Source organism: Pinus tabuliformis, chromosome 7, assembly GCF_031772625.1.
Source record: "Pinus tabuliformis cultivar Carrire ecotype Pingquan chromosome 7, CPIR1, whole genome shotgun sequence".
Lineage (NCBI taxonomy): Eukaryota > Viridiplantae > Streptophyta > Pinopsida > Pinales > Pinaceae > Pinus > Pinus tabuliformis.
In genome coordinates, this window is record NC_142293.1 from 424,864,799 (window position 1) to 424,936,887 (window position 72,089).

Sequence of the window (72,089 nt, forward strand, 5' to 3'; positions counted from 1 at the left end):
CTAGAACCTTCAAGAAGGAGATGGACATTTATAGGGAGGTTTCAGGCAGCAAGATTAACTATCTAAAAAGCACGATCTATGGCTGGAATTGCTCGATCAAAGATTTGACAGACATAGAAAGGCTATTAGAAATGGAAAGAACCCTGACCTGGGAGTCATTTAAGTATCTTGGGATCCAAATCTTAAAATCAAATCCTAAGGTAGCTCACTGGATGCCCCTGCTAGACAAGCTAAAACTTAGAATACAAGCTTGGGGAGCCTCATGGTTGAATAATGCTGGGAAGGTAATCCTTATGAAATATGTTCTCATAAGTCTCCCAGTTTATCAGAACTCCATTCTACTAGCCCCTAAAACCTTTATTAGTAAAGTGGATGGTATCCTGAGAAGATTTGTGTGGGAGGGAGGGAAAAATAATGAAAGAAGGCTCCATTTAGTTAATTGGGACACTATTAAGAAGCCATTCTTGGAAGGAGGTCTCCAAATGCGGGATCTGGTAGCACAAAATCTTGCTCTGGGCTCCAAGCTCCTTTGGAACATTGTTTCTGGGAATCCTATTTGGAGCAAGAGAGTTCTGTGGAAAAAATATTTTCATGGGCAGCGTTTGAGGTGCTTGGACTAGCTACCTAGAATTTCCAAAGGATCACCAGTTTTCAAGCTTTGTCTCACATCTTTGAAACTTTTCAGTCATAAGCTTTATTGGATCTCAGGTAATGGGAAAAAAATAAAAATTTGGGAAGATTCGATTCTTGGAGATCAGCCCTTGAATCACATGACAGAATTGGAAAATATCAGAGCTTGGCTTTAGGCCAACAATATGGAAACCCTTTGGGACATCTCCAATTGGACAAATGATGCAGAAAGCCTATGGGATGGTTGGAATTTGGGGGAGGTCCCTCATTGGCTGGATGGTGAAGCCAATTTACTGTTGGATTTTCTCCAAGGAAAATCTCCCTTAAAGGCCTCTTCTAAGGACAAAAGAGGGTGGGGTTCTCTTTCAGGCTCTTACCCAGCAGCAGAAGGTTACAAAAGCATGATGGCTGTCTCTAGCATACCCCTAGAGCCAACTCAATGGAAATTTATTTGGTCTTTGCTTTCTCTCCCCAAAATTGACTTCTTTTGCTGGATTCTGGCGCATAAAAGTATCCTCACTAGAGATAACCTGAGGAAGCGTGGAATGGAAGGTGCCTCCAGGTGCTCTCTTTGTGCATCGGATGAAGAAACAACTAACCACCTGTTCTTATTATGCCCCTTTGCTCAAGAAGTTTGGAAGGGTGTCTTGATGTTAGGACCTGACAAAATAGAGCTTCTAGGAAATATTCAGGACCTGCTAAGAAACTGGGCCAAGTTATCCCCGTTCTGTCTCTCCAAAAAAAGCCTTCTCAAGACTGGCTGGATGTGGATCCCCAAATTCACATGCTAGAAACTGTGGTTGGAGAGGAAAAACATAATATTTAGGGAGGAGAGTTGTAACCTAGTCAGAATTATCACTAAGATCAAAGCTCTGTTGGGGGAGGCCTTAGAAACCAAACCCACCATAAGAAATGGCATGATTCTGGACAGCGAGGAAGATCAATGGTTAAAAGAGCTTGTTCCAAATCATCAGAATAGATCCATTCCTCCTGCTAAAGCCCCTTCTCATTGGGAAATTCATCTGGAAGAACAGGAATTCATCAAATGGAGATCTGCTTTGGATGATCACTGCCTATTCTTCGATGGGGCCTCTAAAGGTAACCCAGGAAAGGCAGGTGGTAGGGGAGTTATCTTAAGCCCAGGTGGCTCAACTGAGTTGCGCTTTGCTTGGGGTCTGGGGCATGAAACAAACAACAGAGCAGAGGCTCTTGCTCTGTGGTAGGGTCTAAATTTGGCTATCAAGAGGAATCTCCTCTCCATCTCAGTCTTTGGAGACTCCAGACTAATTATACAGGCTATGAACTCTCAAAAGATCCCTTCTCAGGTGCAGTTAGCCCCCATCCTCAAAAAAATCAGACTACTGTTGCCCAAGTTCCACAAAATCTCCTTCTATCATGTTCTGAGGAAGTTAAACTCACAGGCGGACTTGGCAACCAACCTAGGCTCTCTCAGGAGCAGGAGATCTCTATTAGTAAATGATGTTGAATCGGACTGCAGCATTCCTTAATTCTGGAGTTGTCTGGGCCTCTGTTCCTTTGAGCATTTCGCTGATTCAGATTCTCCAGACTTCGGGACCGAACCATTTTGAGCTGGTTGCTATTAGGAAACATGGACTCATCCACAAGGGAAAATTCAGAACGTAACCATGGCATTTTCGATATCTGTTCGTCGTTGGAACTCACTGCTACGTCTGGGTAGGTGCTGGGGAGTTCACGAGGGCCTCTTTAAGGCCAATTTACCGCTCTTGGCATTCTTGAACACTATATAACACTCCGCCAGACATTTCAAAAAGAAAAGCAGTGATTCCTGGGATGATCTGGCACTCCGGCACGTTGGATCTCCTCTCTGCAAGCTAGGAAGCAGAGCTATGTCACGGAAAGCAAAAGCAGCGGAATTTCAAGGCACCATTCTGAAACCAAATCAAGTTCTTTTTCAAGCCTCTATCTGCATTCATAGTGTAACTCATTCAGTGGACTATTCAAAAGCAAAATCTTCTTTCCCCGCCAACTGTAACAAGGAAATACAGGGTTTTAGTGTTAAAGTCCTCAACAGCTGATTTGCCGAATTTTAAATAAAAACTAACCATTTATGTCAAAAAAAAGAAAATGGAGAGCGGAGCACTTAGGGCTTGACGCTGCTCTGCAACTGGCAAACCTTCACAGACTGCGCCGTTCTGCCATTAACCTTCAACCATAAGGTAGCTACAGCACAATAAGGAACAGCTATCGAGCAATGGAATAACCTTAGGGGGAGGACATGATGCCTCCCCCCGCTGATACGGAAAACAACCTGCGACAGACTGAAAATGTTAGGATGGACCATCCAGAAGATACAGCAACAGAGAATGAAAATACAGCAACAAATAACAACACAAATGAAGAACCACGAGTGACGTCAAACACCTACAAGCCGATAGTAGTTGACAGACCCAAAATCGAGTTCCCAAGTCAGCGCATCAACACTCAAATCCAGTTTATGAGGGATCATACTTTGATAGGAAAGTTCATAAGCCTTTGGCCAATGGAGAAAGCTTTGCACGGTTGGATCATAGCCAAAAGGGCACATAACACTGTAGTTAGGGCCTAAGAGCTTCTTTACTGCCATTTTCAATTGTCTGGAGGACCGAAATAGGGTATTGGATGGAGGACCATATTTATTTAACGCAGTAGGGCTATACCTAAGATGATGGATCGAGCGCTTTAACTCGGACAAAGAAGATCTGAGCTAGGCCCCGGTGTGGTTGTTCCTTTATTCCCTCCCTCTGGAGTATTGGGACGAAGACTCTTTGCAAGACATTGGGAATGGTTTAGGCGAATTCATCAAAGTGGCAGAGGAGACTTGGGCACCCCTCTAAGGTAGCAGCCCTTAGGGATCTTATCATTTTTGAGAAGCTAGGAATTATTATGTTACAAGAAACAAAACAAAACCACAAGGAAATGAATAAAGTCATTGAGCAGCAGAGACAGTATAGAGGAAGCATTAGTGAGGCAAGAGGAGCCTTAGGAGGAATAGCAACAATTTGGAATCAAGGTATATGGAACTGTATTTCAAAAACAATAAATCAACACTGGATCAAAACAACTCTGGAAAATAAAGCAGCTTAGCAAGCCATTATCATCTACAACATCTATGTGCCAAATCTGTACAGAGATAAGGATAGTTGTTGGCATGATCTAAAAGACAGTCTAGACACAGAAGAGAACACTAACATTATTCTAGGAGGTGACTTTAATTTAATCCTCCACGCCAATGAGAAAAGGGGAGGCAGTTTTATGCCTGATCCATATAGAATACAGTTGGAAAATATCATGCAGGAGCATGATCTTATGGATGTCCCTCCAAAAAACTGTAGAGACACCTGGAACAACTGCAGGATGGGTGCTGGTAACATCATAGAGCGGTTGGATAGAATTCTCATCAATATTACACTTCTCTCTGCTTTCTCCGTCGGATATGCTAACATTCTAATGTACTCTGCCTCTGACCACTTCCCAATAACTCTAACGCTGGAAAATCATAGGCCACTTCGGCCCATTCAATTTAGATACAGCTCTCTCTAGAATGATATACCAGCAGTTGCAGGAATTGTTTACAGCTCTTGGATCCAACACGTGGAAGGCTCTCCCGGTTTCATTTGGGAAACAAAACTACGGAAAACAAAACAAGCCATCAAAAAATGGGCTAAAACAAAGTATCAACAACTAGAGAAGGTAAAAAAGGAAATTAAGAAAAATCTGGAGAGTATCCAAAGAGCAATAGAGGATAATGGCCTTTCCCAAGAGAACGAATAGCAGGAAAATGAACTCTACTTTTAGCTATACTGAGTTAACAGAGAAAAGGAAACAAAATGGAGGCTCAAGTCGAGACAATTATGGTTACAAGGGGGTGACAAGAACTCAGTTTTTTTTTCACAAGAAAACGACAACCAGAAAGATAAGGAATAATGTTAGCTCCATCCTAGATGCAGAAGGTGATAGACAAAGCACTCGGGAAGCCATTCGAAGAGCTGTTACAGATCACTATCAGAACTTGCTACAGATAGGCTTAGGATTTCTTTCATTTTGCTTGCATTTAGATTTAATTCTACATTCCTAGAAGTCCTCTTATCAAAGGGGCAAAATTTAGTTGTGGCTTGGCTGAGCCCCAAATCAGCTTAAGGATCACTTTCTTATGTGATCTGTAAGAGCGTTGATTTGATGTCTCTTCTCTATTGGTAAGTAAAAGGCATACTTTAAGCCATTAGCGATAGAAAGAAGGTAACTGGATCTAGTTTAACCAGCCAAAACCACCATTTCAATGGAAAATGAGCTGCTTTAAGTTCCCGGCTAGGCAGTCTCCCTTATAATGTTGAGGCAGAGAATTTCGAGCCTTCAACAGGTACACAGACACAACTCACAACTATCGTGTGTACTCTCCATCTCTCAAGATGACAATGGTCACAAGAGATGTGAAGTTTGATGAGGAGAAGGCAATGAGGTGTTCTCCTGAGAGGGAGCTTCAATTGCAGCCTGATCAGGAGCTTTTGGTTCCAAAGGAAGAACCTCAGGAAGTTGTGGAGTAGCCACAAGAAAAGGAGCAGAGAGTGGAGACATCCAGAGAAGGAAGGAAGCAGATCAGGGAAGCTAACAAATTATTGCAGGATTCTCGAGAGAATGTGGGAGCACCCACATCACAGTGCAAGCAAAGGAGGTCATAGGATTAGTACATTGGGTACATGGCTTTGATGAGTGAGCTAGTTGAGACATAAACATCTTCATTCTAGGAAGCAGTGCAATAACCAATACGGGTTGATGCTATGGTAGAGGAATATGATTCCATTGTCAGAAACAGTGTTTTGGAATTGGGCCAAAGACCAACAAACACATCAGTGGTTGGTTCGAGATGGCTTTATAAGATAAAGCATGCAGAAGACAGGAGCATAGAGAAACACAAGTTTTGATTTGTGGCCAAGGGCTTCTCTCGTGTGGAGGGAATTGACTATGAGGAGGCCTTTTCTCTAGTAGCAAGGTACTCATCCATCAAGTCAATTCTAGCACTGTTAGCACAGATGAGGTGGAAGATCCACCAAATTGATGTGAAGATAACATTCCTCAATGGAGTTATTGAGGAGGAGGTGTATATTGAGTAATCGAAGGGGTTTGAGACCTTCAACAGAGAGTCGCATGTGCGCAGACTCAAGCAAGCATTGTATGGACTCAAACAAGCACCCCGTGCTTGGTATACTAGGATCAATAACTATCTCACTAGTTTGGGCTTCACCAAAACTGAAGCAGATGCAAACCTTTATCACATTGTGGTAGAAGGTAAATTATTGATTATTGTGCTATATGTCAATGAATTGATCCTTACTGGTGATGAGAAGCTCATCAAATCTTGAAAGGAGGACCTTGCAAGAGAGTTTGAGATGAAGGACATGGGCCTCATGTAGTACTTCCTTGGGTTGGAAGTATGGAAAGGAGATGGGGAACTGTTTGTCTCTCAGGGCAAGTTGCTTTTCCTTAGATAAATCTCTGTGTATGTGTGTTGAATCTTGATGCATGTTGATGATATGAGTTCTCGATCATCAATTTACTTCTGCAGATCAGTAGAGTAACTTCTAGTCTTGTGATTTAGAAAATTTCATGAGAAGTTAGAATTTGCACATTAATTTCTACAATACCCACTTTTAAAAATCGGTAAAATAACGCTTTGAGTCCAGGGTTTGGGGAAGTCTCTCTTGATTGTTAAATAAAAAAGGACATGCAAAGAAATTTTTAAGATTTTTGTTTGGTAGCTTTGGATGTTCTTAAATTTTCCCTTTACAAGTATTTTAACCTCAAACTGTATGTTTTCTAAACAAAAAAGACTTATTTCTTTATAGAAAAGGTTTGAATGTTGTCCATGATATTAAATCATTCATAAAGAATTTCAAGATATGAATTCTAGTCGCTTAAGAGAATCATATTGTTTTTATTTATTTAAATTTTACAAGTTGGAATATGCCTCTAGAATTTTTAAGGATCTATCTTAGGCAGGTGTAAAAGGTTCTATTTTCTTTTCTATAAGTTAACAACCCTTTTATTAATCACATAAGCGTATATATAAACATTTCTAACCTTCTATCATAGCGGTCCGTTGCTAGGGAAACCAAACCAATGGAAAAATTAAGGATTTTGGTCCAAAAAGATACAAATTTTAAACATAGTTTGAGCCAACATCTTGTCATACTAATTATGTTAAACATTTATAACCTGAAAAATAGCTTGGAGTATGACTCTAGAACGCTCAATACTTATCTAGAAAAAACTAACATCATTATTTATGAAAGTTATACTAAGAGAAATATTCCTGTAGAGCTTCAAAAAACGGTTAACCATTTGGAATAGAATAAGAGGAGGTAGACACCTCAATGGGGTTAGCCATGGTGCCCGAAGATGCGAGACCTTTACCATGAACTAGGATGGATTCTATCTGAGCCAATCAATGTTCCATGTCCTTGTATTTGCTTTGAAGTTCACCTAGTTGTAGAAGGATTTCCCACTTGGCTTAGTTCCTCTCTAGTATGACCTTGGCCACCGGGGCCTTGATGTGCCAATACACTTCTATGATGTAGAGATACTGGTTCTATTGAGCTTTGGTGTGATTGGTTTCCAACACCCAGTCATTGACAAAGGTTAATATCTCTACATTGGTGTGTTCTCCTGATCCGAACTTAAACAGGAACACAACAAATTACACATATAACCATAAATACAAAAATGCAGCAGAAATAACACTTCATTTCATTAATATCAAAATACTGAAATATGCTTACAAACATAATGGAAATAAACTGGCTTGGGCGTTGGTAGCTTATCTCTAAGAAGAGATGTGGTGGCTACATGTCTCTAAACTCTGTTACAATGAGGCTCAAAGACATATTTATTATTGAGAAAGAATGGAAAACCCTAAACTTCAAAAAACCTAACCCTAGGAGATGAAGTGACAAAACTATGGGCCCCGTTTGGGTAAATTGGTAGATCAACTTCCGGGGTCGTAACTTTGGCATACGATCTCTGTTTGGCTATCATAATACCTCATTTCAAAGATCTCGAAGAGGAGGCCAAAAAAAATCTTGCACACTAGTTTTGGGCATTTTTGGTCTCTCCATTTTCCTTAAAAACGTCGTTTAGGGCCTCAAAACGACTTCGAGAGTTCAGGACTTGAAAAATCTACCAAAAAATAGCAAATTGTGCTACAATTAAGGAAACCGAAAAACTGAAAGAGACAGTGTTAGGGGGTCTAAGTGGAATAGGCAGGTGACCACCAATATTGTCAGGCCAAGTAGTAACTCCACAAAATTCAATTCATGTTATTCCTTTAGGTTGGTCTTTATTATATACATGAGGGAGACTGTTCACTTCATCTCCTGGTGATTTTTCATATCTCTTATTATTTATTTACATTGATTATATTTATTCACCCAATCCCGATGATTAGGTGTCAACATTTCCCCCCTTAATCTGAAGGGATGTTGGTGAGTCCAAGCATCATTCTGAATCGTTCAAGCTTTTCTCTTCCAAGTTCTTTGGTGAAGAGGTCGGAAATTTGATCATTAGTGGAACAATGACGAAGATGGATTGTTTTGGCCTCAACATGATGTCGAATCAGATGATATTTGGTATTGATGTGCTTCGTTCGATCATGGAACTTTGGGTTCTTGGCCAACTTTATTGCAGAGGTATTGTCAATCATGAGTGGTGTTGATTGTACGTGTTTTACCTGCAAATCATCAAGAATTTTCCTGAGCCACACAATTTCTTTTGTTGCTTCAGCTGCTGCCACGTATTCTGCTTCTGTTGTGGAATATGCTGGAACTGATTGTTTGCATGATATCTAGCAGACAACTCCTGATCTAGGACTCATAGCATATGCTGAAGTGGATACCCCAATTTCTTTGTCTCCATCGAAGTCTGAATCACAGTATCCAATCAAATTGAAGTGTCCACCTGTGTATACTTGATTCCAAAGTCTTGAGTTCCCTTCAAGTACCTTAGAACTCTTTTTGCAGCAGACCAATGTCCCTCACAAGGCTTTTGCATAAACCTGGAGAGGATTCCAACAAATGAAATGTCTGGTCTGGTAGTAGTTAGGTAGTTGAGACTTCCTACAAGCTATCTATACTTTGTTGCATTCTCAAATTCTTTTCCTTCAATAGATGCGAGCTTTAAGTTTTGTTCCATTGGAGTAGTAAGAGGATTGCATTCTCTCACGCCAAACCTGTTCAATAGATCTCCAATGTATTTCTTTTGAGAAAGAAATATGGACTTTGGATGTTGGGTTACTTCAATACCAAGATAGTAATGAACATAGCCCAAATCAGTCATTTCAAAACTTTTCCCCAATTCCTTCTCTATGGATGCAATGTAGCTTTCATTATTCCCTGTCATCAAAAGATCATCTACATATAATACAAGATATACAATTGTTTTGCCAACTTTCTTGACAAATAAAGTTGCATCATCAACATCACAATGTTTGAAATTGAGTTTCAGAAGATGCTCAGTTAGTTTTTCATACCAGGCTCGCGGTGCTTGTTTGAGGCCATACAAGGACTTCACAAGTTTGCATACTTTATGTTCATGTCCTTTCATAGCAAATCCTTCAGGTTGGCACATAAAAACATTCTCTTTTATATCTCCATTCAAGAAAGCAATTTTTACATCCATTTGATGGACTTTCCAACCGTTCTGAGCTGCTAGGGCAAAGAGTGTCTGGATGGTAGCCCATTTTGCTATGGGGGAAAAAGTCTCCTCATAATTGACCCCTTCCTTCTATGAAAAACCTTTTGCCACAAGCCTAGCTTTGTGCTTGTCAAGTGATCCATCAACTTTATACTTGTTCTTGTAGACCCACTTGCAGCCAATTGGTTTGGTTTCTAATGGAGGATCAATCAGCTTCCAAGTGCCATTCTTTATGAGGGCATCATACTCCTTTTGCATCGCTTCTTTCCATTCATCATGAGAAGCAACTTATTTGAAGGAAGTTGGTTCAAAATCAGTAGACAAGTACAATTCACAATCATAAGAAACATCCATATCAATAGGTGAATTAGAGTCATCTACATCACCTCCATTTTGCCGGTTTGAATTTCTAGTTCCTGTCTTTCTAACCTCATCAAGATGAACACTTTCAAGTGTCTTTGTCAGCCACTTTGGGGGACCTTTCTCAGATGGTCCAGGCTGCTCTGTTGATTGAGTTTGGACTGAATCAAGATTGAGTCTCCCAATTCTATCAATCATATCACTTAAACCATCATCCGTTGTTGGAGTTTCATTCGGGGGAGAGAGATCTTCAGAAGAAGATTCCACATGTTGATCTAGTATAGGAATCCCCCCTTCAAGATGTGGAATCTGATTATCAAATTCTTGAAATGATTTTTCATTTGCGAATCTATCCAAGCGATAAAGTTGCCGCTCAACAACATTGTCAGTTTTGGATGATTCAAGAAAAATTACATCTCTAGATACAATGAACTTTTTATTGACTTCATCATAGATATGGTATGCTTTGGAGGTGTTTGAATACCCTAGGAAGATACACTTACAACTTCTTGCACCAAGTTTGTTTCTATGTACCTTTGGTATCAAGGCATAAGAGGTGGAACCAAAGACCCTCAGATGCTTTACTGAAGGAACATGCCCATACCACATTTCATATGGAGTCTTGTTTCTAATAGCATCAGATGGACATCTATTCTTTATATATGCAGCACATAGAACAACATCAGCCCAAAACATTATTTTTACATTTTTGAAGAAGAGCATGGATCGTACCATATTTAAGATTGTCCTATTCATTCTTTCAGCTACACCATTCTGTTGGGGATTATAAGGTATAGTTGTTTGATGTTTGATCCCATGTTGGCGAAGACAGTTTTCAAATTCATTTGATGTGTATTCTTTTCCATTATTAGTGCGAATAGACCCAATATGAGATTGTGTAACATTTTCAATCCATTTATAAAAGTTCTTGAATGTTTGAAAAGCATCAGCTTTGTTCTTCAATAAATAAACCCAACACATTCTGGTGTAGTCATCAATAAATGTCATCATATATTTATTTCTATTTGCAGAAGGAACAGGCATTGGACCACATAAATCTGAATGAATGAGTTCAAGTTTTCTATGTGCTCTTGTATGTGAATCATGAAAAGTCTGTTTGCTATGCTTTCCTATAATGCAAGCATCACATTGCTTAAGTTTCCTAGGAATTGTAGGCAAACCAGCAACACCATTTTTCTTCAACAAGCGGAGGCTGTCATAGTTCAAATTTCCAAATCTAGCATGCCATAATAAACTTGATGGAAGTGTACCTTCTTCATAATGATAATTGCATGACAAATGTTGTGCACGAGCAGAGGTACCTTGTAGCTTGAGAAGCCTTTCTTCTTCTATTCCCCTCATGACAAGTGAGTGGTCAGATGCTTTTCTCACCTCAAGCTTGCCATCAAACATATGAATGGAGTGACCTTGCTGGCGGATGTGGACCAAGGACAACAAGTTTCTCTTGAGCTGTGGGAGATATAGAACATGATGCAGAAGAAAGTCTAGAAGACCAGGCAGTTTAAGCCTGATTATGCCAAGCCCTGATGGCTTGATTTTTGAATTTTATGTAAAGTATATTGTGCCATCAACATTGCCAGTAAATTATTCAAAAAAATATTTCCTATGAGTCATGTGGCAAGTTGGTCCTAAATGAAGCAACCAATCATTTTTCCAAGATGCAAGAGAAGCATTAAATAAATCTTCATTTACTCCAATATTACATTGTGCCACAAAATAGTGAGCGGATTCAGGTGCTTTACCTTTGTCTGTATCATCAGTTTTACCTTTCTGTTGGTCTCTTTGCTGCTCAATTTTGTCCCATGGTAACTTGCATGTAGAGGCATCATGTGATACATTTCTTTTGCAGCGTATAAAGTGCAAATCTGCCTTTTCTCCTTGAGAGTGTCTGCCCCCCTTACCTCTGAAATATCTTCCTCTTCCTCTTCGACCACCTCTTCCTCTGGAAGAATCTTGAGCAGGATGATTTTCTTTATGAGCAAGGCACAAAGCCTCTTCAGAAGATTCAGGGGTTGTCTTCTTTCCAAAAGCTTTCTCTCTTTCAACAATTTTTTTCATAAGAGAGTCAAAGGTAATGTCTTTAAGATTTCCATTTGCTTGCAATGACTCAAGATAATTGGAGTAAGTAGGATATAGTGCCTTGAGAAAAGCGATAAGAGGAATATCCAAATCAATTTTAGTGGCTTGTATATCATGCATTATATACTTTACTTCAGATGCAAGAGCAAGAGGATCATTATTTTGCAATTCAAGAGTAAAGAGTTTAATCATGAGTTGAACAACTTCAAGTGCAGAATGTGAGTCATAGAGTTTTTTCAGCTTTTGTAAGGTTTCGAAAGCAGTTGAAAATGGCGTAATATGGCGGCTCACCTCTTCACTTACAGATGCTTCAATTAATGCATAGGCTTTGTTGTTCTTGTTTTCCCAAATGGCGAGCTTTTTGTCTGAGGTAGGTTGTTCTGGCTATTTGTCTCTGTCTCCAATGCACACTCCTTTCCACAACTCATTGAAAATGAGGGTGTGTTTTATCATCTGGGACCACTTAGTATAGTTCTCCTTGCCAGTGAGAACTATTCCCACAATGGATATGATTGAATGCATACTGTAACAAAAACTTCTGCTGCAAAATTTTACTCCTAATGGGAAAAAATATAATTCTGATATGACTGGACAACAAATTCAAATGTCAATACGCAAGACTGTAAATACACAAAACTGTACAGCGCATTCAATTGGACAATGCTATGAATTAGATAGTGTAAATACATAAAACTTTATAGCGCATTCAACTGGACAACGCTCTGAATTGGACAGCATAAATACAAAACTTTATAGCGCATTCAACAGAGGTATATACAGCACTCCAACAGAGGTACGTTTTTTTTTGTTAGGATACACAAATGCAAATGATAGTTTTGCATCTCTTCTCCTTACTGCCAGTGCAACCTCTTTTACCAGATCCGTTAGCTCTCGGAGTGTAGCATCCCTCCATGTGTAGATTTTCACTTCATCCTTTAGCTCTTTGCCTCTAACTACAAAGTCCTCTGCAATGTGATGATTTCCACGTTGTGGCCGTGGAGACCTGGGCTCGAATCAGCGCAACGCTTTACCAATACACCACCGTGGGAGGACTCGTATCCCAGCAACCACACCATTAACCACTTTGCATGTTCAGAGGTTCATTTGAAGGAGGAAATCGTACTTATGGTGTAATGGGATTGCAGTTACCCACGAATACAAAAGGAAATTGTATGTAACTAAGCAAATAAAATTCATACCATGAGATGGAGACAACGTTAAATTATAGGTCAATTAACAGAGAGCATCATTCGAACAAGGTATCACAACGAAAATATATACAACACCGTCCTTTTTCCTTTATTGAGATCCAAATGTGAAATATATCAAAAACAGCCGAAACAAAAACTCTCCAAGTCTTTTAGTAGTGAGCTCACTAAATCAGAAATATGGAAGACACAAATATGAATATGAATATAGATATTGGAAGACCAGAGTCTGAAAAGCCAGTGATAACTAGTACGGAAGCTCAGTTTCAAGAAGTGGAGGCCGGAGTGGACCGAGAAACAAAGAGGCGCTATGATATCAAGATAGTAAAAATACCACTAAATTTTCAGCAATTCCAGCGAGACCACTGAGAAGAACCGTTGGAGGGCGGACTGGTCTCTCAATTTAGGCAGCAAGAAAAACTCACATTCAATTCTAGAAGCCACGATGATTATGCAAAAAAGATGGTAGAAGATGATTATGGCAGAAGCCACACAGATAATGCATTATTTAGACAGTGGCAGCAACTGTGGAGGGGACAGAGAGCGCAGTAGACAGACTCCACAGGGGGTAGTGGACAGACTGCAAGAAACTAGCAGAAGGGAGTTACAAGTCTATGCCAAACATGGAGTTGGCTTTGATACCATGTCAGGCTAGGTAGTAACTCCACAAAATTCAATTCATGTTATTACTTTAGGTTGGTCTTTATTGTATACATGAGGGAGACTATTCACTTCATCTCCCGATGACTGTTCATATCTCTTATTATTTATTTACATTGATTATATTTATTCACCCAATCCTAATGATTAGGTGTCAACAAATATCCACATGGATCATCTCCTTTATCTACCAATTCTTTGAAAACAACCTATTGTTTCTCCTCTTAGACCTATAAGGGGGTGTGAGAGCTACCATTCCCACAGCTCGACGAGACTCTTTTGTTGCGAGCTCGTTGACAGGGAATGATGGGGAAAGCAATAGTCAATACCACAGGAAGGAGTAAGCGAAAAGAGAAGGAACAACAGGGAAAATGGAGAATGCAGAAGTCAGTGGACGTGGGGAGACTAGGGCCAAATAGTGACTAGCCTCCCTTTAAAATAAATAATAATGCTGCTTCCCTAGAGGAGAAAGAGAGTAAAAATTGCAATGAGGAGACCAAACTATTAGAGACACAACATGTGTAACCAAACCAAACAAATCTAGAATCGATACTTTCATAAACCAAGAAACCCAGTACTTTCTTCTAGCCATCATTGAGTAGTGTATGGGCCAAACTCTAGATCTTGTGTGTTTTCCTTGAGAAATTGACCTTACCATTGACCATGCAGAACGTCAAGACACACCCATGAATTGTGACAGTGGGGGAGGCCAAGCCAAGAGGACTAGGACATCCCCCTAGGGAAAATTAGAAATAACTTAGAACAGAGCAAAAACACCCATAATAACAGCGAAAGGCAACAAGGAAAGGCCTGGTCCAATGCAAACAAAGTGATTTGTTACCAAATACCACCGTTTCTCCTAGCCATGATAGCCCCATCACTATCGAGAACCTTCATAACTTTTCCACCCTTCACAATTAATCGATACATGTTGTGTAATGATGGCAGATGACTATCATGATCATGTTATGTTAGATGGGGGAGGGTGGTATCCATGCCTACCTCCTCTATGGAGTGCAGTGATGTTGAGGTACCATTGCTCTCTCCCCATGATTTATGCTTGTCATACTGTGTGGGTGGTGCAAAAATTTCTATTGCTTTCAATTATGCAATATTTTTTTTTTGGGTTTGAGTTAGGGCCTTATATCTAGTTTTAAAGATTCATTAAAAAATAAATTATTCATATCTTTCTAATAAGAATATATTATTATTATTTTTAATGACTATTTCCCTTATGGCCTTATTCACTTAATTCAAAAAGGCATATTTTTATATCTTTTAACAACTTTCATTAGATTTCCTAGGTGAAGTTTCCACTCCAAAAATTGAAAACTTTCCTTAATATTAACACAATCACAATTTGTTTATGTCTTCTTGTGGGACGACCAAGTGGTTGGCAGAATAGGATGTTATCCCCTCCACCTTGTGTTGAATCTCACAGAGGGACATCTTTGACCCATTGTGGTAAGACTTAAGAAGCAGGCTCCCCCACCTTCGTGGAGTCTCAGCTCTTGCTAAGTCATAAATGCCTAATATATTTGGCTTATGGGCCATTAGATATAGTCATAAATACATAATATATTTGACTTACGAGTTGTTAGATTCACCATAATTATAAAAAAAAAAGCTAAAAAATTAATATTAACCCAATTTATTTATTTGGTTACAATGATCAAATGATTGATATATTTTCCCATTACAATGGTGATGGTTAAACTAGTATCCTTGTGTTCAAAGAACTTTATATCCTCTTCTTTGATGCTTCATAGCTTCATAACAATCAGGTTAAATGAGCCATTCAGTAACTAAAAAGAAACTCTATTGTCTATAAGCTTTGCCCTTGGCCTAAATTACGATTAAGAATCAATGAAAAGGCTTTCATTTATGTAAATCACGGCGAGCAAGGAGGCCGTACCTCTCATAAATGGCATCTATTAATTAAAAAATTAATGTTCTTTTTAATTCAGAGGAGAGAGGATATTTAAAGGGAGGAGAAGGATTGAAAGGTTTAGAGGGGAGGAAGGCCTTTTGATATCAAAGATTGACATTGGCGTTTTCGTCCCATCCAACATTTCTTAGTTACAGCGGAGTCCGTCTGTTTCTGTTGGGTGTTTAGGGTTTCAAATATTCTCTACAGGGTTTGTGAGCAATGAGCCACTACGACAGTAGATATGGCGATCCCAACTCGTACCGCGAGAGGAAGAGGTAAAATATAGCGAAATAATCATGCAAATGACTTTATACGGTTTGCTATTTTATGATGTGGAAGCTGGTTTTAAAGTTGCAGTGTTTTTGCAGCGATGGCTTGGCGGGTGGAGGAGGAGGAAGTTATTATGGGGGGTTTCAGGGGAGTGGATCGAAGAGGGATTTCGACAGCATTTCACTGCCGAAGCAGGATTTTGAGAACCTGGCACCCTTTAAGAAGAATTTCTACGAGGAGGTAGAGGACATCGCCTCTATGACTGAAGACGAGGTCAGGGAATATCGCAAGAGACGTGAAATTACAGTCGATGGCCGGGACGTTCCCAAGCCCGTCAAAAGTTTTTGTGACGCAGGTTTTCTAGGTATTATTAATATTTGTCTCTTCATCATAATTCATTTTCCAGCCATTCCCCCACCACCAAAAAAGGAATGCCTGGGTGCAAAACTAACACCCATTCCCCAAAGAAATGATTTTATGTCTAACAATTTTTTAAGAATTCCCCAAAGATTTTGTCTAACAACTTTTTAAGACAGAATAGAGATAGGGTTTAGAGTTTTGAGGAATTTGTGACTTCGGTAATTATACACATTCTCTCCCTTATCTCTTTTATCTTTTTTACTTGACATTATAACATTACATTCTCTTATATCTAACTTTTTTTTATTTAAATTTTTAAATATTACCACTCATTGTTTTAGGATATTTGAGAGTGGTTCGAACCTCATTGGACTTTAAGATATTTGACAGTGGTTCCAACCTCATTGGACTTGAAGAAAGTAGAATTTCATATCAATTTAGTCCCCTTAATAGTTTTCAAGATTGTCGGTTTTCAGGATTGTGGGTTTTCAGTATTGGGTGTTTTCATTGGATTGCTCAATGATGAATTTGCATGAGATCTATTGTTATTCTTAGGGTTTTATCATTATTATTACTATTTTTTTTTATATTTTTAGAAATGAGACCCTATGCTAGGAACTTCTATGTCCCAGTCCCCTCAAATTTCCTTGAGAATGGTTCAACATGCCCCTCCATATGTGTCTCTCTGCTCCTGCACTCCCATACCAAAAACTTGGTGGAAAATTGGTTCCCAACACATTTCCTTGGGGATATGTTGTTGAAGCTTTGGAAGGTTGCCTCCCATAACTTTAATCTAACAATACATTTAGCCTCTAATTTTAGAGGTTTTGCAAGAACTTAGCATTTTTGGGACCTGGACTCCTTGAAGCGATTTTGATTATAAGCTTCATCCGCACTTCATCGCTGAATTTTTCAGTTGTGACTTAGTCTTGGCTTCTATTGTGCACATTTTTATTTGTGATGGGATTAAATTGTTCAAAGTTCCTTGCATGTGGATTTTTTGTGTGTGAAGTTTTCCTGTTTGACTATTTCTGAGATTAATCTTTTACATCACGACATCCAACTACTTTCTTGCTCTCCTGTCCAAGAGGAGAAAGTTTCAACCATCCTTGTTAGCTAAGCGTTTGTGCCGGAAGGTTAAATTATTCTTCTACTTTGCTCCAGTTTCCTCTCTAAATAATAGGTAATGATAGGATGGTAATCTAGATTAATTCTACCATGAATTCTAAGTAGGTATTTTCCTTAGCACAAGTGCAAAATTAGAGGGCGTGTAACATTCCTTAGTTGTGTGTCTGTCTTTGCTGAATTTAAATTGCAGCACATCACTACTTTCCTTCTAATTCCCACGTTCCTGAATTGCTATGAGGGATTGCTATTGAAGGTTGACATGATAAAAAGGGTAGTTGTAGTGCTTCTATGCTTTGACCTTGTATTCTCCGGCGAGACTCTGTTGCCCATCCCTGAGAAGGGACTGTTTTGCAAAATATGTAGATACTTCATTATATGATATTAATGTGCCAATTTCCTATTCTTTGTAATACTTTTTTAAGATCCTTCCTCACTATGATTTTTTTCATATTTCAAATCTTTTTAAGGATGTATTTATGATATGAACCAAGGGAATATAAGGGGTTAAATGTATATGATATGATTCCAAAGGGTAGTATTTATGGGGTTAAATGCCTATGTTATGTGTAAATAATTATGTAATATGGTTGGCTTAATAAGTAATGGGCCATATGTGCACTGTTTAAATAGGTATATAAAGAAATCATATAATCATTATTGAAGGCATGTGATTTGAATGTATAAATGTATTTGGTATTTGGAGGAGTTTCTCTTATTGTTATCTTAGTTAAAAGTACCCCTCACATGTTAACATGTCTGTGTATTGATGATTGATGATTCCTTGAATGCTATGTTGAATTGTACATGAATGCAGGATAATTTAGAAATTTGTCTTTTGGCCTTCTTGAATTGGACTTGGTTGCCCTATATTTTATGATTTCTATCCAACCTAAAAATTTGAAATGTGTAAAATAGGATCGTTGAGCAACAGTCAAAGCTCAGGCCTTTCTATATCTATTTTGGGTGTCAGATTTTACTGATTATCAAAATTGTGGTTTTAAGACATTTCTGGAATGTAAGAAAAATTATGCTAATTTTTGAATTGCGGGTATTTTTTTTTGTCAGAGTATGTTCTTGAAGAGGTTGTAAAGGTAGGCTTTACGGAGCCAACACCTATTCAAGCTCAAGGATGGCCTATGGCTTTGAAAGGGCGGGATTTAATTGGTATTGCTGAGACAGGCTCTAGGAAGACACTGGCATATCTTTTACCTGCTATTGTTCATGTTAATGCTCAACCTTATTTAGGTTTGTTATTGCGTCTTTTAGCTTTAAACTGTCTAGAGCCTTATCTCCTCCTTGGCCCTTTTACTGTGATGTAATTTTTTTTTAAGTATGATCTCTTGATGGGAGGGAAATGTCTTTTTCCTCCATACCTACCATACATGGCTACATATTAAATGCTGTCGCTTGTTGTCATATATCAGCTCCAGGAGATGGGCCTATTGTCTTGGTGTTAGCACCTACACGTGAGCTTGCTGTCCAGATCCAGCAAGAGGCAACTAAATTTGGGGCATTGTCAAAAATCAAGAATACGTGTATATATGGAGGTGCTCCCAAAGGTCCACAAGTATGAGATCTTTCGAAAGGTAGGTTACTTTGTAGCATCACTCTAAGCCTTTTATGTATTCGCAGATCTCGATCGTTTATGTTTTATTGTTTCATTGCCTTCATTTTTTATATGTTCTCAAACCTTTGGATGTCACTATGAATTGCTAATTTTATTCTTCCCTTGTTTGGATTTAGGGGTTGAGATTGTCATTGCAACTCCGGGTCGGTTAATCGATATGTTGGAGTCACAAAATACAAACTTGCGAAGAGTGACATATCTTGTGTTAGATGAAGCTGATCGTATGCTAGATATGGGTTTTGAACCACAGATAAAAGAATTTGTTTCTCAAGTGTGTATCGTTGCCATTTAATATATACTATAGGCTTAGTTACACAGGATAAATTGCACACTTGTAAAATTTTCAATATGACCTGTTTTGTGGCTTTAATATTGATTTCCATTACTTATTGACTCAGATATCAAAGCTGTTTTCATTAGTAGTTAAGAATGCATTATAAAAGACCATAAAAAGCTGTTTTTTTTTTTTTGTTGGGTTATATTTTGTTTCTTTCGTTGTTATTATTATTATTTTTTTTTCTCTGGTGTTCTCAATTTTGTCCTTTCCTGGCTAAGGAAGAAGGTTGGTATTGAAACCTGAACTGTGGGTTTTGAATATTTGTTTTGGGAGCAGCAATGTCTCATTTTGATTTTGATTATTCACAGTAGAATTCATTAATACAAGTAGTGTCTAGAAATGTAAGTTCATGTCCATGGTTTCGAGACAATTGTAACTTTGAACAGCACACACACGCACGTGTATGTATGGACTTTATATCGGTGCCTTAATGAAAAGGACCTTGTTTGTGATGGCAGTGAATTATTAGTTACTTAGAACTTTTCCCTGGGGTATGGACCAACTTTTGCGGATCTTTCTGTAATCCATGTTTATCTGCTGGAAAATGTTTAATTAACCTATCTTCCTGCACTATTTCTCCCCTTTGACATCAGAGCTATTTGGTGTCTGTTGTAACCAATTCTGAATCTTCCCTAGTATGCAGATTCGGCCAGATTGGCAGACATTATACTGGAGTGCAACTTGGCCAAGGAAGTCGAGCTTCTTGCAAGGCAATCTCTACATAATCCATACAAGGTGGTTTCTTTTCTACAAGTCTGCATGTAATAAAACTGAGCTCTATTTTTCTTGGGTGGCAAGTGATGGTCTCTGTTATGTTTGCAACTTTATTATTATTCGAGTCTATTGGAGGTTTTCCAATTTCTGCTAAATTTGTATGAATTTTTATGTCTTTCTAGGTAATAATTGGCTCACAAGAACTCAAGGCAAACCATGCTATTGAGAAAATTGTGGAGATTTTTTCTGAACATGAGAAGTATATAAGGTGTAGTTTATCCTTCCTAGGTGCATTTTATAGTATATACTGACTATCGTTTTGCTTTTTAGCTGTGCAAATGCACCCATGAATTAAGACATTTCTCTTTCAGGTTAATACATCTCTTAGAGGAGATCATGGATGGTAGCCACTTGCTTATCTTTTTGGAAACTAAAAAAGGTTGTGACCAAGTTACTAGGAAACTTCGTATGGATGGATGGCCAGCACTATCAATTCATGGAGATAAAAGCCAAGCTGAGAGAGACTGGGTCTTATCAAAATTTAAGGCTGGAAAGAGCCCTATTATGACTGCTACCGATGTTGCTGCACGAGGCTTGGGTATGTAGAAATTGATGTATTAAAGAATCGAAAGTTCACTTTTTGTACACCAGAATGTTTACAAGGTTGTTTTTTATTACCTATTCACGGTTCATCTCTTTATTTTTTAGAATAGAGGAGGTTGATTATAGGATCAGCTATGTAGATTCCAAACTTCTTGCCTTTAGCTCCATGAGCTGAATTGACATGTTATTAGGGATTAAAACTGAAATTATTTGATATTTTCAGTGGGCTGATCATTACAAGTTGGGTGGAGGGGTGCATAAATAATGCATTAATTGAAATTTAGGGGGTTGGTTTTTTCAATTTGGGGATTCTGGGCTGCTAGTGGTTATTATGAAGCATGGATTGTAGCTTGGTGGCGGTTGAATACAACTCCTATGTTTGATGGCAGGGAACTTTGTTGCCGCCGCCATTGCTCTGGTCCAAATTTATGGAGCTGGCTTTCTAGTGCAACCTAATTGGCTTTTGTAGCATGTGACCTTTCTCTCGTATGTGGCAGATTTTGCTGTAGTCTACTGTGAGATGGCAAGCCTTTCTTGGACTGTGTAATAGGAATTTCATTATTGAAGCATGGTTTCTTATTTCATGGTTATTGTTCTATGCTTTTGTCTTGCATATGGACATTTCATTAGGGCCATACCTATATCACCCAATTGGATCTACTTGGGAAACATAGAAAGCCAATACTATTAAATCAGGCCTGTAGTCTGAGAGTTCATTTATGCATCAGGTATATTCTTATGTTGGGTGCAGGGATAGAATATACTACATCTATTGCCAAATATAACATTTTTCTTCTTAGTAATAGAGAGAGATGACCTATTTTCCATTTGGTGATTGTTATTGGTGCTTCTTTTACTTACAAGATAGATATGCTTGCAGTCCTCTCTTATTCTATATATCCATGTATCATCCATTCACATTGATTATTTTTGGGCATCAATTATATCCATGTAATTCTTTTCTTCCTCCTGGCATAATGTTTTGGGTATGAACTATAATTGACAATCTTGTACAAATAAGATCGAGTTCTTGAATTGCATTAATTAGTCATGTGTACTTGTACAACTAAGATGATATGCTTAGGCCCTCTTATTATATTTTGATTACAAGTCCAGTTTGATCTTTTGACACATTCTCTGTTCCATCAGACAATATCGATTTTACGTATTGTTTTAAAATTTCATATCATTAATCATCTCATTTTTTTTCAACCTGCCAGGCCGTCAAATGATAGAACATACGAAGAGGCTAGTTGAAGAAAGGTTCACAGTAGTTCGTGGTTACCAATACAATGTTGAGGTATGCTATTATTTAGCAACTAAAGGCATTTGTAACCTTTGAACTGGATCAGTAATGACAGGAAGTACACTTTTTGTATTGGTGATAGTCCAAGTTCTTGAGATCATAATGGGTGATCTGATCCTAACCAACATTTCTACTCTAAAGCTTGATATTATATTTTTATATTTGAATCTAGGTTGTATATGGAGATACAAATTCAGTTATGATACAGTTTGGTGTACCAAATATAGAAGAGGCCATGACGCTAGGGAGGGAAGCCTCAGATTATATTAGTGGTACATTTACAAAGGTACAGTGTCAAGAATTTTAAATATCCGTGAAGCCTCTAGAGTTTTTAATGATGTTTTTGTAGGGATGAATGTTTTAATATCACCTTTCTTTTTAAAACTAATCTTCTTTTGACATTCCACTTCCATGAGATCTTTGTAAATATGCACACGACAAGATGATCAGTTATGCTTTTCTGTGGCTTATCTGCATCTATTTGGTGCATCTTTGGCATCTAATCAATGCATTTTTTAACATATGCTTTTATGCAGAATATTAAACTAGAATTTGAAAAAATATACCACCCATACTTGTTCATCAACAAGAAAAGAGATGTTGGGTTGTTGTGGACAAAGCAAGATGCTTATGAAAAAATGGATACTAAAGGTGACAAACCTAATCTTTTTGTTTCAAAGATAGGCCTTAGTGTTTGTGAAGGCTCAAAATGCTCTTAGAAAAATAATTTATTTGATGCCTTCTTAATTATTAAATATTCCTGATCTTTTAAATATTCCATATCAACAGGCATTGAAACAGTGCGAAGGGACAATTGCTTGCTGGTGAAGAACTTGGTTACAGAGTGCCTTTGTAATGACTCCTACCTAGTAAAACAAATAAAATAAAAAATTGTTTATGGTAAGAATTACTCTTACCAGCCCACATGACTCGTTGACATATCTTTAACCTTAAGTTAATTCCTGATGTTTAACTGTTGGCACATGTTTGTATGCATTCATGGATTTTTCCCCAGTCCCGATGAATGGATTTTATGACTCATTTACTTTTCCACTTGGATGACATGCGATCGCTGTCCACGTGGCATCAAGATGTCTAGTAGATCTCCGGCCTTCACATGGTTGAGGTAAGGTGGCATTAACTTTGGCGGTTCGTCCTGTACGTGGCTGGCAGTTTGAGTCAGCACTGTGGGTAGTCCTGCCATCATCGACGGTGGTGATTACACCTTGCTATCCCACGACTGTCACCAATTCGCGGTTTCACCCTATGCCTCGGTTCAAGTTGGTGGAGTTCATTTGGAGGGTTGATCCCCACAGAAGTACCTCTGGTAGACTAAACCCATGCTACCCGAGTTGTCAACTTCTCAGTTTTGGTTCCACCGCTGGCAATTCCGACCCCCCTGCTCCCTTCAGGTAAACAAACTTGCAGTGAAGTTATTTTTATGAGATTCCCCAAGTTAGCCACACCACTGTTTTGTGATATTCGTGACCTCGTCCTGCACTCTTTTGGTTGCAGAGTTTGGGTCTCGAATGTGACGGTCCGTTGCAACACTGAAGGCTAGTCGGGCTCATGATTGCTCCATCTGACTCAGGTAAACTCCCAACTCATGGCCGCTGTGTTCCTTCTTCTAGACTGTCAGAATTTCTTTCCTAATTCACCAAACTGACACAGTCTTTTACTTTTTTTCATGCCCTGGTTGTTGGATATAGGTTGGACGCCTACTCTACTTTAAAGAAACCCTCCTTGCACCAAGTCCAGGGTTCTAGGTATGCTCATCACCTTCGACCGCCCTCGAATGGAAAGTCTCCATTATTAATCGATGGAAAGTTAGCTAAAGGTATTCTGTGACTGTGTCTCTGCCGCGTTGTATGGAAGCTCCTGAGAGCAAGCTCGGGTTTCAGAGTATAGTTTTACTTCTTTGCTATAAGGGTTTTGGCATTTGGCCATGGTTTCTAGTTCCTAACCAAGCCCTTGGACTTTGGTACGATTGTACATAGTCATGCTGCAGCATGCTTCTCTCTTGTATTTGTACTGTAAGTTAATATGCTGGTATTGAACTCAGATGTTGACCTTTGTCCTTTTACTGTCCCTATACTGCATGTTCTAAGGGTGTATTTGCATTAAATGAAATATGAGGCTTCTTTTTTTTCATGGATAACCTGGTTCGACCAACTGTTGGCTGATATCTGCTATTTATTATTTGGCTACTATGCACAGTTTTCCGAATGCATCTTGTGATTGATTTTCGGTTTCAAAACCGCTTACAGCCACAGGCTTAATAACACTCTGCTAGGTTCCTTTTGGCTCGTTAAGGTTTTGCTGTTTGAAATACCCTACTCAAGGGTTTTGGTATACCAGGGTGTTAATTCTGGCCACGCCTGAGAATGTGGTCTGGCCTACTCAGGCTCAAATGCTGCTCTTGAGTGGCTGCTCCATGGCACTGTAATTCAACCCTGGCTACAGCGCCTTGTGGCTCTGTCTCACAGAAGGTCTTTGTTTTATCATTTACAGAATTGTCTTGGTTCTGAAAGATGTCAATTATATTTCAATGTTACATGTAAATTAGTTAGAATGAAATACTTACCAACCTCCCTAATCTTTCTATGTCATGCACAGTTTCTTGCTATACTTTTAAGCGTAATTGTTAATGTGGACAGTTTTCTTTTCTTAATTGATTTCTATTGCATGGCACTGTTCTAGATTTCGGTGTACATTCTTTACCACGGAGTTTCCTAGCCTAGCTAATTCAAACCCGTGTACCACCTTTAAGTTAGACAAGAGACAAAGGATGGTTATTATGATTCTGTGCTAAATAAAACCCTGTACCCATTACCATCCCACTATCATCTCATGACCCCAAGGTTTAAACCCTCGGGTTCACGTTAACTCTAATTAATGACCTCTGATGACGCTAATTCGCAAAATTTTAACTTTTAGTTTAATACAACCTTTACTCAAAGTCCTCTAATAAAACAATAAGATTGATTTACAGAAAGAAAATCCTTCGGATTCGCTGCACATATTGTTAAATACAACTATTAATTGAAGTCTCCTAATAAGACTAGTTTGCAGAAAGAAATTCTTCTGTTCATTGCAGATATTAACGAGATTCAGGTTAACACTTCGTACCTGGTTTTCTGTCCAATCAGTAATTCCAAGAATAAATCACCACTACTTTCTGCAGTTAGCCAACCTCCCGACCACGAGATTGTCCTTCGAGACCAATCTCCCCCCTGGCTTACTCAAGGACAAACAGTCCTTGACAATTGTCTACGCTTTGCGCCCTTACCATCTGGTCATCACCAGACTTGGCAAGCTTCCTTTCTCCTTCCCTCTGTCAGTCCTCTACTGCACAGTAATCCCCCTTTCCTTCCTTTCCTCGGAAGTCACCCACAGTGGAGAGGGAGGCAGTTAGGGTTTTCAACTGTTTCTTTTTCTTTTATTTTTTTATTAAAAAAAAAGGAACAAAAAAAAGAACATAACTTCCCTCTTCAGAAGTTACACAATATTCCCGTGACCAGGAACTCATTTATTTATTTACTCATAATAAAATAACAATTTATACAGCATATAGAACCATCATCCGTTAGTTTGTTTCTTTTCCTTTTAACCATGGTAAATAAAATATTTGTAAAATCCTGGGGATAGCCTTCACAAAATACTCATTGATCGTGACACACCTGGTGCAGTGCAGTATGTCAAGAACACTATTTCTGACTTGTTAATGAAAAAAATGGATTTGTCACTTTTGGTGATAACTAAGGTGAGAACAATGAATCCTTCTGCATGTTTATGACCAAATTTGTTTGACCATTTGTTACTTTTGAAATGGAGAAAATATGATAGGGGGAAGAAGAGATTTACATTGCAAGCAAGTCACTTATTACATATTCTTGGTTTCAAGTGTTAGAAGCATATACTATATACCTAGTTGGGGCAGGCCATGGAAGTTTCCTTTTTAAGTCTGTCATGTTTCTTCTCCCTACATTCTGTACTTGGAAGGGATTCAGTCAATATTTACCGCTAGCAATGGGAGGAATAAGTGTCAAGGGAGGCTCTTATACAATTGAAGAGAATCAAAACATGACAATATATAATATATCTGCATTCTTAATCTCATGTTGAGAGAAATTGATTACTCTTTAGCTGTGGCAGAAACAGATGTTTGCAGGTCATATTCTTTATCAAGGCTATCAACATATTCTTAAGGGCATTGTTGTTTTCCTGTGCTAACAATCTCTTTGTTGAGTCAGGGTCTGACAAATACTGGAGATGACTATGCAGTCAAGGCAGCACACGTGGAACTAGCTGAGCACATGCGGAAGGTAAATACTGGAAATAACTTCTCAGAACAAGTATAATGAATGGAGCAATGCCTTCTGGTTCCATTTCAATCCTATCTCTCTATTTTTATTATTGCAGTGCATCTAAAGACTCTTGTAATATTTTGCTTTTTATTGACAATGAGTCCATTGTTGGATTTTTTAAATTGATGTCGTGTTTTAAAGCCAAGTTGCCCCTGGTTTACAAAGGGATGCTGCAATTGCTCCAACTATGGGTGATCGTGTTCCATATGTCAACATAAAGGCTACAAAAGGTGGCAAGGTAATAATTAACCCCTTCTGTGCTCAGCATAAGTCTCGATATTGCACTAAAAAATGGTTATTTTAATTATTTTGTTATGTTTTATTTGGAGGCATAATTGACAGAGGGATTATGGATATAATGACTAATGTGTTTACTTGGGCTCAGGCATATGAGAAATTTGAGGATCCAATTTACGTACTGGAGAATAACATCCCTATTGATCCACAATATTATCTAGAGAATCAACTGAGCAAGGTGAAAGACCAAAGCATCATCACTTGCAGCTTATGCTCTTTTTGAAAATTTCACCAGTGTTTCAAATATCTCTTGATAGATAGTAATTCTTTCCAACTAAGTTTTTTTTATTAGTGCCTGTTTTTTCTCTGTAGCCGCTGTTGAGAATATTTGATCCCATTTTGAAGAATGCAAGAAAGGAGGTTCTTCATGGTATTAACACACGAGCAATTTCCATATCAACTCCTTCAAATAGTGGAATTATGAAATTTGCCAAGAAACAACTCAGTTGTATTGGTTGTAAAACACCTATCAGGTATTTAGTTAATACAAGTAGAGGGTGTCCTGCATGTGGTTACCTTTCTTATCGTAGTGCACAATTGAGAGTAACTATTATTTCAGTTTGGCGCTTTAGAAAGCTACTCGGGTTCATCTTTTTGATGTGGAAAAATCTATGAGGTTGCATGATTCCATGCCTGCTCTCCTTGTAAGAAACTGTCTAGCTTTCTTATAATAAGAATGTCTGGTTAGGTTGCTTCATACTGAAATTCATGATGTTACCTGATTTCATGTTGCCATTGCAACAAAGAAGATCAGACACTTTGTTCACATTGCAAAGGAAGAGAAGCAGAATTGTATCAGAAAACAATTGCGAATGGTAAGCTGGTATTCTAATACCATTACTCTTTTTTTGGAGAATTTAAAGTAGGCCTTGTGTCTATTGTTCTCACCTAGATTTTCTATCATATGACACTAATATTTGATCAATGTCAGTGAGGGAATTAGAAATGCTCTTTGGTAAACTATGGACACAATGTCAGCGGTGCCAAGGCTCTCTGCACCAAGATGTTCTTTGCACAAGGTTTTTGAATGCTATATTTCAAGTATTACATTTTCATAACATGATTTAAATTTACATTATGAATGTATTTTGTAACATTTGTGTGATCATGTATTTGTTTTTAATTAATAGGATGTTTTTTTTTAATTTTTACAATTACTATCTCTTTTATACTTACATTGATGTCCTATCCTTATTGCAGTTGTGACTGCCCAATATTTTATCGTAGGAAAAAAGCTCTGAAAGACCTAACTGAAGCAGAGGTGCAACTAGAGCGCTGGCAGTTTTGAGGATGCTGCCTGTGTAGCTTGTAATTTTTTGTATTATCAAATATTTTTGTTTTCCTAAATTTTCTCTGGTGTATGTTTCTCTGATTTAATGGACCGGGGAATTTATTTGGTCCCTGAATCAAGATGAGCATGGTTTATTTATTATACAGTAATTGTCAAGTCCTTGTTATTTAATGTTAACCAGTTTGATATATCTTTTCTCCTTGCAAATGAGATGGAGAAAAAGTCAAAATGGATACATACTTCCCAAGGCACGCCCTATAAATGCAATGTGCACGCATATCCCAAATTTTAGGAGAGCACACACTATAAAACATAGATCTACAGGCTTACATATGTATATCCAGACATGCATATAGTTGGATGGATGGATGGATGGATGGATAGGTAGATAGAGATGGATACACAGATAGATTGGCAGGAGCAAATCCGAGACAATAGTTTGAGCAGATTTATTTATTTTTAAATAATTTTTGGTAGGAGAAAATCCGAGACAATAGTTTGAGCAGATTTATTTTTTTTTAAATAATTTTTTTATTGTCTCTAGAGAGACAATAGTTTGAATTATGGACATTTATTTTTTTTTAAATAATTTTTTATATTGTCTCTAGAGAGACAATAGTTTGAATTATGGACATTTATTTTTTTTAAATAATTTTTTATATTGTCTCTAGAGAGACAATAGTTTGAATTATGGACATTTATTTTTTTTTAAATAATTTTTTTTATTCTCTGGAGAGACAATAGTTTGAATTATGGACATTAATTTTTTTTAAATAATTTTTTATATTGTCTCTAGAGAGACAATAGTTTGAATTATGGAATTGTCTCTAAAAAGACAAAAATGTAATTGTCTCTAAAGAGACACAAATGAAATTGTCTCTAGAGAGACAAATCAAATTGTCTTTATAGAGACAATAATAATATGTGTTCTATATTGTCTTTATAGAGACAAATTTTTGAGACATTATATTTTGAGACACCCACTTAGAGACAATATTTAAGACAATACACAAGTTTCATTTTGTCTTAAGTTAAGACAATTGACTCAAATATTGTCTTAAATATTGTCTTAAAACCCCCCTACATGTAGTAGTGCGTATTGCCAAATCTAAGGGCATGGGTGTGGTGAGTCAGATCTGAGGACAGAGATCACGGGGGCATAGGAAGAAAGCATGAAGTGTATGCGCGGGTAGGGCACCAGATTCGTCTGGAATTTTGTTATGTTGATGTTTAGGGAACCATCAAACCGGAGGAAGGCGGACAACGAAACAAAAGCAACAGTATAAATTTTTTTCAAAATGGTTTGGGATTAAAATTATTTCATACATTTAAATGTTTTGGGAAGACATTTTTTTATATAAGTTTTTTTTTTTTGTTAAACAAAGGGGCTCTTGAATTTTTTAAATTCAATTGGGGCATATTTTTTTTAAATTGAATCTCAAGCTTGTGTTGTGAGATTGAATATATCTAGTTTGTTGGAGGTTATTTGTTTGTGTCAAGATGAACAATCAGATGGCAGAGGTCTATCTGAAAAAGAGCAATAAGATTGACAGTTCTAATTACTCCAATTGGAAATTTAAGTTGTAGACCCTGTTGGAGGGGCAAAACGCATGGACGATCACAAATAGTGATGAGTTCAAGCCAACCCTAGCTACCAGTGGAATAAAAACAACAACCCAAGACTGGGAAAAGAGGGAGAACAAGGCAAAGATGCTGCTCAAATTGTCTGTGAAAGATTACATTATTCCTCACATTCGAGATTTTAAAGCCGCAATAGACATGTGGACAACTCTCAAAGACTTGTATGAGAACAATAACACAAATCGCATACTATTTATAAAGAGAAAGATTCTCTCCATTAAAATGGAGGAGAATGAATCAGTAGCAACATTAATCTCTCGTATCAAGGAGCTGAAGACTAAGTTAGGTGAAATTAGCAAAACAATATCAGATATTGATTTGGTCATGATTACCATGAATGGTATGACTGACGACTATCAAATGTTCATCACTAGGTTGAATGCGAGAGAAAAAGTCCCCATGTTTGAAGAATTGACAGGGATCCTAATGCAAGAGGAGGAAAGGGGGATGACCCTGAAACCCGAGAGCTCAGATCTTTCCCTAATGGCAAAGAAGAAGCCCTTCAGAGGAAAGGAAAATGCAGCACCCAAAAGTGGAGGAACCCCACAAAGAAATCCACCTCCATCTCAAGGTATGTCTCCGAACAGAAGCAATTCATGACCAAAATGTTTTTATTGCTGTAAATTTGGTCATATGGCTAAACATTTTCGGAAGAAAAACTTTGATGAAGGCCAACAAAGAAACAACAATCATGTAGGCCATTTGGTTGATGCAGATTAGAATTTGAATTGTTGAATTGAGGCTTCTATGATCCATATCAAGTTTAAGAGAAATTCTTCGGCATAAATCACAAGATAAATCATTTTTCGACGTGTTTCGAACCAATAAGTGTGGTTCATCGCCAGGACAAGTTGAAGAAACAAATCCAGCTTAGCATGTTAAATAGTGTGAGCAGAGACTCCAAAGGTTATCCTGACGAATGGCTAATTTTGACTTTAGGACCAGAGTCAAGATTTAATGGAAATTAGTTAAATTATGTGAATATATAAAAATATAAAATAATTAAAAAATGTTAAAGGTTAGTTAGAAAGTTATTAAAAATTATAATTTGTTATTTAATGGGACTTAAAGTATAAATTATACGTATGTATATATATATATATATATAAAGAAATATATAAAGAAATATATACAAAGGTTAGTTAGAAAATTATTGGAATAATAAAATTGAAATATACATAAAAATAATAATATATAAAGTTTAATTACGAAAGTTATAAAAAGTAAAAATATTTTATTTCATTTTAATAAATAAATTCAAATATAATAATAATAATAATAATAATAATAATAATAATAATATATATATATATATATATATATATATATATATATATATATATATATATATATATATATATATATATATATCTATAGATATATATATATATATATATATATACAAAATGAGAGACCCTAGGAGGAAGGAGAAGACAAGGTGCCAAGGAAAAACAACGACATAAAGGGGAACCAACGAAAGCAAGAAAGGGTAAGACTAGGAAGAAAGGGCCGGGATCCAGCAGCTACTGATCTTCCAGCCGTCATCTCTATTGAGATTGCTCGGCCTTCTTTCAATTTCAATAGCTTCCCTGAATTTACGGTGATGGAACTGAGCAACCCTGGCAATAACCTTGGCCTCCTCAATACACACATGATGCTTGGTCTTTTCCGCATGCTCTGCTAACGCTGAAGACTTGGTTCTTCCATGTCTTAGGTCCGTTGCATGTTCGCTAATCCTTTGATGGATGGAGCGCCCTGTTTCCCCGATATAGGGGGTCCCACAAGAACAGGGGATCAAGTAGACACCCTTCATATCTTTAGGATCAATGGGATCCTTCACCGATCTGAGGGATTTGTGAATAGTGTTGAGGGGCCTGAAGGTTGAGGGAATATCATACTTCTTAAGAATCTGAGCAATCTTGTCAGTGGTTCCCTGGACATAGGGAAGATGGACCCCTAGCCGGCACTCTTTAGGTTCTTTTTTAATTAACGAGCTTTTAGAGGCTTTTAGGAACGCTTTCTGACCTAGGTGCCTACTATAGCCATTCTCCATAAAGACATTAAGGAGATGGGATTTCTCTTTATCGAAGCTCTCCCTATCAGAAATCCTCAGGGCTCGAGTAGCAAGTGTGTTAAGAACACCCAACTTTTGTGCAGGGAAATGATGGGAATCAGCATGAAGATACTGCTTGGTATGCGTTTTTTTCCGGAATACTGAGTGCGAGAGAGAACCATCATTATTCTTAGATATAAGAATATCCAAGAAAGGGAGGCAACCATTGACCTCTTTTTCCATAGTGAACTTAATGGCAGAGGATTGACAGTTGAGGTGGTTGAAGAAGAGATGTAACTCCTTCGAGCCATGGGACCATATGACATTAGTGTCATCTACATACATTTTCCACAACTTGGGAAGGAGACGAGCTGAGGCTAAAGCTTTGGACTCAAAATCTTCCATAAAAAGATTCGCAACAATAGGGGATAGGGGTGAGCCCATGGCAACACCACAGGTCTGTTCAAAGAACTCACCCTCAAAACTGAAGAAAGTGGAAGTGAGACAGATCTCAACAAGATGCGCGGTATCAGGATCTATTAGGCGATAGATCACTGCCATGGCTTCCTTTATAGGGATACAAGTATAAAGGGAGACCACATCAAAGCTCACGAGAATGTCTTCTGGGTCAAGCTTTATGTCCTTAAGCTCTTTAACGAAGGAAGAAGAGACTTTTACGAATGAGTCTGTATGGGCAACTAGGGGTTTGAGCTTAAGGGCAAGGAACTTGGCTAGAAGGTAGGTCGGGCCACCAATGGTGTTGACAATAGGCCTCAGGGGGTTCCCTTCTTTATGAATCTTAGGCAGCCCATAAATTCTAGGGGTAATTGGACTGCTCTCAATGAGCTTATGGTGAAGAGAACTCGTAGAGCTACTAGATTTGATGGCAAGAGCCACCATCCTAGAAATCTTCTTAAGAGGGTTCTTGGACAGTTTTTTATAACTGCCACTATTGTAAAGATGGTCCAACATCTTCTTGCGGTAATCATCCTTGTTAAGGATGACCATAGCCCCTCCTTTGTCAGCCCTCAGAACCACGATATCATTGTTCTGGTTTAAGGATTTAAGGGCAATGAATTCCTCATTGCTGAGGTTCTTCCGAGGGGGCTTAGCCTTTCTTAAAGCCAACCCTAGCTACTAGTGGAATAAAAACAACAATCCAAGATTAGGGTTGGCTTAGAATTTGAATATCATATTGTTTGTATCTGATCCTGCATTGTCAATTAAGGAGGATGAATCAGAAATTTGGTTCGTGGACTCAAGAGCTTCCTCCGATATGACAGGTAAGAGGCAATGGTTTAAAAATTTTAGAGAATCCAACACTGGTACGAAGGTCTACCTTGGAGACGATACAGGGTATGAAATCAAGGGATATGGTGATGTCCCTGTCATACTACCTGATGGAAACATTAGGCATATTCATGATGTTATGTATATACCGGGGATTAAAAAGAACCTAATTTATGTATCTAGAATAAGAAATAAAGATCTTAAGGTAGAGTTCTTTAAATCTCATTTTGTAATTAAAGACATGCTGGATCAGATGAAGTCCATTGCAACACGTGTACATGTAGGAGGATTGTATAAATAGGAGGTCAGAAGTGAGTCACATCAAGCGTTGGCATCATCATCCATGTCTACAGATAATCTCTGGCATCAGATATTTGGGAATATTAACTTCAGTGACCTACTACTTCTTAAGAAAAAAGGTATGGTGAATGGTCTTCCTATTTTGAACAGTATGCATATTGACTATGAAGCATGTGTCCTTGGTAAGTTACATAGATATGAATTTCCTTCTATTGTCGATAGGAAGTAGAGGGATATACTTGAACTTATACACACTGATCTATGTGGGCCAATGCAGACAAGGTCATTAGAAGGGGCCTACTATTTTCTTATTTTTTTTTTATGAATGTACAAGGTTCACCTAGGTGTATTTCCGCAGGTAGAAAAGTCATTCTTTTGAATAATTCAAGCAATTCAAAAGTATGATTGAGAAGCAAACATGAAATTTCATCAAAATTCTTCTCTTAGACCAAGGTGGAGAATTCAAAAAGGGTGATTTCATCAAATACTGTAAAGAACACGAAATACAGTAGCAGTTCACAACACCTTACACTCCTCAACAAAACGGGGTTGTGGAAAGGAAAAACAAAACCCTCGTGGAGTGTGCCTGCAGTATGTTGAAAGGTAAGAATCTGACCAATGGTTTTTGGGTAGAAGTTGTAAACATTGCAGTGTATCTTAATAATAGGAGTCCTACTAAGTGTCTAGATTATAAAACTCCTTTCAAAGCATTGTTTGGATTCAAGCATGTAGTAAGTCATCTTAGAGTCTTTGGATGTAAGGATTTTGCTCATGTCCCGAAAGAAGATAGGAAGAAATTAGATTCAAAAGCCATTAAGTGTACTTTTGTTGGATATTGCAATGAGTTTAAGGCTTATAAGTTATTTAATCCTTCAACTCACAAGGTGTTTGCAATCAAAGATGTGGTATTTCATGAATAGGTAGATGATAAGAACCCTGTTCGTAGTTATGAAGAATGGCATGTGCCTTTACTGTTAGAAGATGGTGATGAAACAAGGGCCGATGAGCAGCAACAACAGCAACAGCAGTAGGAGAAAGAAGAAGTGGCTAATCAAATTAGTTTTGAAATGAGTCCGCAAAGCGGAGATCAGAAGAAGTTTGAAGCCACTCCACCACTCAGAAGATTAAGTAGGCAGATACAATTTCCAGCCAGATATAGGGATCATGCGTTCATTACTGGTATGTTGAACATTGCTGAACTTTCTAATTTTAATGAATCTAGTCAAAGTAATGAATGGAGGGAAGAAATTCAGGAGGAATATGAATCTATCATTAAAAATAATACCTGTGATTTTGTTCATCTTCGTGGAGGAAAACAACCCATAGGGTGCAGATGGCTATATAAATTAAAGTTTAAAGAAAATGGGTGTATAGATAAATATAAATCTAGGTTGGTCACAAAGGGGTATTCCCAAAAATAAGTTATATATTACAAGGAAACCTTCACCCCGATAGCTAAATTAAACACAATGATAATTGCAGTAGCTACTAAACACCACTGGAAAATACACCAGGTAGATGTAAAGTTTTCCTTGTTAAATGGAGATCTAAAAGAGGAAGTATATCTAATTCAACCAAAGCGATTTGTGAAGAAAGGGGAAGAGCATTTAGTCTGAAAATTAAAGAAGACTTTATATGGACTAAAACAGGCTCCCAGGTCATGGTATGACATAATTGATTCATTTTTCCTACAACATAGTTATAAAAGAAGCAAGAATGACCCTAATCTATTCACCGTGTTTGACAAATAGGGGAAAATTGTTTTCATTTCTTTATATGTAGATGATATTATCATTACAGGAAATGAAGATGAACTCATTAAAGAAATCAAAGAGTAGATGTCACAGGTTTTCGAGATGAAAGGCCTTGGAGAGCTACACTACTGTTTGGGTTTGGAAGTCTGGAGGGATGCTGGTCAGATTTTTTTGTGACAGGGTAAGTATGTCAGGAGATTACTAGAAAAGTTCAGAATGGATCAGTGCAAAGCTACAGCAGTACCTTTATAGCAGAATATCAAACTTCAGAATGATGATGGTACTTAGCAGGAAAATGCAACATTGTATAGATAGTTGGTTGGGAATCTAATCTATTTGACTACAACTAGGCCGGATTTGGATTATGCAGTTAGTGTACTGAGCCAATTCATGTCAAAGCCTCTTGAGAGTCATTGGGTTGCAGTGAAAGGCGTCTTAAGGTATCTGGAAGGAACCTTAGACTTTGGCATTATTTAGAGTGATTCATTTGATGTTAGATTGACAGGATTTTTAGACTCCGATTGGGCTGGAAATGTAGATGACAAACGATCCATAACAAGCTATGCATTCAACATTGGGTCTAGGGTCATTGCATGGAGCAACAAAAAGTAGAACACAGTATCCTTGTCTTCAGCAGAAGCTAAGTATCAAGCGATGTGTGCAGCAACTTGTGAAGAAGTTTGGTTGAGGAGACTTCTCCATGATGTTGGAGAAGAACAAAAGGTTGCAACAGTTATCAAATGCGACAACCAGAGCTCTATCAAACTTTCAAATAATCCAGTCTTTCATAAAAACACAAAGCACATTGATACACAGTTTCATTTTGTCAGGGAGAAAGTTCAATCAAAGGAAATCCATATTGAATATTGTAATACATGTGACAATGTTGTTGATATTTTCACTAAGCCTCTCGGTAGAATCAAGTTTGGATTGTTTAGGGAAATGTTAGGAATAATTATGAACTCATTTCTCCATTAAGGGGGAGTGTTGAAGATAATGGAGAATATGTAAATCTGGGGAGATTCGGTTCACTAGAGCCTTGGATTAGGAATCAGTTCCTACTTGTTAGGAAGTTATTCTAACTTCCCTAGATGTGTGAACACTATATATAATTTCAATTGTAATATGATTTGTATGTAGAGATTTCTGCTAGAGGTAGTCTCCACATGGAGCTCCTCACCTGTGAGTTGTCCACTTAATCAATAAAGTTAATTATTCAGTTTGTTTAACACATACAAATTTTGTAGATCATCTATCTCATGGATCAATCTTTTGATAAAATTTACAATGATTTTTTTGTTGGATTAATTTATCATTGGTGGCTTACGAACCCATGGCATTAGGTAACCCGTGTTATTTTCATGCCATCACATATGATGAATTTTATTCAAAGACATAGAATATTATAGTGTAAGATGTCTCATATTTTCCTATAGAGTCTATTATGTAACTTAACTGTTCTTAAATTCCTTTCACATAATTATTAACTGAAATTGTAATCTTGTGAAGCATTAACACTATCTGTATATGATTCAGTTATTTCTAAGGGATAATTACTAAATGATAAATTTTTGAACGACGGGATAAAATGCTACAAGATTTAATCAAATTTGTTATCTATAGAATTACTTAGTTTAACATCTTATTATAGCATTTAACAATTTATGTAAATGATGACCCATGACATAAATCGTTGTAATGACTCATCATAAAAATATATTATTATAACGAATATAAAATTGATTGTATTATATAAATATATATAACACTTATGCAAGTCAACTTATACATTACAAATTATGTGAAACAAATGACTATATTATATAAATATATATAACAAGTATATATTACAACTTACCAAATAAATACGAGATTGTAAAAGTAAATGTATTTTATTCTTAAATATGTATTGATTACCTAATATGAAATCTAAAAAATGTACATCGAATATATTTTCATGGGATATCACTGGAAGACTTGAATCGGGTGTTACATGCGTTAATTAAATCGAAGGCACGAGAAACCCACCCAAGCAACAACAATCAACTCACTCAAATCAACCGACTGAAATTAGCATAATCAAATCAACTTAATCCAATTTAATGGTTGTGGATATATTTTTTAAAACCAAAGGGTTAATGACTGCCTAAAAAAATGAAGATCTAGATTTAACTGGAAATGATTGTTCTTGGCATTTTGGGCACGAGGGCCAGGAGATTTCGATCTCAAAATCTTTTGGGTCTGGGAACCGGAGAGGTTGATCCCATATAGGTAGGGAGGAAATCAGTCAATTTTTTAATGAAGTCAAAATATTCAGAGCAACGACTACTAGGGATTGAAATTAGACGGGAGAACTAGTTACATGTATTTATTTTAGTAAATTCTATTTAAAATTTTCTTCTATGCCTGAATGATTTGTTATGACTGTTACAATGGTATTCTAATGATAAAATAGAATACCTCAAGCATGCATAATCAATTTTCCTCATATCAATTTGGAGAGCTCTTGTGGATTTGAAGCACTAAGGGTGAAATCCTTGAGGGAATTGCTTTCGGTAGTGAAACAAATTTATACTAGCTAATCAAAAGGAACAGTCACTCAAATATTTTATACTTTTTTATTGTTGAAGATTCATCTCATTGCGAGGTGGTGGGTATAGAGAAAGATTGTGGTATTTTTGGGAGGTCATATTTTCCATTTGCAATTCATATTTTCTCAGTAGTTTGAGCCATCTTTTGTTGGGTTGTGGAATAAAAAAGAACAGTCGAACCAACAATCAAATCTACTTCTGTATAGCAATTTACAACCATGTAATGAGACATTCCAACATTGTCATCAACTCCTATCTGCCCAATAAATCGTGCTATTATCCATGATGTTTATGGGCATCCATAAATCTATTTTTGTAACTCAAATTGTTGCTCCAAAATATATTGGTTGACTTTGTTTGTTGTGATATTTTTCTTGTGGTATGATGGCTTGGTATTTTTTTTAGTGATAAAGCTTTTACAATGGTATTAATGAACAAATCTACTATATTGGTTGAATGTATTTGCTATGATGTTATGTTTTAGGTGTATTAGTTGAGTTGCTTCTCTAGAAAGAAGAGATTTCACATATATTGTAACAATAAAAGATACTTGTAGAAGAACTAAAATACCATAAATAGAACCATAATTAGCAATTTCTTTATTAATGAAATTAATATTAATTTCCTCTTCAAATAGGAAACCTCTAATTGACTAGAGCTCTAAACACAATTTGCTTTATAAAGCATCTAATTACATTACTTAAAATATTTCACATAATTTTTATCTAACTTCTTATAAAGTTTCTTAAAAAAATCTGCCATATAAATATTTTCACAATTATTTCTTTCATATTATATCTAATACATAAACCTTAAACCTTATTTACCCAAGATAACTTCTATAATGGAATCCAATCTATCTTCTCAAAAAAAGGTAAAAATAAAGCCCAAACAACATATACCATAGGTATAAAAATAATCAATTCTAAAATAACAAATTTTACATTAAAAAATCAAACGTTACTTAAAATGCATATAGATAAAATATAGAATACACATGGTTTCAATATTGTTTGGCCCTCGAGTTGGGTGAATGCCCACAGTGTGCAACATTCCCATCGCACAAATTGCGACGTATACTGGTTTCTGGTAGAGGAATTATGAGTAAGTCATGCCATGCCAAGGTAAGTTTGGCTAGCCGAGTTAAGCGACGAAGCGAGTCCATGTTGGAGAGGGACCATACAATCAGATGAGGATGAGTCACTTGGTTGAAGCAAGTGCTGGAGCCAATTGACTTGACACCTTGGTTCACCGAAATGAGGGCATGCTCGATTAGACGAGTCAGCTTCAGGCACGAGCCGCCCACTGAAAGGTTTCCATTTTGGCAAACTGATAAGTGTTAGAGAGGACACACGACATATGGGGCACATGGCTAGGCAATATCGACATGCTAGTTGCACAAGGGTATTAGCTCTAACGAGCAGCCATCAGTGTGATGGAGGAGGTGTGTTGGCAAAACGAACCAAGTTAAGAGGGGTGAGCCAACATGTGAACTAACGCATAGACAAGTGAATGCGAGCAGAGTTGAGCAGAGTTCACTTGTCCCGTCGCATCATATGGCAGCGTCCATTTGGGAGAAGAACAGAGTCGCAAGGTAGGATGAACAAGAAGATCAAAAGCTCAGACGAGCTATGGTAAGAGTTCATGCGAACTGTGTTAGGAATTTTGGGTCAGTAGTGAACAAGGGATTTTGGGCAACTCTGCGGTAGGGCATACCGCATGAACAAATAGGCGAGATGGTGTTACACGAAACTTGGCATTTTGGAGCTGGGAGTTGGTAACTTGGTGGAACGGGCCAACAACCGAGTTTTCATAACAGACCAACCTTATAGTATATTTTGTGATTTTTCATGTATATGGAGCGAGTGGAGCGAGGGGATAAGGCTACCCTTTTACTTGTAAATATCACTATTATAACAATTTCGACAGCTAAAGAGTGGTTCCATGTAAAAATTGCATTTTGTATAATCTTTCGTATGACTATGGACTTATGATATGATGCTTCATAGTTATTTGAATAAGTTTTATACACGGATTGTGAAAATATCAATACTTTTTTTTGTGAAGAGTTTATGTAATTTTGCTAAGTAGCTTGTATAGAGGTTCTTATAAGCAACATATCGTGGATTAACATTGTGCTACTTTAACAAGCTGCAAAGCACATCGATGTCGGACGTTCAATGGGTCACGATGTGCCAAAAATGCCTTGTAACTAAGTAGATGCATGAGGTTGTTATGGGTGGTATTAAAAGGTACACCAAAGTAGAAGAATATTGAAGTAGAAGCAGTGAGATCATGACTTAAACTCAATGGTAGTGGTTGTAGGTGAAGTTGCTCTTTCACTATTGCAGGTGGTAAGGAAAATTTCTATATGATATTACCAACAGAGAAATGTTAGGTTGGCTATTGGTTCCTATGCAAGATACATTTGGAAAAAGAACTTATGTGAGCCTTAGCAAGGCCATACAAGAGTCATACAATTATCAGGTTAGAATAGTGAACACGAGAGGTAGCTTGAGGAACCAAGATGAAGCTACATTGGTAGACATGCTCTAAATTGTTGAAAGAAGCTTGGTTCAAACAATGGATGCTATGGAAGGTCATGGAAATGATTTTGATGAAATTAGGATAGATATTGGAGAGATGAAGTAAGTTATCCAAATATATTCATATGCGCTTGACAAAGCTACTAACTACTGAAGGATTCTCAAGGACAAGAAGTTCGTATGAGGTACATGGAAGAGAAAGTGGCATCGCTTGTGACTTTGACACATGATCAAGCCAACATGATGGTAGTAATGAACAAGCTCGTTGGATAGGGTTTGACAAGTTGATCATGAAGGTGAAGATGAAGGAACTAGAGTTGTATGATGGGACTAGGAGTGCCAAATTACTTGGGAACTTTTGTTGGGATGTAGAGCATATGTTGCAACAAATGGGAGGTTGTTCCTATGAAGTTAACTTAAATGTTGTTGCAATGTATCTCATGAGAACTACAATGTTATGGTAAACAACTTGAGTGGAGGATTTGGCATCCGATCATATCATGGATAAGGTATCAGAATAGGCAGAGCTAAAGAAAACTTTGCACATGCAGTTTGGACTAGGAAATCAGGAATGAGTAGAAAGGAATCACCTTAAGACATTGAAGCATGCATGAAGGATCAGAACTTATATGAAATAATTTTCTAGACTTATTCTAGATATTACGGAGATGTACGATGAAGATAATTTATACCACTTGATCAATAGTTTGTAGCCATGGGAAAAGACAAAATCAAGAAGCAGGGAGCCCAAACACTTGTACATGATATTACTATAGTAGAAAAACTATTGGATTACCATACTGATGGGAAGGAAAAAAAGGAAGGATAGGGTGATAAGGAAAAGAAGAAGAAGGATGAAGAGAAGAATAAGTCTTGTAAGGAAGGAAAATCAAAATTGGTGGGTACTATAAAAGGAGATGAGACTCATCACATGTTGGTTATGTTGTGAGCCGCGATAAGAGTTATGGAAAGTTGTGATAAAAATATGGGCAAGCAACGGATGAAGTAGTTCAGGTGGGTTTGTGGTAAGGCATACTACAGAAACATATAGGAAATTTTAGTTCACACACAACTTGGTTTTTGGAGCCATGGGTTGGGAACTTGGTTACACAGACCAACAACAGAGTTTTCGTAATAGACCGACCATATTGTGTATTTGGTTATTTTTTCATGTATGTGGAAGGCGCTGAGTCGAAGGGATTGGGCTACCCATTTATTGAAAAATATAACTATTATAATAAAGTTGAATGCTAGAGATTCATTCCATATAAAAATTACATTTTGTATATCTTGTGTAGATTATGGATTTATGGTATTATAATGTATAGTTATTTGAAGAATTGTTGTTGGGATTGCGACAATATGAAAGCTATGTGTGAAGAAGTTATGATATTCCACTAATTAGCTTGTATAGAACCTTTTAACAAACATCATATTAGCAGGCATAGTTCACGTGGATTAATAATGTGTTACTCTAGGAAGTTGTGAAACATTTCAGTGCCTCATTCTCGAAGGGTCATGGTGCACCAAAAAAACCATGAAATCATACAGAACCATCGAGTTATAAAAGAACATGAAATGGAAAAATGAAACAACATATGAAACCTAATATTTCTTTTTAAAACTTAAAAAATAAATATTTCAAAAACAGAAATATAATATACAATTCAACTTAATAATATTATACAATGCCCCAAAAAATTGTTTTGTTAAAACAATTAATAGTAATCTAAATTAGTTATTATAAATATTAATATATAAATACTTGGAATAATGCTTACAATAGTATATAGGTAGGATTGGTTTATTGGTTGTTGGAGTTTTGTTGAGAGATTTTTTCAACAATATTCTCCTTGTTTAGAATCTATTAGATCTCATAAGAATTATTTATGTGGTTTGCATTTTGGTCTTGATTTGCAATATATGAATATTTTTTGTGTGGAATTTATGTGCACTATGTGTTATCCTCAAAGTTCCTATTTGGTATCAAAATGTGTATGGACTTGACTCCCTCCATTGAGGGATCGAGAGAATGGAAGAGAAATGAGAATTGATACACTGTACATAGATTAATATAGGTGTGTGTGGGATTTTAGCATGTAAGAGAATATTGTTGTGTGTTTTTTTTAGAATTTTTGTTGTTCAACGCATAACTTTATTTGAATTCCGTTCAATCCATGAGCCATTGATAGCCAAAAATTTGTCTAATTCGTAAACCATTGATAACTGTAACTTTGTCTAATTCATGAACCATTGACAACCATTGACCTAAGGTGGAGGTGTAGTTGTATTATGTATTCATAATGAGGAGTCAGCATTGAGATTTGAAGTGTACCAATCAATGCCACATTGGTGCCCATTTTCATTTGACGTAGTTTAAAGTGTTGAGGTTACTATGTTTGTAAGAGTGTTGTAGTGACAAGAAATAGGAGAATGCACAATGAAAGATGGTGCAGGTTTTTCGTGGTTTTCCACTTGTCTTTGATAAAATGTACTCATGCGTAAATCAGAAGATTGTTTCTCTATGATTTCTAAACATAGGTTTTTGAATATACAAACTCTGTGGTGATCTCATGTCAGCGAATACTAAATCAAATTGTTGTGGGCCACTGTATGATTGCACAGGGCATCGACCAATGTTATTTTTTGTCTGCAGAGTCTTCTCTGTAACAACAAGGCATGATATATTTTCTAACATATACACAATCATTATACAGTTGTGCTACAACATCGTCAGTTCCCATCCTATGGTCCTGGAGGCAACTGTTGTGGCGAGGCCCAATCCTTTCTGGGAAGTAACCCACTATGCTTCTTGTGAGCATGAATGTCATAACAGAGGAAAATATGATTTCATTTTGCAAAAAACAGTTGCCTCACTACATGGTTCCCAAAACTGTGGTGTTCATAGAGTCGTTGCCTAAGACTTCCATGAGTAAAATCTGAATGCTCCCATGAATTGTCCTGTATGTTGAGCCAAAACTGTATTACTGAGGAAATGAAAGAACGGACGAAGTCATAGGACATACACTATCATTGTTTATGCTTAGATGACAACTGTAGTTTCATGATTATTTATTTTGTTGTTGTAAGATTTGTGTAGTTTAGAACTAATTATTGAATAGTGTTGCATAAATCATATTAGTGGTTCTTGGAGCTCGAAAACCCTTGAACACATCACTAGTTTGATTATGTTTATAATATTATGGTTTTTTATGCTTGGCGCTCATAAACCCTTGAACAACGAATATAGGTTATAATATGAGATCCTTGTGTGTTAGGAAGGTCAAGTTGTTTGATCAACTTTTGAACATATTCAGTGTCTAGACCGTTTTCCTAGCAACTGGGGACAACCAAAAGCGAAATATGTGACATATGGTGACCGGGCCATAGGATGGCTCATTACATGACAACTTTTATCACGAAAACCCTGACAAGACAAGTTTGTCAACATTGTTCATCTTGCAAGTTCGTCAAAGATGGTCAAAGGCATTTATGTCTTAAATGGAGATCTAAAGAGAGCTCAAAGAAGATTTGGTGAAGAAAGAGCGGTGCTTGCGAGATTCTAGAGTGGATATGAGTGTTGATGAAGAGCAACCAAACATATGTGACTATATGTAATTTATGATTCTACTATTAATCTTCGTAATTATTTAAAGTAAGCATTAAAGGAGGACTTGGAATAGTGCTTACAATAGTATATAAGTAGGAATGGTTTGTTAGTTGTTGGAGTTTTGTTGAGAGATTTTCTCAACAATATTTTCATTTTTGGAATCTATTGAATCTCAAAAGAACTATTTATGTGATTTGTATTTTGGTCTTGATTTGCAATATACAAATAATTTTTGTGTAGAATTTTTGTGTGCTATATATTTTTCTCAAATTTCTTATTTAAATTATAATTTATTTTAAAAATATAAAATATGGGTAATAATATTGATAGATGTTTCACATTTTTATCATTAATAAATTAAATTATAAAATACAATTATAAAAATAACTAGATATAAGCAAAACACGGTGAAGTAAAGATATGATGATCCAAATCAGCTCATACTCAATAGGGATGGTGCATATTTATTGTATACATGGTTTTATAAACGACTTTGTTACAATGTCATGACTACTACTTGATTATCAATAAAATGTTGTTTAGTTTTAAAAATAAAATGTTGTTTAGTTTAAACTTTTAGGTTATGTATTTCTTTTGAGGGAATAGGTTAAAAGTAATGTAATTAGGATTTAGGGGAGAGATTAAAAGTAATATAAATAGGATGATCTAATTTTTATTATAATGTCATGATAATGAATAAAGCGTTGTTTGTATAATAATTTGGGTTATATATATATATATATATATATATATATATATATATATATATATATATATATATATATATATATATATATATGGGATAGATTGAGGAATATAATCAAGTATAGAGAAATTTAATTGTTAGATATTTTTTACTTTTTTATTAAAATTTGGTGATATAATTTTTAGTAAGATTGTAATTTTTCATTATTTAAATTCTAATTTTCAAGATATAAGTTTAGTTGACTAGATAAGATTGCCAACCTAGAAGTAAGGGGGAAAGAACTCAATAGTTCCCTTGATTCCATTAATAAGAACTTTGGAATCCCCATAGATATTCAACCAGTTTAAGTTCTTGTGTTGTGCAAACTAGAGCAACCCCCACACAGCAATAATCTCTACTCTAGTGTTGGATCTAAAGTCACCATTCCACCAAAGATGATATTGTTGGCATATTTCAAGGCACAGGACATCACCACAACCACAATTGTCGTGTTCCGTAGCACCATCAAACAAGCCAACGGGGAGACGTATTATAGGAGGCCTCTGCCAACACGAAAAAAGGGAGTGGGAAGGCAGTTAATCAGAACAACAAACCTAGCAGACGCGATACATGCCATGATCCATTCCACGTTATGTGTTTGGAGTCCAATCTTATGCAACAAGAGACGGGTATACGACCAATCCACACTAGCATAAGCCTTATGAAGATCAATTTTCATCACCAAAGCCTCATTTTTCTTTGTGTGAATGGCTTCCCGTGCCGAAGAAATAGCATCATGTATCAACGGATCACTTAAAAAACCAAATTGATCACGAGTAATGTGCAGGGACAGTATCCCTTTAATTTGACCCGCAATCAGCTTAGAGATAGTCTTATATAAAATGTTACAGGGGGAGATAGGACTGAAATCTCCAAAATTTGAAGGATTTGAGGATTTGGAAATAAGAGCTAGAAAAGTAGAGTTGATGGTACTTGAAATCTTACCCACAGTCCTAGATTCTTCCACAATATCCAGGATGTTTTGTCCCATGATACCAAATAAATGCAGAAATAAGTCCACCGTCCAGTCATTTGGGCCCAGGCACTTATCTTTGACAAAGGATTTTAAGACATCAAGTATTTCCTCCATATTGGTATGCTGGAAAAAATCCTTAATGGAATCAACAATGAATATCTGAGGGTACAGATCCAAAGCCCACATCTGATCTTCAAAGCACACATCCTCCCTAGATTTATATAAATTTTTAAGAAACTTGACAACCTCAACTTGTATCTCCTTCTTAGATTGTTTTATCTCCCCGTTCTTATCTTCAATCTGCCAGATTGTATTAATTTGTTTCCTGTGGTTTGCAAATTTGTCGAAATATTTGGTGTTGTGGTCTCCCTCTCGTAACCAGGTTGCCCTACTCTTGAGCTTCCATGTGACCTCCTATATGTGGAGAATCTTGTTTTTCCTGTCCTTTAATATTTTGAGATATTCTCACTCTGCCTGCGACGGGGTTTTCTTTTTCATCGATTTTCTGAAAGTAACTGTATCCTCAGTAATCTTTTTCGGGGCCTAAAGCCACTGTTTATTCTTTTCATGTTCCCACACTTTGGTCATCTTCTTAATAATGTTGAGCTTTTCCATCATGACCCCCATCGTAGATCCCATTCGAGTACCATGCTTCTCAGTCCATGTCAATCCCACCAAATCATTATAATCCTTGTCCTCCAACCAAACTCTGTTGAACTTGAAAGGAATGTCCCACCTTCTATCGTCGAGTCTCCATTGTAGAATAGTAGGAAAGTGATCAGAGAGGTAAGTCCTATGTAAGATCTTAGATTCCCCAAATGCTCAGCAACATTCTCTTGTACAGGAAATCTATCTAAATGCTTTCCATTATATTCATCTCTCGATCTGTGGTTGCTCTGGGTGGGCAAGATAAAGATAGGGAAAATACAAATCAAATAACATTGGGCTAAGAAACCAAACAATCGATCCACAAGTGGGTCCAGTCGAGGGTGGACACCCCATGATTCCTAAGCCAATGGAGTGGCATTAAGATCCCCTGATCTTAAAATTTGTAGTGAGGATCACAGAGATACCTTGAACTCTAGCTTCTATGAAAGGTAGTCTAGTCAAAAGTCTCACGCGGTCAGAAAATATTTGTGGTCTGAATTGTGTGAGGTAGAATAATCTATTCAAAGACAACAGGGTTGTTGTTAGGCCCATGAAGAGGGCTATGTTGACATTCATCACGCTAACACTCTGTTGGCCTACAGAACGACGTTTAGAAATAAAATTACCTTCTACAGCATCTCAGACTCTATTCTATGTAATGGAGTTCCCTTCCAGCACAAAATAAATGCGCTTGCGGCCCATAAATTATAATTTTCTTTAATTTCCAAAAGAATCATCAACATAAATATTTATTTCCATCCTATGTTCATATAAAATATGAAATGTCCAATCTATATTATATATTCCATCCATTCGGACATTCAAATGTCGATGAGTGTTTTGAACCTTCAATATGACTCACCTTTCAACCATAATATCATCCGGGATGTCTAAAATATTTTTGAATTTCATATTCTTTTAGAAGCTCAAAAATAAAATATCACATAGGTTACAATTTTACTTTTTTCACGAGAGTCAGATTGAGTCAGATTAGGTTTTTTAAAGTTAAAAATAGATTTAACACCTTTATATATTAAGATCATCAACGATGTTTAAAATATTTTGAATTTCATATTTTTTTAGAAGTTTAAAAATAAAATATGGCATAGGTTACATTTTTACTTTTTCACCAAAGTCAAATTGAGTCAGTTTGGTTTTTTTTAAAGTTAAAAATAGATTTAGCACCTTTAAATTTTATAACATTTAAAATTTTATAGTTTGAAACCTATAATTTAGATTTCTAAAAGTTTAATCAAATTTTTCCTAAATCTTCAAAAAAATCTATATTTTCAAGGAAAAATTCTCACTTGCTTAAACTACATTCTTAAAATTATAAATTTAAAACTAAAATACTCACGTAAAAATAATAAAAAGAAAATTAAAAAAAAAACATAAAAGAAAAAAAATTGAAAAAAAAAAATTTGTGATGTTTAATTGAAATTACTTATAATTATCCCAAATTCATCTTAAACCTTTATATTTCAAACATCAAGAGAGATCAAATCTATGAAAGTGCAAATCTTCTTAAAGTGCAAGATTTGAATAGATTTGAAATTAACATAACTTATTGTCTGGATGGTGATTAAAGACATTGTTGCTGGGATTCCTCCGACCCCAAAGGGCAAATTTAAGTGGAGTCTTTCCACATTAAAATATACTACATTCCACACGAATACCATGGGCAAAACCATGGGTTTTCATAGACCATCAGTAAATTGACGGAGTGAAGTTTACGTAAACCACCCTAACAATCCCCCGTTAAACTTGACTTGGGGAGATTAACCTGGTCCCAATCATTCAGCAACCATCTCACCTCAGATCTTACATTCCCCTCCTCCAGCTAGAATACTAGTACACCTGCTACTTTAGTACCTATCCCACTGGTGCATTCCACAACTTGATGACACCATGCACCACTATAGTACATGTATACTTGATCAAAGCCATAAAGCCTTACAACAATTCATGTTCCTACGCAACATGTATCCTTGAACAACACTTGATGACACCATGCACCACTATAGTACATGTATACTTGATCAAAGCCATAAAGCCTTATAACAATTCATGTTCCTACACAACATGTATCCCTGAACAACAAATCTTACAACTTTATGAGGAAATAAAACTTACCCAAAAGCTTTTGGGTGATCACATAGATCCTTCAGTAAACTTCAATACAATTGGCTCAATCTTCCTTCTTTATCTTATCCATACCACCTTTCTTTGTGACTATATATTTTCCAATCATACCTTAGCCTGCTTTTTCAATACCATTTACACTTTCTAGCTGCATGTTGTCAATCCAAATCTTCTTCTATCACCATGCATCATGTGCTCTCTCTACAATGCTGGGCCCTTTGAGCACTTTCTGATCTGTTTAGAGACTGGCCACACACCAAACACACACAATACCTACCCAGCAATGACCATGTCGATAAATAGACTTGACCGCCATATATTCAACAACTCTCCAAACCCACTTAACTTGGTGTGCTTCAAAACAACCCCTCATATGTTAGCTTCGATTCCTTCACAAACTCATGAATGTTGAGACGCATTCCTATTTATGCATGAAAATGGTATTGCCATATCCAGAACTTCAGATTAATATTTTAGTCCCGCGTTAAGTTTCTTGTAAAGAATTCCTCTGTTCATGTTGGGGATTTTTCTGGTAAAATCCCAAAAACAAACAAATAAAACTGAACACAGAGGCAATGCTCTGTTTTTCTTTCTCTCCACAGGATCTTTTGTGCACAGGGAAGCTTAAAAAAAAATGACTGAGAACAGAGTATTACATACCCAGAAAATGATTTCTATTCATTAAACATAAATGTCTGATACATATTCATCCTCTTTCACTCAGAGGGATTTACCAAAAATACATTCAACCAACAAAAAAAAACTCTATCTCCTCCTGATAATTTACACTGCTGGGTAAAATTCTCTTTTTCTTTTACTGATGTAAAACCCCTTTTTACATTACTGCTGTAAAACTATTTTTACATATGCAGTAAAATTTTCATTACATTTACAAAAAACTTTACTCACACCATATGATTCTTCATTCGCTCACTTGCTTCCCCTTTGTTTGGACAACACCCAAAATACATTTCAACCTCTGTTCTTTTGTTTCGCACTGTTGTGCGTTTTTACAACATACATTAGAAAAAATTACGGAAGCTCTCCCCGTTTTTTCATATGCACTGTTGTGCATTCATATCTTTTCTTACCACAGGGAACCAACACTTCTTTCGCTGCCGCGAGCTTCACCACCAGTCAACAACAACATACCATTACATTTGCGCTCCCTTGTTCTTTTCTTTTATGCACTGCTTGTGCAAAATTAATTCTGTGTTTTTCGCTGCTCCTTCATTCTTTTTCAATGGTCAATACATAATAAAAATTCAATGCTTCTCCCCCTGTTCTTTCCTGCTGCCGCAAGCTCATATCGCAATGGTCAACACTCCAAAACGTTAACCCCCTTTTCTTTAATATGTATACCATACATAAAAAAATATCACATAATGTGTATGTCAAAAAAAAATAATACATGCCGTAAAACTTAAGAGTTTTACCAACCCTCTACAAATGCCATTTAATTCTTAGCATGTCATTTAATTAATTTAGTCGGCGGTCAACCAGAATTCTTTTTACTCCACGCAAAGCTTTTAATTGTTGGCTCAAATGCAACTTTGGTTGATGGACGGCGGAGGATGAAGAAGCAAATCGGACGGCGGTGGAGGATTTCGGAAGGCCTCTTTATGCTGAACTTTACGTCCCGAAATGTCAGACTTGCTGACGTATGTAGAGGACCACGCGTCAACAGGAGATTGTATCGGAGTCGATTATACGAAAACCACTCCACACCAAAAGGCGGTCCGAAATCTGACAGGGGTAGTTTCTGGTTTCGCTGCGGCGATTTGGGCGTTGTACGTATGCGCAGTTGAAATTAGATTTCAACACTCCCCTTTAATTTCAACTGCTGGGAATTCTGTCATACCCAAACACTTCCTCACATAGAGGGATTCACCAACACTGCTGTTACAAAAATATCTTTCTCACATAGAGGGATTCACCAATACTGCTGTTACAATAACATCTTCCTCACATAGAGGGATTCACCAATACTGCTTCACATGCAATTCCAAAAACAATCAAAGTTGTCTTCCTCTTAATAGAGGGATTCACCTGTGACTGTGCTGAAGAGCACCTTCCTCTTGACAGAGGGATTCACCTGAGACTGTGCTGAAGAGCACCTTCCTCTTTAACAGAGGGTTTCACCAAATGACTGCTTCAAGTGCAGTTCCAAAACAAAACATTCATTGCACTGTTGTGCATACCCATTACATTGTTCTTTTATGCTGCTGCACTGTTGTGCCATCTTCTTTGCTGCGTCTACCCCACACTGCTGTGTCTGCTCCATGCTACTGCGTCTAGACCTGCACTGCTGTGCGTTTCACTACTTGCTATTGTGTTGCTGCACTTCACTTACATTTCTTTACAAACTCTGCATTGCTGTGCGTTAATAAAAAAAAATTCTTACATATGCGTTGCTGCGCCTTCCCTTTCTCACATTCACACTGTTGTGTGAGAATTCTTCACTTGTGCACTTATGCGTGCTTCCCTTCTTCACAATGGGAAAACTTTTCTTCACGCTGCTGCGTGTTACATTTTGTTTCTTCAACAAAAAAAAATTTACATGCTGCTGCATTTTTCATATTCACATTGCTGTGTGTTTTTACTACATATTCTCCAACAACAAAAACAAGACTTACATTACCCTTTTCACTGCTGTGTGAAAAATTTCATTGCATTCTCAAACACTGGGCATTTACGCTCTGCTGCGTTTTGCCCTCTTCTCATTTTCCTCTCACTGCTTTGCATTTTCATTGCCAATACAAAACATTTCCATCTGCTGTGTATTACACTCACTCTGTTGTGAGTATATTCTCTCATATTACATAAAAGGAAAACTACATTCCATTGCTATGCATTTCAATGCATGTGCTCCACAAAAAAATTTCCATGCTGCCCCTGTTCTATGTTCTGCCTTCGCACTGCTGTGCGGGTCTCCTTGCTTTGCATTACAATGCATATACAATGCATATGATTCACATCGAATTCATCTTCATCTTCACTCACACACTGCTGTGCGTTCTACTGCCTCTCATTTTTCTTATCGCGCTGCTTCACTTCACATTTCAATGCTGCCCCTTTTTCTTCTCCGCACTTCTGTGCATATTGCATTGCATATGTGATAAAAAAAATTACATTTTTCAACACTGCTGCATATTACATTTCAGAGGGATTAACAACAAAAAAAATTTCATTTGCGCTCTGCTGCGCTGCAATACATCCTCCACGCAGTCTCCATGCCCTGCAGACTTTTCTTCTCTGCTTTTATGGCAGATTTAATTCCATATCTCTCCCCTATAACAAGATCTTCATCAAAGAATGACTGTTAAAACAGTTCAGCAATAATGATTAATAATTACAGGCTCCCCCTTAATGTATACATTGTCTTTTTTTCAGCAAAGTTTTCTCAAAAGAAACTTAGATCAGCTGGAGAGCTCAAGGGGCTTTCAGACTGTATTTCTTTCCTTCTCCATACTTGTGTAACTTTTTTCTTTCGTGTGGGTCTAGCTTGCATAGGAGCCCATCTTAAGTTACAGTCACGTGCCATATGCCCAATGTTATGACACTTGAAACATTCTACATTGTTCATGAATAAGAATTCATGATTTCTTCTTGCAAAATTGTTTCTTGGAGGTTGTCGAGGACCATAACATCTATCTCTATGAAATGCTCTACAGTCTTTTGCCATATGACCAAAGTTTGAACAAGAGTAACAATAACCATAAAATGAACTTTGGTACCTGGGAGATGGAGGTTTCCTTGATGTACTTCTGAAGCCTTGCTGCCTTGAGATCCTTTGATGATAACCATTGCATCTTGCCTCTTTGACATCAGCTACATTTCTTCTTGGAGCTGGTTTTCTACTTGGAGTAGGATTTCTTCTATTGTAGCCTTGATCTTTCTCCTTGCCTTTGCTGGAACTAGGAGCATCACAATTTCTTTTTGGCTTCTTCACATCTCCTTTGCTTAAAGCATTTTAATTCTTGTTTGAGGGTTCACCTACATACCCAAGTCCCGATTTATCAGATGGAGATCTGTGATAGCTTAGCATATCATCCAAGGCTTGAGAGCTCTTCATGATTTTGTTCATTCCTTCAACCTTTTTCCTAAGGAGGACAATCTCTTCTTCCAATCTTTCACACTCATTATTCTTCTTTGTAAGTTGTTCCTCAGTTTCTTCTTTGGTACGAGTAGCTTCAGCTACTACTATTTTAAGGGAGATAACATCTGATTTCATTTTAGAGATTTCTTCTTGACTGCTTTCCATTTTCTTTTCAGCTCCTTGTGCCTGCTTCTTGGCTTCTTGTAATTCAGACTTAAGGGAGGAGACCTCTACCTTGTACTGTCCACTCTCTTTTACAAGCTTATTCACTCTCTTGTGCCTTTGTTCAAGTTGACTTGTCAAGACATCTTCCTGCTTCTTTGCTTTATTCAACTGATTTTTCATGGATATGACTTCTTCATGATGTTTCCTCTTGCATTGATCAAGCTCCTTTTTAAGCTTGACGAGCTCTTCATCCCTTTCTTTTACTTGAAGTTTGATGAGGTCAACCTTCTCACATTCAGTTTCTATGATGGGTTCAGAATTTTCTTCTTCACTGATGGTCATGGTCAGTGCTCCCTTTGCATGAAGGTCATGAAGTCTGTCCCATATATCCTTTGTTGATGAATATTTTCCTAGATTCTTCTTTAGAGAATAAGGCAGTCCATCCAAGATAGTATTTGCTGCCTTTGCATTGTACTCCTTGGATTCTCTATCCATCTTGCTATCATCAATCACTGATTCCCAAATTTCAATCCCTTCAGACTTTAAGAAAGCCCTCATTTTTATTTCCCATATATCAAGGTTCCCATCGAACCTTGGAACCTCAAATAGAATGCTTTCAAATAGATTGTTTTCTATTTTAATAGCAGAGGGAGACACATCCTTAGGAGGATTAGAGACTTTCTTCTTTGACCTTGCCATTCTTAACTATGCTTCAAATCCCTCACTATGTATTTAAAATGATTGACTGTTTCTTCAACAGCAACATAGAAAATTAATCTGAGAAATACCTGAATTCTTTTGCCTGAGACTTCACTCTACTGGAGAAGCTTTCTCTGCTGCGACAAGAATCTTTCCTTCAGCTTCTTTGACACTTCAAAGAGCCTGGACCAGCTCTGATACCACTGTTGGGGATTTTTCTGGTAAAATCCCAAAAACAAACAAATAAAACTGAACACAAAGGCAATGCTCTGTTTTTCTTTCTCTCCACAGGATCTTTTGTGCACAGGGAAGCTTCAAAAAAAATGACTGAGAACAGAGTATTACATACCCAAAAAATGATTTCTATTCATTGAACATAAATGTCTGATACATATTCATCCTCTTTCACTCAGAGGGATTTACCAAAAATACATTCAACCAACAAAAAAAACTCTATCTCCCCCTGAGAATTTACACTGCTGGGTAAAATTCTCTTTTTCTTTTACTGTTGTAAAACCCCTTTTTACATTACTGCTGTAAAACTATTTTTACATATGCAGTAAAATTTTCATTACATTTACAAAAAAACTTTACTCAGACCATATGATTCTTCATTCACTCACTTGCTTCCCCTTTGTTTGGACAACACCCAAAATACATTTCAACCTCTGATCTTTTGTTTCGCACTACTGTGCGTTTTTACAACATGCATTAAAAAAAATTACGGAAGCTCTCCCCGTTTTTTTCATATGCACTGTTGTGCATTCATATCTTTTCTTACCACAAGAAACCAACACTTCTTTCGCTGCCGCGAGCTTCACCACCAGTGAACAATAACATACCATTACATTTGCGCTCCCTTGTTCTTTTCTCTTATGCACTGCTTGTGCAAAATTAATTCTGCGTTTTTCGCTGCTCCTTCATTCTTTCAATGCTTCTCCCCATGTTCTTTCCTGCTGCCGCAAGCTCATATCGCAATGGTCAACACTCCAAAACGTTAACCCCCTTTTTTTTAATATGTATACCATACATAAAAAAATATCACATAACTTGTATGTCAAAACAAAATAATACATGCCGTAAAACTTAAGAGTTTTACCAACCCTCTGCAAATGCCATTTAATTCTCAGCATGGCATTTAATTAATTTAGTCGGCGGTCAACCAGAATTCTTTTTACTCCACGCAAAGCTTTTAATTGCTGGCTCAAATGCAACTTTGGTTGATGGACGGTGGAGGATGAAGAAGCAAATCGGATGGCGGTGGAGGATTTCGAAAGGCCTCTTTATGGTGAACTTTACGTTCCGAAATGTCAGACTTGCTGACGCATGTAGAGGACCACGTGTCAACAGGAGATTGTATCGGAGTCGATTATACGGAAACCACTCCACACCAAAAGACGGGTAGTTTCTGGTTTCGCTGCGGCGGTTTGGGCGTTGTAAGTATGCGCAGTTGAAATTAGATTTCAACAGTTCAATGGTAGAATTTATTAGAACATTTGGGACTAAGTTTCTCATTGATGTTGCGTGCTCTCTAATAACCGCTTCCCTCGTCTCCGTCTTCTTTCTCATCTACAGGCTTCTCTACTTTGGTTACTTTGGCTTTACCATAGGTTGATATTTCTACATAACTCATCTCGCGCTTCTACAGTCCTGACCTTTTCCCATCCTCGGTTGTAGTTTCTCTCCGTCTCCACCTTTTCTACCACGGCTTCCTCATCAAACTCGATTTCTTCAACGATATTCTCGACGGACGTTTCAGCCTCCGCTTCGACAAAGGTGATTTTTGCGCAGCTTCCGTGGGATCAGATTCAACTCCCAGATTCAACTCCCATATCCAACGTAGATGCCTTCCATAGAATGTTCGTCATGGACCCTAGTACTAGTGCTGCCTTGTTTGCCTGGGACGCTCCACTAGCGAAGCCGAATTTGACAAGCTCTTACAAAAGCTTTTTCATTGGTTTTGGCTATTTCTGGATGGCGTTTTTTTTTTATTCTTCACAATTATTTTCTTTGAATAAAAATATGTAGACGTGGACAGATTTATCAGATTAGAAAAGAAAATTTCCAGACTCAAGCACCGCTCCACAGAGTCTCCACACAATTTTCTATGTAGTGGCACTCCTACTGCACCCTAGATGTCATCAACATTCTGCATTTTCTACGTAGTGGCACTCCCACTACACCCTAGATGACATCAACATTCTGCATTTTCTACGTAGTGGCACTCCTACTGCACCCTAGATGACATCAACATTCTGCAGGTTCTTCTTCCTTTTCCTGTCACACACTCTCAATTTCTGCACCTGAATTATGAGCTATGATTTTCTCTCGTGACACACACCCACAATTTCTGCACCTGAATTATGCGCTATGATTTTCTCCTACTGCAATCACGCTTCAATTCATATCGTGTTTACCTTTTGTGACATGCCACTTGCCTTTGTTGCACTAGCTTGGTGAACTCTCATACTTTAACTATTCCATAGATGCTCTTATATCAATTTTCTTCGGTATTAACAATCAAATTACTTTAACTGTGTAACTCGACTCAGATCCCAACATTCTTATTTATTCAATCTGTGGGCTTACTTTCTAGCTTCTCTGAACACTTCATCGTCCTCTGCATCTCTTCATGCTATCTAGAACTCTTTTGGATCTATTGCCTACACTTCAGCACGCATTGCAACTATTCAGATTCCTTTGGTATGCTCTCTCTATTAGGTGTGATTACAATTCTCACTTTGCTTCGATACTATTTGATACTATTGGTTAGGATGACGAACTACCCAGAGAAGTGGTGTGGTGGTTTGTAATGACATCGTTGCTAGAATCTCACGGGCCTTAGAGGACAAATTTACGTAGAGTCCTTCTTCCCTAAAATAAGATACATTAAACATCAATACAGTGGGAAAAGCCATAAGTTTTCATAAACATGGAGCTAGAAGAATACATGTCTATCCTCGGAAGTATCACTATAGAAGTATCACTATATATACTAGTGTAGTCACATAGATTAAATATATATCAATCGATTATAAACATCAAAATACTTATACTTACTTCATGATACATCTAGTGTTGTTAAAATTCAAAACAAAAACAAAAACTAAATGATAACTTTGTTTTAAATTATAATAATTATGATTAAGTATAAAAGGAATTAATATATAATTTAAACATAAACCATGTAACAAGATTCACAACCTTGGAGATTCACCCCTCTTTACCAAAGAGAAATGAAATGAGTTATGGTTTTTTGGGCATGTGTTATGATAAACCATGTTGTTGCCCATGGTATTATAAATAAGCCTATTTACAAATTAAGAATTTCCATACTAAAGTGGGGGTGAATCTCCAAAGCTAAAAATCTCTTTACATGTTATTTTAAGAGTATATATATATATATATATATATATATATATATATATATATATATATATATATATTCAGAGCCAAAATATCACCGAGATGGGAAATTCACGTCTGGAGTAAATTCAACATACATAGTCCTAGGAATAGCCATTGGCCATAATTAATATTTTTATAATGTTTTAATTTTAGCATGTTGAAATGTATCATGAGATAAGTGTTTTGATTAGTATCATAAATTAATTCTTATTAGTATTTACAAGCCATTTAATTTATATGGCTATGCTAATAATTATTGATAATCAAATTAAAATTTTAACTTTATACCAAAATAAAAATAAACATATTAATAGATGTAATAATATTAACATATTTTACTTTGTATATTAATTTTTTTTTTCTAGTAGGTGTAATTTATGTAGCTATGTTAGTAATTATTGACAATCAAATTAAAATTTGAAAGCTTCATTCTAAAATAAACATATCTATAAATATAATAATATTGGCATATATTACTTTGTATATTAAAATACTTTATTTCTAATAAATGTTGAATTTTTTTTTTTTTAAATGTATCATATCGACTTAATATTGAAAATTAATTACTCTCAAAGTGCTAAACCATGAATCGAGATTCAAAAAAACATATTTGAGCATTCTACCGTATCGATGAACAAAATTTTGGACACTCCCTAGAGTTTCAAGAACATTTAAGATTTGGTAAATGTGCACAGAGGAGTTTGGTTGACTCCATGATCTCATAGCATCACGGTATCCCCATATCTCAGGAATCAACTTTTACATGCCCATGTCTTAAGTAATGCTCCTTGTTATTTAGGTAAATTAAAATCTGCAAGTTCAACCATTGAAATTGGTATGTTATTTATGTGTAGGTGACCACATTTGGATAGTGTGTGTTTGTAGACATATGGGTGGAGAATGTCTTATTCTTACCCCCCCAACGAACCACCCAGAATGAAACAGATTCCCTCACTACGTGAACCACTATGTTCTTCGAGCTTCTCCATTGGAGGGCATATCTACATTCCGAACTGGATCGACTGCATCCGCTAGGCAACCTCCTAGGTTGTAGCTCATATGAGTCAATACTGGTAACACTCTTTCTTGATCCTCATTTTGTCATAAATCTCACGTGGTGCGAAAAACGTAACATTTAATTACTCATAATATAGTAATTGGTGTCCAAAGAGAAATTTGGGAGTTGTTAAAGCTGAAAGCATGGCAGAGTTAAAAGTGGCTATTAATAAAGTGAAGCACACTTATGCAATTTTCTCATCAATGGCATCGCTACAAAGAGTCTCCCCTTGAAGAGATTCTAGAAGTTGTTGTAGTTAATAATAACAATATTTTTAAAATGTAAGCTACAACCGGGGGAAACCTAGTTCAATATTTTTATTTTTTTCTTTTTTAATGAAGAAAAGTTAAACTCTAAATAAAACAAAATTGCCATGCATGATGGGCACATTTTAGGTTTTAAAAATATTTGGATACATGTATAACCAGGATTTGCACCAGATGTTGCGAAGGAAACATAATAAGGCATAAATTGAGGAAAATCATGACATGGGAATGAGCAAATCTAAATAAGATGCAGAGATGTAGCAGAAATGAAATTATAAAGCTATATAAACTGAAGTTGATTTAGGGTACCTAAGACTGTATTTTTTTATTAATTATTGAATTAATATTACATATAAATCTCATAAAATTTTACCAACTTATAATTAAGGGCTCTGATCTCTAAGTTTGACTTTGGGTTATTAACATGGTGATGCTTTGTCTCAGCCACTAAACAACAGGCCAACAAACAAAATACTGGAAAGCATTCTACACAAGAGAATCTATGTTATTATAACTTGTAGCATTGTTCCAACCAACAAAACTATCTGCACATTTTGGAAGATCAAATGGCAATAGGTTTTGAAGAATTCAATCAGAAAACATCCAAGATCATTGGCTCACATGATTAATGGTACCCTGTCCTATGAACCTAATATTTTTATGCACTTACAATTAAGGGAGAAAACAATATCCAAAGAATGTATACCACAGGGACCAATAAACAATCTATTTGATAATCCTTACTAGGCTCAACAAAAACAACATTACTGATCCTTAAATCCTTCATAGTCAATACAAATGTTGTAGAACACATGGTTCATTATGTTGTCAATCAAGCAATAGCTCTAATCGAGAATGCCACCAGATTCCTTCAATATCATATAGTGACTAATGCACCAAACATAGGTGTACCATCTTCAACAACTTATATCATTTTACGGATGTTGTCATGTTAAAATCAATGTGATACAATTAAGTCAACTTTAAGCAGAATCTCATTCCAATTTCTATAGAAGGTTGTCTGTCCTATCATTACTCATTCTGACTAAAATAACTTCAGTGCTCACTATTAACACCTAGACCACAATCTGTAAGTATGATGTAGTTTTGTAGAACAAATCTTCCATAGTAGCCTCAAGAACGGATGCAAATTGGTGTTTCATTGTTTGTCTTGGATAAGTTTAAATTGTGCATGCAAAATTCACTCATACCAAGGGATAGTTGAAAGCTTAGACATTTCCAACTCAAAGAATTTGCCTCAAATTTGTAAGTTGAGATCTTTGTATTTGTTTGCAACAACTCTCTGAACTTACCCTCAAAATTATACCAAGACTTGAACCTTAAAAATGTGCCAAGAATTCGGATAAATCTACTTTCCAAATGTCCTGAAGAAGATTGAAAATAAACCCATCGTTTGTGCCCTAGTGGGTGTCTGGTTAGGGCATCACTATTCAACCTTAAATTCTTGGATTAGCTTAAGGAATTAGACTACAGATGCTTGCTTCATCCATAGACCTGTCAATTACCTTTTACCAAAATTTTGTTTGAGCATTGGAGCTCAATGTGCATAGATTTATGCCTTCAACCACTGAGATAAACCAGTGTATGTGCTCTAGAAAAGGGAATCTGAACGACTAGAGAAAAATACAGATCTCAAATAAGTGTCGTTGGGACCCAAAAATTACTTCAGTGAAGATGCTATAGTTAAGTGCATTTTATTCTTATAGGAATACATCCAATTAGAAGGAGAATGTTAGTTTAAACAATTTTGGATATGTAGAATTAAGACATTGCAAGTAGGGTAGAAAGCAGGGTACAATAATGAAGATTTACCATTCAAATTAAGAAGCATAAAGATTATAGAAAAATCACATTATTTTACACGCTTAATTCACTTTGAGTTAGATTACACCCAACTTCTTTGAAAATGCACTTGACATAGACAACGCTTGATTTCCTCTTTTCCTTCCTCTCAAGATCATGTCTTAATATTATTCATTGCTCAAGTTCTACAGATAGTGCAAACATCTTCAACCTAAGGAGGATACAAAGTAAACAACCTCAGTGTCATTAATATTCAATGCTAACGAATTTCATTACCACGATTATGCTTGTTGTTGGGAAATTTTGCTAGAATCATTTTTTGAATCTGTTTTTGAATGTCATGTTCACCACTACTCTGTGAAGACAAAAATGTACAACAATTTTACTTTTAAAGGTACAATCTATCACAAGGTGGTACTATCCTCGATCTATGCTTATGATCTAAGAAAGATATCCTAGTGGTAAGTGTCCAAGAGATGCCAACCCTGGGCAACAATTTAACTACATCCTGCCTGGGTAAGCCACGATCTTCTATCAAAAGAACTTGTCATAAATAGATATAAAGTTAAATCGATCACACTAAACTATGAGTACGATAAGTCTCTATATGATACAAAATATAAGGTAAGGAAAATCCAACAAGCACTTAGAGTCCCAACATAATATCAGAAATCTACATGCTCAAAGACATGATTAATATCGTAACCATCATAAACTGGTTGAGAAAAATATGTTCAAACTTGGCTAAAAAAAGAGTCATACAAGGACTAAATTCTTAAGCATACTTACCACATCTGAACCATTAAAACCATATGATTGTCTCAGAGCAATAATACAAAAAATGGTAAGACAACCCGCCAAAAGAACTTTAGCAATGTAATGATGTCTTTGCCCTGAATCTACATGATCCATTCCTGTAAACATATTTGCATCAAATTAGTTATTTGAAATTCCATAGATTCTAACCAATAAAGAGACTATTTTGAAAAATGAATTCATCTAGGAAACTCAAATACAAAAATCTATGACAACTAGAACATTCCCATGAATAACTAGTTGCTAAAAATGATATCCCAAATGTTTGAGTCATGCATAAATAAATCATTGCTTTCAGTTAGGTAGCCAGCAAAGTGGGTTTCACTATGGGAGGAAACTTCAAGGTTAAACACACTTGATCCTGGAGTCCTAGGATGAAAGACCTTTCTAGGAAGTCATGGTTACTGGAGTGCAAGCCCTAGAGATAATTATTGATGCTACTTGATTCATTTTGTTAATTTTAATCCCACTTCTTCAGCCCCGCGAGCATCACCTGATGCAATAAGTGTTGAGTGGACTATTCAAAATCATGTGAAATTGGTCATTCCACCAATCCTCATGGAATATGGGTCTTGCCTTAATAATTTAATTAATCCACAAGTACAAACTGCAAGCTTTGAGGTCAAATATGGTATAAGGAAGCAGGGTAGAGTATTGAAGATTTACCATTCACATTAAGAAGCATAAAGATTATAGAAAAATCCCACAAGGGGGACTGCAGATAATGCATCAAGGTTGTGTGTTAGTTAAAAGTCAACATAATTTATTTTTCATGGAAAAAATTATGGGCGAACTTAAAAAGTGATCACATACTTACCCAAAGATGATTTTGATTATGATAAAAAGAAATTGTCATGAAAACAAGATCTCAGGCCAAATTCGTACTGCAAGAATAAAGTCAAATCTAAATAAGATGAAAAGATGTAGTAGAAATGAAATTCTAAAGGTATATAAACTGAATTTGATTTAGGGTGCATGAGACTATAATTTTTATTAATTATTGAATTAATATCGCATATAAATATCATAAAATTAAACCAACTTATAATTCAGGGTTCTGATCTATAAGTTTGAATTTGGGTCATTAACATGGCAATGCCCTATCTCAAACACTAAACCACAGGCCAACAAACAAAAGACTGCAAAATGTTACTATCAATACCATAGTAAACCCAATGGCTCTACACACAAGAATTTATTATTTACTGGAAGAGCATATTGCTTACCCATATCCACAAAAGGAATGCAAGGTGGAAAGCATTCTACAGAACATAATCGCTGTTATTATGACTTGTAGCATTGTCTCAACCTACAAAACTATCTGCACATTTTGGAAGATCAAATGGCAATAAGTTTTGAAAAATTCAATCAGAAAACATCCAGGGTCATTGGCTCACATGATTAATGGTACCCTGTCCTATGAATCTAATATTTTTATGCACTTACAATTAAGGGAGAAAAAAATATCCAAAGAATGTATACCACAAGGACCAATAAACAATCTATTTGATAATCCTTACTAGGCTCAACAAAAACAACATTACTGCTCCTTAAATCCTTCACAGTCAATACAAATGTTGTACAACACAAGGTTCATGTTGTTGTCAATCAAGAAATAGTTCTGATCGAGAATGCCACCAGATTCCTTCAATCTCATACAGTGATTAATGCACCAAACATAGGTGTACCAGCTGCAACGACTTATATCATTTTACTGATGTTGTCATGTCAAAATCAATGTGATACAATTAAGTCACCTTTAAGCAGAATCTCATTGCAATTTCTATACAAGGTTGTTTGTCCTATTTGACTAAAATAACTTTAGTGCTCATTATTAACACCTGGACCACAATCTATAAATATGATGTAGTTTTGTAGAACAAATCTTCCATAATAGCCTCAAGAAATGATGCAGATTGGTGTTGTATTGTTTGTCTTGGATAAGCTTAAATTGTGCATATAGAATTCACTCATACCAAGGGATAGTTGAAAGCTTAGACATTGTGAACTCAGAGAAGTTGCCTTAGATTTGTAAGTTCATACCTTTGTATTTGTTTGCAACAACTCCCCAGACTTGCCCTCAGAATTATGCCAACACTTTAACCTTAAAAATGTGCCAAGCATTCTCATTATAATAATTGATTAGAACGAATGATTTTACATAAATTTAGCAACATAGAGCCTCCTAGACATAGGTATTGCATGGGTACTTACAACTTGGGGTGGAAGCTAAGTTTTACGAATATGAGAAAAATATTAGCTTGAATCAGATGTTTTTTTTAATTACTGATAAATCAAAGGCTAAGGTAGATATAAATTTTTAGTATTCATCAAACGTGGGTGTAAGACATATAGGTCTCTTCATGTAACACTAATCAAATGTAATGGAAAACAATAATGAAAAATAAATAGCTATTTTACCCCATAAAAAATAATATGGAGAAAGAAAAGAAACATACCATAGAGAAAACCTAACCTATATGAATGACATGCTCGTCAGATCTGCTTTAGATGAACTCACAATTTGCATTTGAAAATATGATCATATGTAAGGAATTTGGTGTGTTTTCCAGTAGACTGTAAAAAATGTAAGACATGTACAACCTGTTGTCGCACAAAGTGTCTAGGCACTGCGACAATGCTCAGAGTAAGGGTTGTCACTCTAATCCATACTCACTCTAGTTAGACTCTCACCTAGGCAAGTCAAGGGGGGTACTCCATAAGGTGAATGAATGAGGGTACCCTGTGGAACACAGGCTCTAGGAGATTTTAATTATTAACAACTTGATGAATTTAAATCAAGTCTCGGTCAATTAAGATAGATGGATTGAAATGAGACACAATTACAAGATATAAATGACTATAAACTAGTGCCTTTAATATTTGTATTAACCATAGACTAAATAATAAAGTTATCCAGAACAATTTTCCAATATGTAACAAACAGTGACAAACATGAATGATCCATATAAACGAACAAAACTGCAATATGCAAGAGATTCTAGATTTAAAATAATTTTCATTAATGACCGAGATCTAGAATTAATGAACTTTCTCCAACAATCAATATGATTTAAAACGTTTATCGCACTTGACAATAGAGAAATATCAAAAATGCATTTAATCACCAAATAATACTAAGGAACTTCCAATTTAAATTTAAATTTAAATTATTCCTTAGGCAATAACTTCAATGTGATAAATAAAGAAGTCGAACTGAATCAAAGGGTTAAAATTCTAAGATTTTAATGGGCCATAGGCCACATTAAAATATTTAATGTAAAAGCGCAACTCCCTTTAATTTAATTCCTTCGTTACCAGAGAATTTCTTTTAGATTTTTAAATTTGTTTTAGATTTTTTTTAAATTAAAAATAAAAATCAAAACAAAAAACGATATTTTTCATTTTTTTATGTTTTAGATTAAAAAACTAAAAATCAAAACAAAATAAAACTCAACCCAACCCTACGAATATACAAAGTAAAAAAGGAAGAAAACACAAATTTAAATCTAACACTCTTAACTAAAATACAAATGAAATAAACTAACCTAATCGCATACATAGAATGCATACATGGAATGTTTTTGTTGTGTTTGCAGGTTACTTCGATGAAAAAAAAGGTGAAGGATAGTGCAACGTTGAGGGAGGACGAGGAGGCTCAGGCTTGCAGGTTTGAGGCAGCGTGCAGATGGAGGAAGCAATGTTTGTTGCAGGTTTAGACAAAGCAATTAGAAAGCTATGAGAAATGACAACAATGAGGAAGGGACAACATGGAAAGATTGCGGATTTGATAGAAGAGGGAGGACGCAGGTCAAATTCGGGTTGATGATAGCACAGGAATGTTTCTATGGAAGCAAATGGAGAAAAGGTAGGGCGGAAGAGTTGAGAGCTGGATGCATAAAAAAAAGCAAAAAAGGGAGCTCAATGGAGGAAAAGAGATCTGAGGTTTTGGAGCAGTGACAGATAGATGGATGGAACTAAAGGGTTGTGGCTGGATGGGATCGAGCGAGTGAGGGAATGAAGGATGTTGGAGACATATGAGAGCAGCGAGAATGGACACTCGGATTGTAGGCAAAATGGCACCAGTAGATTTGATGCCAGAGGATGAGCAATCGTAGGGTTTGGTGGCAACGATGGGGGCAGCGAGGGTTTTAAGAGGAATGCAGGCAGGCAACAAAAGGCTATGGGTCCTGTAAAAAACATTCAAAATTTTGCAACGAGATGAAAACAAAACCAATAAAATGATAAACTTAAACAAATGGTAGCCAAAAAACTCCTGAAATTTCCAGAAAAGCTTGATCAAAATCTCATACTTCTGTTTTGGATTTATCAATGAAACCCTTAAAAATTTTCTCCATATTTAAAAAATAAATAAAAGCCTAGACTGCAAAATATTTTGAATAATCTCCCTATAAAATTATGCAAATAAACACCCCAGAGATCCAGTCCTTACCCTCCAGGGCCTATATATGGACTCTACACGGATTTTTTCCTCAAATATGTAGCTGCAAGACAACACGAAACACCGAAACGATATATACAATGACACAGAAAAACCCAAGCCAAACAACCAAAAATAATTTACAGATCTATGCATAGGAATGACAGATTTATCAGATATGAGGAGTGTGAGTCCAACTCCGCTACAAGATATGACAATCTAAGGCTCTGAACAACCAAATTCATCAATTTCGCATGTAAAAAAATAAAATTTTTAAAGTTTAAAGGAGTTGCTAAGCTCAAAACCCTTCATGCATGACTAGTAAAAATCTTATGATAAACCTGGGATCAAATTAAGCGGGCTCTTCAGAAAAAATGGATCAAGAATTGGCTGGTCCAACTGAAAACTTCCTTGAATGCCCAATGATCTAAAAATCAAGATTTTCCTACAAAACTCAATCCAACTATCAAAATAGAGCGAGAAAATGATAATAGAATTCAGATAAATAGATATACCTGCTATTACATTCAAAATTTAAATTATCACTTAAACCCCAACGACTAAGCAAGATACCTGTACTCAAATCGTTCCTCAGAATCTATCATCAATGGCTGAAAACAATTACGCATGAAAATGACACATCTTACAGTATTTCCATGAAGAGTAACACTGGCGAAAATTCACCCCAAAGTCTTTCTTTATTATCCGAAAAAAAAAAAGATTACACGAGAGCTTTTCACTTAGAACATGACTAAAAGGTCTGATGAATTAACTGGCGAATGACTTCCTATTTAAAGATAAATCCTCCAATGGCTAGTTCAAGTGATCCTTGTCAAAGAAATCTCAATCGTCGATGAGGACCAAAATTTATTTTAATCTCATCCGTCGAAATTTTAAATTCTTGAGGAAATTCAAAATTTTCAATTAAATGCATTTTAATTAATTCACAAATTAAATTGTTGAATTAATTTCATCAAAATTTTGACTTTGACTTAACCCCAGGGATCAAAGGCTCCAAATTTATCAAAATAATTAATTTACCTTAGTCTCTGGACCTCGTAAAATTTATTTTTTAAGGATTGACAAATTTTGCTGTCAGAGAATTTAAATTTACCTAGGACCTAGAATTAATTGCATTTCAGGCTTAGGATTTTAATTAATTTTTGGCCAAAAAAATTAATTAATTAACCTATGATGGGATAAATTATTTTTCCAACCCTCAAGGTAACTTACATCATGATTTTCACATTTTTTACATTTCAAGGGGGGAAAACCATTTTCAAAAGACCCTCACAGACTACCCATTTCTGCAACACAAATATAATCCAGTAGACCAAGCAATTTGTAGTAAAATAACCTAACCAAATAGTTAGGATTATTCCCAAATCATTTTTACATAGACTCGATTTAGAACACTAGAACTCACCTAAGATCCCAGTGACAAAATCCGTTCCGGCTCTGGGGTAAGGCTAAAGGAAAACTCTATCGACCATCCAAGAATGGATCGGTGAGATAAAAAACCTCTTGGAATGTAGATCATCATGAGAACAGTAGGTTTACCTAGGTAATTACATACACGACACGGATATGCTAAGATTATTTGCATCATATACATGCAGAATGGGTTTACATAACATCTTGGAAGTGAAGCCAATGATGATAATTGTACGACACAAACACATCGATCAGATGCTATCCCTTTTACGAAAAAGGGGTGTACTACTATAGGTTGTTGACACATAAAGGCCAAAATATGGCTCTACTTGAGGACACGTTGCTACACCGGAGGAATGTGAGAATCTAGAATCTGCATCCAAGAAACACACAACATAACATAAGTAGCATCCATCCAAAAATCATCATGTAACATTAACCACATGAAAGATATAAGATATTCATTTATTAACTATCTAATAACATGAAAAACACAAATCTAAATAAAAATGAAATACTGAAATAACAGGGTATAAGGTTAGAAATACAATACAAAGATGCCCCATGGCATCAAATGTGTTCAATATAGTGCATACTGAGCATTTGCCTACTTTCAGGAAAATATGTTGGCTATTTCTCAAATGTGCCATGTCTGAACCTGCACACGGTAGGAATTTTTACTATCCAAAAATCAAGCTACTCGCGACCATCAGATGCATCAAACCGCATTCTCATTCTCTTTCTCTTGCACCTTTTATTTGTGGCAGGCTATATCACTGATGATGTGGAACATTTTTCTTCAAAACTCTTAGATGAAGTATGTAAGATATGCATGACATGTCTTTCTTCATTTTGCATCTGATTCTTATTAATTTCCATTTTATCTTGGTCACCTTGAATTATCCACTTTTCAATGGAACAGAGGACCTCCTCATAATAAGATGGAGCTTGCTGCAGCAGACAAGGAGGCTTATGATATGTTGACGTTTCCTTGTTTCTTTCATCCTTTGACTGATGCTGAAATTTTTGAACCTGTATTGTTATGGCATCCATCTGGTTAGAGTGTTTAACCTTCATAGAACTCACTTCCTTGGCATGGTTTTCCTCCATGGTCAATAACTTATTCTGAAGACATATTTGACCAACTTCCATATCTTTTATTACTTTTTCATTATCTTCTTTTATGGTCGTCAAACAATTTTGCATGGAGCTCATTTCTCTGTCATGATTACCTTTCATGGTTTCCATTTCCTTAGCATGCTGACTCTGCATGTCAATCCTCATAGCCTTCATATTCTGAGCACACTTTTCTACTATGTTGGCTGCATGATCGGAGTGTTTAATTTTCATGATTTCCATCTCCTCATCACGTTTTTCTAGTTGAGTGTACAAAGTTCTCATATCCTTTACATAATCAGTTATAAAGTTTTCTTGATTAAGCTCCATATTATTTACCAACTGTGTTAGTCCTTCTATAAGATGCTTATCATTTTCCATTTCATTGTCAACACTAATTTGACAACTTGTTCCTACTTTTCCACTATCATGGATATGTCTTGAAACAGTACAAGTGGATGGCACATTCTGATACGAAGAATTGTATTGAAACCTTTCATTGACTGTTGGATCCTTTATAAGATCACTTTCATTATGCTGCATAGTATTAGGATCACAAGGCAAGCTACTTTGATCACCATATCTATCTATAAAAGCATTGATGATGTCTTGTAAAGAAGCGAAAGAATCTTCAGGACAATTATGAAACCAATTCGAAGCATCACCCTCTAAAGAAAATGCAAATAGATGCACCTTGACATCTTCATGTTTATAATGGGAAGAGCTATAATATCTGATTATTGTATGAGTAACCCTGGATAGATGCTTTCTAGCAGCGACTGAATCACCACCTAAGAAAAAAGGTAATTTATGAATGGCATCATCCGGCATATTATGGAGAAATTTAGTAAAATGACATGGGGTAAACAAATCATCTGTGATGACTTGGGCTAAATGGATGCTAGAGAGAGATCCCTGTTCAAGAAATTCAAGAGATCCACAAGAAGTGAGCTTCTAGTAGAAATTCTTGTAAGAAATGAAAGAAGTGGAGTCACCACCTGAATATGAATCTAGCTCTAGGATCTAAAAGGCAAAAAAAACTGGATATAAGGGAGGGCTTCTTGTCTGAGAAATAATAAATGAAAGAAGTGGAGTCACCAACCAAACAAGAAACGAACCGCAATGTCCAGGTGTTGAAAGTGAAAATGAAATGGTTAATGAGATGACGAAAGATAAGGTGATCAAATGATCAAATGGTGCCACAAAATGTTGGCGTTGCCAGCTAAAATGAAAGAATGAGAAATAAGAAGAATGATGAGGAAATGTCAATGAAACGCCGATAATAAAATATCCCCGACAACGACGCCAAAAAATGTTGTCGCACAAAGTGTCTAGGCATTGTGACAACGCTTAGAGTAAGGGTTGTCATTCTAATCCTTACTCACTCTGTTTAGACTCTCTCCTAAGCAAGTCAAGGGGGGTAGTCCCTAAGGTGAATGAATGAGGGTGGCCTGTGGAACACAGGCTCTAGGAGATTTTAATGATGAACAACTTGATGAATTTAAGGTAAGTCTCGGTCAATTAAGATCGATGGATTGAAATGAGACACAATTACAAGATATAAATGACTATAGACCAGTGCCTTTAATATTTGCATTAACCATAGAATAAATAAAAAATTTATCTAGAAAACTTTTCCAATATGTGACGAAGAGTGACAAACATGAATGATCAATATAAACGCCCAAAACTGCAATATGCAAGAGATTGTAGATTTAAAATAATTTTCAATAATGACCCAGATCTAGAATTAATTATCTTTCTCCCACAGTCAATATGATTTAAAACGTTTATCACACTTGACAATAGAGAAATATAAAAAATACATTTGATCACCAAATAACACTAAGGAACTTCAAATTTTAATTTTAATTATTCCTTAGGCAATAACTTTAGTGTGATAAATAAAGAAGTCGAACTAAACCAAAGGGTTAAAATTTTAATATTTTAATGGGCCAAAGGCCTCATTAAAATATATAATGTAAAAGCACAAATCCTTTTAATTTAATTCCTTCGTTACTAGAGATTTTTTTTTTTATATTTTTAAAATTGTTTTAGAATTTATTTGAACTTTTTAGACTTTTTTATTTTTAGGATTTTTTTTTTTAGATTATTAAATGTTTTTAATGAAAATGAAAAAAAGAATCACAAGTTAAAATAAAAATACTTAAAAAAATGAAATGAATTAAAAAAAAAATTCAAAATCAAAACAAAAATTGATTTTTTTTTTTTTAAATAAAAATAAAAACAAAATCAAAACAAAATAAAACTCAAACCAACCCTACGAATATACAAAGTCAAAAAAAAAAAAAAAAAACTCAAATTTAAATCTAACCATAATTCTTAACTAAAATACAAATGAAATTAAATAACCTAATCACATATATAGAACGCATGCATGGAATGTTTTTGTTGTGCATACTGGTTACTTTGATGACAACAAAGATGAAGAATGTTGCAGCGTTGAGGGAGGATGAGGAGGCTCGGTCTTGTAGGTTTGAGGCAACACGTGGATGGAGCAAGTAATGTTTGTTGCAGGTTTGGACAAACCGATGAGAAAGCTATAGGAAATGACAACGATGAGGAAGGGACAGCGTGGAAATACTGTGGATTTGATAAAAGATGGGGGACGCAGGTCGTATAGGGGTTGATGACAGCAAAGGTAGGTTTCTATGGAAGCATATGGAGAAAAGGTAGGGCGGAAGTGCTGAGAGGTTGACGAATGAGGGAATCTGCAGAGAGCTGGACGGATAAAAAAAAGAAGGGAGCTCGATGGAGGAAAAGAGATCTGAGGTTTTGGAGCAGCAATAGACAGAGGGATGGAGCTAAACGACTGCGGGTTGGATTGGATCTAAGTGAGTGAGGGAATGAAGGATGTTGCAGACAGATGACAGCAGTGGGAGTGGACACTCGGATTGCAGGTAGAATGGCACCAGTGGATTTGATGCCAAAGGATGAGAAATCGTAATGTTTGGTGGTAGCGAGGTTTTTAAGCGGAATGCAATCTGGAAACAAAAGGTTGTGGCTCCTGTAAAAAAAATAATCGAAATTTTGCAATGAGATGAAAACCCAACCGGTAAAACAATAAAATTAGACAAATGGTAGCCAGAAAACCCCAAAAATTTCCAAAAAACCTTGATCAAAATGTCATACTTCTGTTTCAGATTTATCAGTGAAACCGTTAAAAAATTTCTCCATATTAAAAAAAAATGAAAACCCTATACTGCAAAATCTTTTGAATAATATTCCTACAAAATTATGCAAATAAAAACCCCAAAGATCCAGATCTTACCCTACAGGGCCTAGATCTGGACTCTAAACAGATTGTTTTCTAAGATCTATAGCTGCAAGTCAACAAGAAACACCTAAATTATATATACAATGACCCAAAAAATCCCGTCAAAAAAGAAAAAATAATTTATAGGTCTATGCAAAGGAGTGATAGATTTATCAGATCTGAGGAGTGCGAGTCCAACTCCGCTCCCAGATCTGACAATGTAAGGCTCTCAATAGCTAAATTCATTAATTTCGCATGTAAAAAAACAAATTTTTAAATATTAAAGGAGGTGATGAGCTCAAAACCCTTCATGCATCACCAGTAAAAATCTTACGATAAGTCCGAGATCAAATTAAGTTGGGCTCTTCAGAAAACACGGATTGGGAGTTGGCTGGTCCAACTAAAAACTTCCCCGAATGCCCAATGATCTAAAAATCGATATTTTCCTTCAAAATTCAATCCAGCCATCAAAATAGATCGAGAAAATGGTAATAAAATTCAGATAAATATAGATACCTGCTATTACATTCAAAATTTAAATTATCGCTTAAACCCAAGCGACTAAGCAAGATATATGTACTCAAATCACTCTTCAAAAGCTATCATCAATGGCTAAAAAAATTTACACATGAAAATGACACATCTTACAGTATTTCCATGAAGAGTAACACCAACGAAAATTAACCCCAATGTCTTTTGTTATTATCATAAAAAAAAAAAAAAACGAAGATTACACAAGATCTTTTCCCTTAGCACACGACTGAAAGGTCGGATGAATTGACTGACGAATGACTTCCTATTTAAAGATAAATCCTCCAATGGCTAGTTCAAGTGATCCTTATCAAAGAAATCTCGATCATCGATGAGGATCAAAATTTCTTTTAATCTCATCCGTCGAAATTTTAAATTCTTGAGGAAATTCGAATTTTTCAATTATATGCATTTTATTAATTCAAAAATTTTATTTTTGAATTAATTTTGTCAAAATCCTGACTTTGACTTAACCCCAGGGATCAAAGGCTTAAAATTTATCAAAATAATTAATTTACCTTAGTCCATGGACCTCTTAAAATTTAGTTTTTAATGACCAACGAATTTTGCCTTTGAAGAATTTAAATTTATGTAGGACCTAGAATTACTTTGTTTCTTGCTTAGGATTTTAATTAATTTTTGGCCAGAAAATTTAATTAATTAACCTATGAGGGGATAAATTATTTTTCCAACCCTCAAGACACTTACATCATGATTTTCACATGTTTTAAATCTCTAGGGGGAAAACCCATTTGCAAAAGACCCTCAC

General features: G+C 36.2%; 1 pseudogene; it reads left to right on the forward strand.

The window, feature by feature from the left end:
• Positions 1–15,691: 15,691 nt before the first annotated feature.
• Positions 15,692–34,206, forward strand: LOC149247767 (DEAD-box ATP-dependent RNA helicase 20-like; annotated as a pseudogene).
• The last annotated feature ends 37,883 nt before the right edge of the window (positions 34,207–72,089 follow it).